Here is a 72089-nt window from a genome sequence, read left to right as displayed (position 1 = left end):
AGCAGGCTTGCTATTGATGTCTGTAGTACCGACACCTGGGAGGTGAGTGGGGGGACCAGGGCTCAAGGTCCCTTTCAGCTCTACAGTGAGTGTGAGGCCAGTCTAGAGTGGTAAGACCCTCCCCCAAAGCAAGCAAAGATATTTTATGTATTGCAGACATGCCCTGTGTCTGTAGGCATTTCCTCTGAATCACTGAAACTTTCCTTCCTGGGAAGGAAAGGGGGCTCCCGAGACCCAGGAAGCTCATGCACATGACAGATTCACAGCCCCCTCACCTCGCCAGGTTCTATTTCCAACTTTACTCTTTCTTTTCTAGTCTGTATGCTTTTTCTTTCACTTTTTCTCATTTCCCCAGTCACAGCTTCTAGCAAGATGTTGAAAAAGAGTGGTAAGAGAAGACGTTATTTGTGATTTTAGGGGAGAAAGCCAATTTTTATTACTAAAGTGGAAGGAGGTATAATTGTTTTTGATTTTAGAAGATGATAACAACTATAGTTTTTGAAAAAAAAAACCTGTTGAAACCCTGTTCTAGTTATTTAGACATGAATGGATTTTTCTTTTTCTTTCTTTTTTATTTCTTATTTTTTTTGAGATAGGGTTTCTCTGTGTAGCTTTGGAGCCTATCCTGGCACTCGCTCTGGAGACCAGGCTGGCCTTGAACTCAGAGATCTGCCTGCCTCTGCCTCCCGAGTGTCGGATTAAAGGCGTGTGTCACCAACGCCCGGCCGGATTTTTATTTTTCTTATTTTTATTTTTTTAATTTGAATTAGAAAGATTATTTTACATGTCAATCCCAGTTCCCTCTCCTTCCTCTTGAAAGACCACTGGAGGCTCAGACCCCCAGGATCTCAGCCCAGGACAGCGGCGACCCCAATCACCAGGCAGAGTCGAAGCTTGGTACAATCAGCATGAGGCTTTATTGCAGTTGTTTAATGAGCTAACCCCATGTTAGCTCGGGCCTTTCATCCACTCACCATGGCCGATGGCTGGGGAAAGACGCTGAGAAGCCACGGCATAGAGATCTTATAGAGCAGCATAAAGGGAGTGTCTAGGGGTATGCACAGGCTCAGGATTGGTGTGCCTCCAGGCTTGGAGGACTTGCCCTGTGTTGATTGGCCAACTGGTTGTTGGCAGTTGCTAAGCTCTGGGCGTCATTGCTGTGCACTTGTCCGTAAAGCACACCCAGAGCCATAAAGCATAGCACTACCAGCTAACTTCTGATTGGTTCCTTGCCACGAAGCAGGCATCTGACCTCCTAGTGACCAAGGCAAGGTCAGATAAGCATGAGTTAGGCTGCCGAAATGGGGAGCTGGTCCCTTCACTCTCCTCCCCTGCCCCCCCCCCAACTAACACCCTACCTATCCCATACCCTTTCTGCTCCCCAGGGAGGGTGAGGCCTTCCGTAGGGGGTTTTCAGAGCCAATCTGCCAACTGACCTAGTGCTATGAGAATGCCTTCTGGCAGCTGTCTTTTTTTTTTTTTTTTTCTTGAGGAGGGAGGTACCCTGCCTCTAGTTTGAAGTAGAGTTCTCTGTGCATTAGTCTGAACATTCCAGCATCACCTCAGAGTACCCGAACCCACACGCTGCAAGAACATGCATGTTGTCTAATCCAGGTCAGAACAATAGCAGGTGACGGTCCATCCCTTTCGTTCTTCCCTTTTGTAATAGGAATGTTTATCCTGTACCACTGCATGTTGAAAGTATGTACCTTTTTTGTTTAGTTTTGTTTTGCTTTCAGATTTACAGTTAAGTGATTGCTTTGAGTCTCAAGGGGAAACATTGAGCTATGGAACACTCACTGTTGGAATTGAATGTGTTTGCATCAAGAGGTGGAGATTAGCCTATGGGGATTAGGGCAGAAATGTTAGGGTTTGAATGTGAAATGCCCCATGGCCAATGAGGACATGTGTTTAAACAATGCATATCCAACCAATGATACATACTGTTTGGGGAGTTAGATACTGCAGGAAGTAGGTCACTGGGAACAGCCAGGCCTTCCCCTCATGACTGACTGTACCACCAAATTGTGAGTTAGAGTGCATACTTGGTTAAATCATTTCTTCAGGTATTTGATCATAGTGAAGAAAACAACAAATACACGATGAAAGGATACAAGGAAACTTAGAAAGACTTGACTTTATGAAGTGTAATCTCTTGATCCCAGCTAACCTATGCATTTGGTTTCAAAGTACTATCTCACCTAAAATCCTATCTCTGATATATTAAAAGACTAGAGAAAAGCCAGGAAACTTTTACATCTGATAAACACTTCCATCTAAATGTCAACATACAGAGCTGGAGAGATGGCTCAGCTGTTAAGAGCACTGACAGCTCTTCCAAAGGACCTGGGTTCAATTTCCAGTTCCCTCTCCCTCCCCTACCAACCCCCCTCCCAACTAAAACCCTACCTATCCCATACCCTTTCTGTGCCCCAGGGAGAGTGAAGCCTTCCGTAGGGGGTCATGAGAGTCTGTCATAGCCTTTGGGATAGGGCCTAGGCCCACCAACCTTGTGTCTAGGCTCAGGGAGTATTCCTCCATGAGGGACGGGATTCCAAAGTCCATCCTATGCTAGGGATAAGTACTGATCCACTACGAGGGGCCCATAGATTTCTGAGGTCTCCTCACTGACACCCACATTCAGGGGGTCTGGATCAGTCCCATGCTGGTTTCCCAGCTATCAGTCTGGGGACCAAGAGCTCTTCCTTGTTCAGGTCAGCTGTTTCTGTAGGTTTCACCAACCTGGTCTGGACCCCTTTGCTCATCAGTCCTCCTTCTCTACAATTGGATTCCAGTTCAGTTCAAGGTTTAGCTGTGGGTGTCTGCTTCTACAGATTTTGATTTTTTTTTATCAAGTAAATTTTCTGTATTTGCTGAGGTGACCATACTGTATTGTTCCTTATCTGTTAATATAGTGAATTGCATTGATTGATTTTCTCATGTTTAACATGTTATTTCTGAAACAAACCCAGTTGGCTCATGACATTTTGTTTTAGTTTTACAAATTGCCAGATTTAATTCTTCCTATAGCCATCAATTGTTCATTGGGTGGAGGTCACATACGCTTGCTGGCACTGTTAGTTCTGTTGAAATGGAGTGTGATGCGGGGTGTGAGGCAGAATAGTGCCTTCTCTACAGGTGAGGTTGGAGCCACAGGACAGTGGGCAATCTGTTCCATTGTCATAGTATTGAGCGACACTAAAGCCAAGCTCCCTGATTTTTAGGACATTTTTTTTTGTAAGTGTGGGAAGTTTACACTGAATATATAATGTCAGGAGGATTTTCCTTCTTTGCCAGTTGATGCTGTCAGTTGATATTGCTGCTTTTGTGGACACTTTATAAATGGACGTCAATTACTCTGCCTTCCTTGAGAGCTGACAAACCCAGTAGCCCAGATATTTTATGTGAAATCTACAATCTAACACCAAGGTCTTCCTTCCCAACAGAATTTAAGTAATGAAAACAAAACAGGGGCAGGGGATGAAAATGTGCAGAGCCCAGTCCTTAGGAGAAGTTGGTTTTGAGTGACGATCCAAGGGTTATGCTTATGGTACCACTGAGGGTTGTTCCATGCTGTGAAACTGCAAAGTGGCCTTTATGACTCTCATTTGATTTCCCACAGTAGAATTTCTCTCAGGTTCTGGTAAATGATAAAGTTCTAGCTGCAGCCTCCAGGACAAATGTGTCAGGAGCAGCTATCAATATTCAGAACAAACTCTTATCTCAGTGTGGCACGCTTGCCTAGAGTCCTGGCACCCAGGGGAGGTGAGGCAGGATTGCTGTGACCTTGAGGCCAGTATGGGCCACACAGTGAGACTCTGTTCCAAATTGTTCCTGATCTCTTTATTCACATTAAAATGTGTACAGCCTTCTTTTTAGATACCATTTTCCTTTCCCCAGGACCTTCAGCTTCTAGTACTCTGGTGTCTGTATGGAAAGTGGTAACAACTCCAACCAAGGTAAGTTCTGTAGGCATCTTGTGGTCAGAGATTTGTGGTGACAGTTCCTGTGTGTGTAATCTCTGCCAACTACCCCAGCCTGAGCCCTCGGAAGTAGTTGTGAACACAGCTCAGCATTTGCTGCACTTCAGGGGCTTGGCTCAGGTTTCTGAAGCATGAATAGTTATTGGCTCTTTATTTTGACTTTAAAATTATCATTTATTTAATCTTCTCAATAATATTTTTGAGATTATAATATCATTGCGTGACTTCTGCCTTTCATTTCCTTCTCTAAATCTTCCCCACCTTACTTTTTACAAATTTGTGGCCTCTTTTCCTTTTATTGTTGTTACATATATATTTGTGTATGTATAGTAATTTATCTTTTAAAATGGAGATTTTTATTTAATTTTCATACACATGTACAACAAGTTTGGATCCATATCACCCCCTGTTCTCTCATCTCCAATGCCTCGCTTAGCCCTTCCCTCCCTTTGCCTTCTCAAGTTCATGTTCTCTCTCTTCCTCTCTTTTAACATTTAACACCTCCTGAATCCGTGTGGTGCTGCCTGTATGTGCATGGGTATAGGATCATCTCCTAGAGCATGGGCCACTCTGAGGACTAAATCCCTGAAGAAAAGTCCTTCAGATTAGGGGTGGGGCTTTGTGAGCCCCTTTTCATCCATGGCAAATGAATATTTAAACAACAGAATGTTTGACCAACACTATCTGTGTGTCATAACAGTAGCTACAGTTCAGTCATTCCTGGATTTTAGATGTGTGAGAACCATCAACTCTTATTAGTAGGGGCCTAAAGAACAGAGGGCTAAATGCTACTAACTTAGCCTCACAAGGAAGCCTTCTAAGGCCAGTGCATCTCCAAACATGGCTTGTGTTCTACTGATTAATAGCACTGGCATGCCCCCAGATGCAGAAGTACAGATCCAGACCCACTGAGCTGCCTGGTTACTGGTGCCTTAACCAGGAGTCCTAGTAAGACAGGGCATTAGCTCTCAGCTCTGGCAAAAAAAAAAAAAGAGACATATTCATTTTGACTGTTTCCTAGGCTACAGTAGGACACTCTTTCTTGATGCTGAGAAGTAGCAGAAAGCCCCAGTTCTCAGTTGGTCATGCTATCACTAGGGGAACAGTTACAGCATATTGTGTTGTCACTATTCTTATAGGGGAAGGATACATGTGTTGTAGTTTGCTTTTCTGTTGCTTCGATAAAATGGACTGAAACCAACTTTTGAAGGAAAGAGTTTATTTGACTTACAGGGTACTGTCCATCATTGAGGAAAGCCAAGACAAGCATTTAAGGCAGGAACCCAGAGGCAGTAACTGAAGGAAAGATCAATGCTGCTTACTGGCTTTCTTTCTTAGCTTACTCAGCTATCTTTCTGTTATAGCTCAGGCCCAGAGTGGGCTGGGTTCTCCCACATCGATTAGCAATCAAGAAGATTCCTCACAGACACTCCAAGGGTGAATCAGATGGAGGCAGTCCTTCAATAGAGGTTCCCTACTCCCAGGTGTGTCAAGCTGATGACTGAAGCTAAAAAAAGGTATTCAGTAAATGATATGAGTTACTCATTACTTTATGACAAAACAGGCTCCGTGGTAGATGATTTTGCTCAACTGTTGGCTGATTAGAAGAATGCATAAGATAGGTGAAGTACTCACTCAGTTGTGAGCCCTGTGGCATACTACCTTTCTAGTATACCATGCAAGATATGCTCACTGGTACAGTAGTGGGGTGGCTTCTGAGGGAGTAACTAACCACTTTCTCCCTGGATGTGAGGCCTAGTGCATAGGAGGGAATACACAACTAATACTGTAAGTGTGGCTGAGGCATGTGTGCGTGCGTGCGTGCGTGCGTGCGTGCGTGCGTGCGTGTGTGTGTGTGTGTGTGTGTGTGTGTGTGTGTGTGTGTGTGTGATATGGCTGTTTTGTTGGTAAACTGACATAATGTGCCTGTAAAATTACCTTCTAAATCTTTCTGTTATGCTCATAAGTTAGCGCTGTGTCAGCTTTGGCTAGAGAAGCTCCCTTCTGCAGTGGGCAGTACTGACTGCAGAGAGTGTAACTGGTCAAAATGGTGAACTTAGTGAACATTGACTGTTCAGTCCCAAATGGGGCCTCTCTACCATCCCCTCCAAAGCTCAGGTAACATCATGGAGGAGACAGTGTAAAGAATGGAAAAGCCAGAGCAAAGGGTAGGGTTGTGGACCTCTGTCTCCAAGGCCTGGCATGCCCATGGCATTCTTGGCTCATGGTACTCCATTCCTGATGCATGGAGAGGATGGCAAGGCCCCACTTTTCCCTGAGACCTTATTGGGAGTTAATGGCTACTATGTGGAGAGGTTTACGAGTCTCCATCCTTCCCTGAGTATCCATTTTTAAGCAGTCAGTGGTTGCTGGGAAAGGGAAGATATTTTATCTAGGGTAACTACTGGTAAGTTGCCTCTACTCCTGTAAACAGCCCTGGATTAGGGGTATAATTTACTAATGGAAGCAGCCCTAGTTAAGTTCATTGGGTTAAAAAGAAAGACATAGAAGTAGTTGGGAAGAGAAAGGGATCATCAGGAATAGGAGGGAACAAGAGAGAACCATGGTGGGCAATATGTCAAAACATGTACATGTATGAAAAGTTTGATGTGAGAGCTATTATCATATATAATTGCTATATGCTATTAAAAATTTAGAAATATATATATATATATATATATATATATATATATATATGAGACAGGATCTTACTTTGTAGGGCAGGTTGGCCTTGAACTCACAATCCTTGCCTCAGCTTCCATTTTGTTGATATTATGTATGTCTGGCACTCACCTCCCATAAATCTCTTTTGACTTACCATATTTTCTTTTTTAAAAAAATAATTCATTTTTATTTTATGTGCTTTTTTTCCTGCATGCATGTTTGTGTGAGAGCATCGGATCCCCTAGAACTGGAGTTACAGACAGTTAGGAGTTGCCATGTGGGTGCTGGGAATTGAACCAGGGTCCTCTGGAAGAGCAGTCAGTGCTTTCAACTGCTGAGCCATCTCTCCCTCCCCAACTTATGATATTTTTTAATGAGCATCTAATGACTGATGACTAAGTTCCCATCCAAACCAGTGAAATCAGCATTGGTGAGATCTGGGCCTGGACCAAGATGTTCATTAACTATTCTTTAAGATGATTTAATATTCCATCAGGGATGAGAACACTAATGGGGACTTTTATTTTGTTGTCCACTCTAGCACTAGTTCTGGAGCTTTCCTTTTTTATAGAGGAAAAAGAAAAGAAAATCTCATTCAGTGAAGCTCATACACCACAAGTCATATGTCTCAATAAGCAAAACCATATTTATTCATGATGAATATGAAGATATGAATATGAACAGTGAACATACTCAGGGGCCAACATCCGGGCAAAGACCTAGAACATTTCCTTGTGGTCTCCTTGAACACCCTCCTAATAACTACCCTCACTCACATTCTCTCCTGTCATAACTGCTCCAACCTCTAAAACACTGTTGATCTGTTTTCTAGGACATTGTGTTCTAAAATGTGTTATCATCTTGTTCCACTGACACCCAAGTCATCACATATTTTCTGTTTATATGCATCCTGTTGGCCCTATCACAGACCTGAATCAAAATCTTGAGGGATGGAAATAGGAATTTAAATCAAAATTTACATTTCTTCTTTTGCATTAAAAACCCCGAGCAATTGTTAAAACAATTATTGCTAACACTGAGATCATTCCAGGTGCCAAGACACAGTTCTAAATGTTTTTGATGTATCCAATTCAGTTCTTACAACACCCTGGGAAAAATTAGACATAATTTGCATTTATCCGATATTGACGTTGAGTCAGTGAGGCTAAGCTACTCTCCCAGGTCACACCCTGGTGAGACTTAGGCTAGGGCTCTGGCAGCAGCAGCATGCCTTACTAGGGTTTTACTCTGTTTTTAGTAGTAAAAATGGGTGAAACACACAAATTCTCCATTTCCCTCCAGAATCAATCTTGAAGTAGGAAACGTTGCAAATTTCTGTGAAAGACACCCATTTATTTTCCCCTCCTTTGATGTTCATTTATTTATGTTTTTAATATATTGTTTAAGATTTCCACAAGACCGAAAAGCCAGTTGAGAATATAAATTATTATCACAATGTTAATGACTTAATGTATTTCTTGTCTAGATGGAACAGATGAATTCAGAACAAAACGGTGAAGTGTGAATGGAGGTGGACAGACACCAGTGGGTTGGTCATTTCTGCTGAAAACGGGGTGTGGTGTGGGGCTTGGGACTGTATGAGGATTCACAGACCTTATAAGTGTGAGTGCCTACATTCAAGCATATCTCTCTCTCTCTCTCTCTCTCTCTCTCTCTCTCTCTCTCTCTCTTGGTTTTTCAAGACAGGATTTCTTTGTGTAGTTTTGGAGCCTATCCTGGCACTTGCTCTGGAGACCAGGCTGGCCTTGAACTCACAGAGATCCGCCTGCCTCTGCCTCCCGAGTGCTGGAATTAAAGGCATGTGCCACCAATGCCCGGCTCAAGCATCTCTTAATCTGATTAGTGGGGATTTCTGGGTTGAAAGCTGCTTTTTAAAAATTTTAAATTTAATTTTCTTTTAGAACAAGAGTTGGTGGCAAAGTGCACCAACCCTAATTGTGGAGCTAGGAAAAGTTTTTATAGTTTAGAATGTAAAACTTCAGAACAAATAAACAAAACCCTTCCAGCTTTTCTGTTAGAACACGTACGAATGAAGAACATTTGGGTTTTGGTGTGTCCTGTGGTGTGTATGTTCACATGCATGTGTGCATATGTGTACCTGTGTGTATGCCCATATTTGCACATAGGGAGTCGTCTTTATTGCTCTCCACCGTATTCTTTGAGACAGGGTCTGTCCCTGCCCCTGAAGCTTGGTAGCAAAGTGGGGGCCGGTGATTTCCCAGGATCACCCTGTCTCTCTCCCCCAGTACTGGCTATGCCCGTTTTTTTGAACAGGCTCTGGGGATTCAAACTCCATTCCTCTTGCTTGCAGTGCAGGTGCTCTTCCTCAGTCAGCCATTGCCCCAGCCCAGGGTCATCACTTTCTGACTAGCAAAGCCTGAAATGTCTATTGTCTAGTCCTTTACTGACTCTTTGTCTAGAAGATAATTGCAAGGCTGCACAGCTTCCTTTACAATTAGACTGTGAGGTTGGCACCCGCCCATTCAGCACATGCGTATTTCCAAGGGCCTACTTATTTGCTCCTGAAGAGATCCTGTAAGCGTCTGATAACTTTTCATAACTATTCATAGGAAATGCAGCATAGACTTTATTGCTATATCTCAGGAAAGCCCGGGGCTTGTTGGAAGGAATGAACTTTCTAAATTACTGATGCTATCCGTTATCTAACTTAATCCTCCCAACTTCCCTGTGAGGTATTGTTACCTTCCTTCTGCAGACACAGAGTCTTTCCACGGAGAGCTTGCCTTGGGTTCCCTGACACGTGATCCAGGAATAAGGGAGCCAAACAGGTGTAGGCAGAAACAGAGGCAATCTCCACATTGAATAATGAGCCAAGAGAGCATTATTACCAGAATGTTGGATTAATCTGTAAGTAGGAAACCTTTTTTTTTTTTTTTTTTGGAATGTGCAAGCAAATTAAAAACCATCCTTTATGCACAGCAGGATGTCAGGAGCACATGCTCACACTGCTGCTCACTGATCATGTTCAATTTGTTCTACAGGCCATGGCCACAGGCCAGCACTGTATGTAGATGGAATGTGAAAGCGCCCAAATGCCTGAATTCTCCACAGCTCCAATGTGCGATTTAAGGAAGCTTCTTTCCATTCCCCAGCCCCTTCCACCTACTTACTGATGCTGGAAATGCATTGAACAAGGCACAAAGGCTTTCATTCACTAATTGAAGATCTGCTTCCCTGCAGTAAGTTCCCAAGCTTTCTTACTGTGCTGTGTGTTTTAATTGTGACACTTGCAACATCTTACAGACAGGGGCTGAGTTGTATTTCTGTGTCCCCACATTGGTACAGTGACAGACTTAAAAAAAAACAAACACTCACTAGGCATTTGTTAAGTGAATGAAAATGTACTTTTTTATTAGTTGCTGTTGTGTAACAGTTTCCTAGGTTCCACCCTGCAGGGAAGCTCCCAAATCAGGAAGGTAAGTAACTCAAAATAGCTTCAGGAAGTCCCTAAAATTGACCAGATTAGGCCCTTCCCTACCAGAGTAAGCAATGAAGTAAGCTGTGAGTCCCTCTCAGACAAAGCAAAACTGAGCTGCACAGGAGCCTCTGAGACCAGCTAGGCTGCAAAGGAGTCTCTGAGACCAGACCAGCTTTCTGGAAGAGGCAGGAACCAGCCAAGCTGTCTGGAAGAGGTTTAGACCAACTGGGGCACCGGGAAGAGCACTCTTCAATCTGTGGAGCTGCCTTCAGGCTGTACAGTGTGCTCCAGGTTCCCAGCTCTGTGAGCTGTCCTGTCAAAATGTCTTTGAGTCATTTCTGGTCCTGTAAGTAACCTTCACCTATATTTTTACAAGTAACCCTAATAAAACTCATTGATTCACCAAGTGGGACATTGGTGGTGTCTGTACTTTGGTCTGTTGTGGGTTCTCCATCTGGAGTGAGTAGACGTGTGTTGTGGCTCTTCAGTAAATGCTTTGTCACACAACAGTGACGAATGACCAATGTCAGAAAATTCTCTGAAGGGAGGGCCTGTCTGGTGCTGAATTGGTGAGAGGGGAGTTCCAGTAGGGGAGGAGATCCAGAGTGATCAGAGAAAAAGCCAACCCTATCCCCTTCACAGTCTTCCTTGTGGTCAGTCTCCGATTTGATTAGCTGTAAACAGGGCTCTTGAATTACATGGGAACAATACTGTCACAATAACTCTTTTTTTTTTCTTTTAAAGATTTTATTTATTTATTATGTATACAGTCTTGTGCCTGCATACCAGCAGAGGGCACCAGATCTCATTCAAGGTGGTTGTGAGCCACCGTGTGGTTGCTGGAAATTGAACTCAGGACCTCTGGAAGAACAGCCAGTGCTCTTAACCGCTGAGCCATCTTTCCAGCCCCACAATAACTCTTAAACAAAATGAGTGCAGGTGGCTTTCAGTGTCCAGAGTGCAGAGGATGCTGTGTAGATCTGTGGTATAACCACTACAGGATGTGTGCCACCTCTAGTGGACAGTGGGTGTTACCAGCTTTTAAGGGGTGTGTGTGTGTGTGTGTGTGTGTGTGTGTGTGTGTGTGTGTGTGTGTGTAGGTTCCTTTCTTCCCATGGCTTGACTTTAGGATGGGAAGTTAGTGACTTCTACTCTACTAACTTATATAAAGTGCTTAGGGAGCCTTGGGGATCAATGCTACACCACCTGCAGTAGCGCTGAAGAGTCTAAAACAGGGCAGAAGTGCTGGGTAGAATCATTGAGGAATTAGTGCCCCTATGGAACAATCCTGAATCAGTGACTAATGGACTCTCAAGACAAATGACCTAGCCCCAGGACTGTCTGGTAGGGCTATCGGGAGATAAGTGTTTTCTGCTGTGTCCCACAGATTCCCACAGGATTAAGGTTTAGTGACAGCCCACTTCACTCACCTGGTAGCTGGCTTGATATTGCACCCTTTTTCTTAGGCAGGAGCTACTTCCTTTCCCCTTACTCCTTTGCTGGTCACCTACTGGAGACAGTGCTTTAGTCACAGGGTGGAATGATGCGTTATGATAAAAGTAGCTCTTACCCTGTAAGAGACTGGAACATTTGCTGGGCCATACACCGTTAATAGCAGTATTGAGGTCACTTAAAACTTAAATTGCTATCCTATTGTGTACTCAACCCATCTGTGTAACTGGCTGTGGATTTCCCAGATAATCAACTTTGCAACCTAAACTAATGCATAGCTGTAATCTTAAGTTATGTCCTCTCCCATGCCTCTGCCCTAGAGTTATGTGTATGTGTGTTCTGATAATCATTTGCTGGAAGTAGCAAAAATAGAGGCTGAAAGCAATCTTATAAAATGAATATCGACAGGAAATGTTGGACACAACATGTGGCTATTGCTTGATAAATGATGCTGTTTGTGGTACCATTTGTTATCCAAGTTAGAATCTGTGACTTAATTCCTTGTAAAACTCTATTAAAGATGTCTGTAAAGTGTCCCTTATCCCTTCCTCTTGTGATGCCTTCTATGCTATTCAGTAAATGCAGAGCAAATCCCTTTGTTAGGGACAGACACACGCAGAGTCACATGACAGACACAGACACAAGAACAGATGCACAAGGCAGTCTACAGGCAGGCACTGATTCAGATTCATGCAACAGACAAGAGGACAGAAGACAGAGGGACATGAAATAGACTGGTCTCACTTTTGGTTAAATGATTCCAAGCAGATGTGACTTAATTTCTTTCCTTAATGTGACACCAACTCATTATTAGTGACTCTGAGTTTATTATTAGTGCTTTCAAACTGACCACATACTAGGATCTGTAGTGAGACTGCTGACAAGAAAACCCAATAGGAAACCTAAGCAAAGGTAGCGGGTTTCACATTTGGAATTTTGCGGTGATCATTTAACATTAGCTGTGTGTGTGAGCATGCCTGTGTGTATGGGCACACACATGTGGCAGCCAGCTGTGGGGAGAAAGGAAGAGAGTGTATGGGTTTCTCTTGACACTTGAGTCTGGCTCACCTTGGACTATTAATTCTTTGGTGTTTAGGGCTGGGAGTCATTCATGTCTACAAGTAATTGCATCACTCAGGAGAATGTCCCTGGCTTTAGATAGAGTCCTTTCTGACCAGCCCATTCATCAGTCTAGATACTGCTGATGTCGATGGCACTGCCTGCAAGTGCCTTCTCAGGGAAGCCCAGAGGAGAGTATTCATTTAGCTTGCATGTCAGCCGGGTGCCAGCCCCTTTGCCTTTGCCCTTGTGCATTTCCCTTTCTTTACCGGGCATTGTTTCTTCAGTAGAAACAGCATGTGGTGGAGCAGAGGTTTAGGCGAGGCTGCTCTTCTCAGTGCCATATGTCTCCGTGAGGTACACAGCATAAGCTGCAAGCCTGTAGTGACAGACGTAATCAGACAGCAGTGTTGGAGCATTATGAACGTGTCAGGATGATGAATTTACTATAACAATGTCACCACTGGCAGCACACGCAACGCGCTGTATCTCAATCAGTCATTTCTCATGGTTGTGCATTGTGTAGAGTCGAGCTTTTTTATTTTTTTTCCCTTTAGGTCTGAGGGATGCTTATAATGATGGCAGTTAGAGAAGCAGGAGTGTGGGATAATTTTAGCTGGGTTTATTTGAGTTAACTCTTGGCAGGAGGTAAGGGGCTATAGCATATGTGCATAAGATGAGCTTGATAGAGAAAGAGAAGCATGTGAGCAGTGGGGGTGCTGGGAGGGGGGAAGGGGTGGAGGAATTAGGAGAACATTTAGGCCTTGGAGTCTTTCTTAGGCTATTTGGGAAACTTATGCAGTGGTAAGAATGGTCTGCACTTCCTTCTCAGGTTTGTCTTGCTTAAGAGTGGAATCTGTTTGTAACCCCTCATGGGCTAAGAGCTTGGAAAATGATCTTTACTATCTCAAGTCTGTCTATTGTTTTCAGCTATGCCATGTACCCCGACTTAGCCTGTGTCTGTTGGTCACTGCCTGGAAGTGAGATACATCTCACTGACAATGTTACTTACTTCCCTCCGTGGGACACACAGAGTCTGATGTGGACAAAACACTCTTCTCTGCTGTCCCCTCATCATGTAGATGAGTGTGCTGGACTGTCCTGGCTCAAAGTGGGAGCCAATTAAAGGAAATTAGGATGTCTGAAGACTTACTATCTGTGAAATAAATATTACCTCGTCGAGAGTTTACAAGGAAAACACATGTAAATGGAATCCTTCATAATGAAGTAGTCATAAGCAGGCTGAGTAATAGTTGTTAAACATAACAGACCCCAGTTTCTAGAATCTATAAATCCTGCCCATAAGTAGAAAAACAAGCACTCATAGATGTAGTTACACTAAGGGGTTGTGCTGTAGAGTAAACTCCGTATGACCCATGAGCTGGTGTGCTGCTACTGAGCCACTACTGAGCCTATTGCCTAAGGATACTGGCATGTAGCAATAGTCTTGACACACACAGGAGGGCTCTGAACCTACTCACAGTACCCTGAAAGAGATACAGGAGATTGTACACCAGAGGAGAAGTGAAGTGTGGCGGAAGCAGATATGGAGTAATGGAATTTTGCATTTTAGTGAAGATGAATTTGTTAGTCTTTATTAAGACTTACCTTTTGTATTTTAATTAAGAAATGTTTTCTTACACTTAGATCATAATGATATGATGTGCATTTTCCTGCAAAATACATAGTTTTCATATTTAAGTTGGTTATGTGAATTGTAGATTTTAAATACAGCATGAACGAACAACTTAATTGTATATTCTATATTATACATAAATTATAAATTTCCATTTGGAGCTCATTGTTTTAATGTTAGTTAATAGTATTTTATTTGTTTATATAGGTAAGTATACATTATATATGTGTACATAATCATATTGTATCATACATGCAGCATCTATTCTAGTCCATTTGTCTGCCTCAGCCCTATTGCTAAATAGCAGATAATATTGTTAAATAGCAGTAAGATGATACATGGAAGGAGGACAATCTTCCTCCTTCTTTATCATTCCCAAAATTGTTTTGGCAGTCTTTGACCAGTGTGCTCATTAGTTTTTGTTAAATTTACACAAATTAGGGACATCTGGGAAAAGAGAACATCAATCAAGGGATTGCTTTTACCAGACTGGCCTGTTTGCATGTCGTAGGGCACTGTCTTGATTTATGATTGGTTGCCAGGGGGTCATCCTACTGTGAGTGGTACCACCCTTGGATAGGTAGCCCTTGGGTGTACAACGAAGCCGGCTGAATACTCACGGGGAAGCAAGCCAGTAAGTAGTGCTCCTCAGGGTCTCTGCTTTAGTTCCTGCCTCCGGGTTCTGCTTTGAGCTCCTGCTCTGGCTGTTTTACAGGACTGACCCACAAGCTGAAATAAAACCTCTCTTCCCTTAAGTTGCTTTTGGTCATTGTGTTTAGCACGGCAATAGAAAACAAACGAGGAGAGCTAGGACTGCATTTTCCCATGTTTGAACATAATTGAGAATGTATTATTCACATAATTTTATAATCTGCTATTTTTGCTTAACTTGATAACAACATATGTTTTTCAGTGCTAGGGGCCCAACCCTGGGTACCACAAATGCTAGGTGACTTAGCACTGAGCCACACCTCCACACAACATAAGACTTTCCAAACATCATTAAAGCCCTTGACATTTAAGACAGTTCATAGTATTTCCTTGTGTCCCATTTCATATTTAAAAAAACTATATCCATATTGCATGATATTTACTTTCCCCCAGGTTTTCTTGTTATAATCAACAGTAGCATAATTCTGTTTTTAGGATTATTACACTAGAATATATTATCAGAAATGGAAGGCAATTGATTGTGTTTGCAATAGGACTTCACATACCCTTCAGCATTTTTGAGAGTGTACATAAACTTAATGAGGTCTTCATTAGCAATGGCTACTCCCACTTTTAAAATGAAAGACAAGCTCATTAAATTTAATAATTTTGCCTTTATCTGGCTCTGTAAAGTGAAAAGTTCTTAAAGACACTGAGCAGTGTTTTTGGTATCTTGAGAAGGAGAGGGCTCACAGAGGCGGGCCGGGAGCCATTTGAAGAAGGGAGAAGAGGAGGGCAAAGCTCTTCTGATCTGGTGTCAGGACCGAGTATATTTCTATCAGTTTCACTCACTATGCCCTTGTTTTTCCCCATCTCCCCTGATTCCTCCTGCAGGTTTTAGGACACGGTGGCTTTTTGACAGATTATTTAAATTCCAGTAATGTGAGACCACGCTCACATTGTTTGTAATGACTATCATCAATGGCAAATTAGTTTAGCCTGTCTCAGTTTATTTATTTTTTTGACAACTTCATGTTTATATCACATCGCAGAGGTCGACAAGGGAAACATGTGTAAAAGGGGATTTGTTCTATTATCACTCAGTCACAGTAATAGGAAGCATGGTCAGGAATGGGTTCAGGAGCCTGTCCTCACTGCAAAAGGAAGCTGAGCAATCCCCACCCTCAAACAAAACTAATTACAGTATTTTTCTTTAGAAGTTTTGCTTTACTGTTTTTATTTCTCACATACTTGTTCCTTCTTTTTATTGGTTGCTGTTTATTATATTTGTATAAAAAGGAAAATGAAGAAGATAAGTCATTGCAAACCGTTCACAATCGTTTGGCGTTTAGATTTTACTGTCTGCAGTTTCTAGAAAGGACGAACAGCCGAGGACAGACTATGGGTAATGTTTCTAGCAGTTGGGACTTAAGTTCTTTTATCCTGAATGTGTGTCTGGGTGGTGCCTCACAATGCCCGCTATAGCTGCAGTTCCGTTTTCTGTGGACGCACTGTGTTAAGTCCCACCATATCTTCTGTTCCTGTCACTTTTGCTCAGGCCGTCGGTATTCACGTTATTTCCAGCCGCATCTAGACTCCTTTTCCTCCTCATTCTCTTCTTTGTCTTCATTTGTGTTATTTGTCTTTATGAGTTTGGCTCATTTGGCTTAGCAAGACAATCTGAAGTTCTATGCCCTGCAAATGACACAATCGAATCCTTCCTCGTGACTGGATGAAACTGCATTTTGTATAGACACCATACTCCCCCCACTCACTCATTAGTTGATAGGCTTATAGACTGGTTCCATATCTAGAATGAAGTTCCATGTTGTAAATAATGCTTCAACAAACTTGGATATGCAATTGTACCTGTGGCATTTGACTTAGACTTTTAAGAGTATATTCTAAACTAGCATAGCAGGATCATGTGGTAACTCTGGACTTGAGTTTTTGAGGAACTCTAGACTGATTTTTATTGTGGTTATTATTATTTATTTTACTGCTTTTCATCCCGCCCACAGATTATAAGAATTTCCATAGGCTGCATCCTCACAAGCATTTACTGTTCATTGTTTGATGGTAGGCATTCAGATTAGAGTATGATGGAATCTCAAGGTAGTTTTGATATGAATTTCTATGAAGGCTAAGGACACTGAACATTTTCACACCTTTTTTCAATACTTGAACTCATTTGCTGCTTTATTGACTGGATAATGTTATTTTAGTATTTAATATTTTGTATTCTTTATAGATTCTAGACACTCCCTATAAGATGTACACATCCTTTCCTTTTCTGTGCAAAGGCTTTTAATTTCATGCCACCCAGTTTGTCACTTCTTGGAATTGTTTCTGGTGCTATTGGAGTTCTGTTCAGAATATTCTATGCCTATGTCATAAATGTGTTGCCTCGAAAGGCTTCTTCCTTTCCTCTGGCGGCAGCCATCGGGTGAGCCAAGATGGGTGCGTACAAATACATCCAGGAGCTATAGAGGAAGAAATGGTCCGACGTGATGCGCTTTCTGCTGAGGGTCCGTTGCTGGCAATACTGCTAGCTCTCTGCGCTGCACAGGGCTCCGAGCCCCACCCGGCCTGACAGAGCACAAAGGCTGGGTGGGGTACAAGGCCAAGCAAGATTATGTCATATACAGGATTCATGTCTGCCGTGGTGGCCGCAATTTATGGCAAGCCTGTCCATCATGGTGTTAACTAAATAAAGTTTGCCAGAAGCCTTCAGTCTGTTGATGAGAAGAGAGCTGGATGTCATTGTGGGGCTTTGAGAGTTCTGAATTCTTACTGGGTTGGTGAAGATTCCACATATAAGTTTTTTTTGAGGTTATCCTCATTGATCCATTCCATAAAGCTATCAGAAGGAGCCCTGACACCCTGGATCACCAAACCAGTTCACAAGCACAGAGAGATGCGTGGGCTGACATCTGCTGGCTGCAAGAGCCGTGGCCTTGGAAAGGGCCCTAAGTTCCACCACATTATTGGTTTGCCGTGCAGTCTGGAGAAGGTTCGATAGTCTGCAGCTCCACTGTTACCACCAATATACATGATGTTTGTAAAATTCATACCGAATAAACAACTTAGGACCGTCAAAAAAAATGTGTTGCCACAGATATACACTGAACTGAACTCTGGAACTTAGTTGCAAAGAGGGAGGAATGAAGAGCTAAGGGGGGGTGGTACCAGGCTGGTGAAACCCACAGAAACAGCTGGCCTGTACAAGGGGGAGCACATCCACCCCAGATGCTGTCTGGGAGGCCAGTACAGGACTGATCCAGACCCCTGAACATGGATGTCAATGAGGAGGCCTCCGCTGCACTCTAGGGGGCCCCTGGTGGTGGATTAGTATTTTTCCCTGGTGTAAGAAGGGACCTTGAGAGCCCATCCCACGTGAAGGATGCACTCTTGCCCTGGACACATGGGAAAGGGCCTAGGCCCAGTTCAGGACGATATGGTGGACTTTGTGGAGCTCCTGTGGAGGGTCCTACCCTTCCTGGGGAGTGGAAGGTGGATGGGGTGGGGGTAGGTCAAGGTAGGGTTGGAGGGGTGTGGATGAGGGGAGGGAGAGGGAGAAGGGATTGACATGTGAAACAAGCTTGTTTCTAATTTGAACTAATAAAAAAATGTGTTGCCTCTGGTTTCTTCTAGCAATTCTAGGGACTCAGGGACTATTTTTGGAAGAGACTGTCTTCTTCAGTGTATGTTTTCCATCTTTGTCAGAAATGGGGGGCTATAGCTCACAGGTTATTTCTGCATCTTTTCTACTTCATTGGTCTATATAGACATATATAGATGTAATTAGACATACATAGACAATTTTGTGCAGGCCCACGTTTTTGTCACTCTGGCTCTGTAGTGTAATTTGAAATCAGGCACTATGGTTCCTATAGCATTGCTCTCTCTCTGCTCAGATACTTGGACTGTTTGGGGGACTTTTGTGATTACATTTGTATTTTTATTCTATTTTGGTGAAGAATAGAATTTGGGTGAGGATCACATTGAATCTTTGCATGATTTTGGTAATAGGCCTTTTTTTTTACATTACTAATTCTAGGATTCATGAGCATGGGAATTCTTTCCATCTTCTGGTATCTTTTTTAGATTTTTTTCTTCGGCATTGTGTAGTTTTTACAGCAGAGGTCTTTGTTCTCTTTGTTTAAGTTTATTTTTGAGTATTTTAGTTTCTTGAGGCTTTTGTAAATGGGATTATTTTACTGAAATTGTTTTCAGCATGTTATTAATTTCTAAAAAACTTACTTGCTATTGTATGTCGATCTTTTAAATTTAATTTAATGTTCATTAGCATTTTGCCTGCATTTATGTCTGTGTGAGGATGTCAGACTACCTGGAGTTACAGACAGGTGTGAGCTGCCATGTGGGAATGCTGGGAATTGAACCCAGGTCTTTTGGAAGAGCTGTCAATGCTCTTAACAGCTGAGCCATCTCTCCAGCCCCTTTATATTGACATTTAGATGGAAGTGTTTATCAGATGTAAAAGTTTTCTGGCCTTTCTCTAGTCTTTTAATATACCAGAGATTGAATTTTAGATGAGATAGATGAAATTTAGATGAGATGCTTTGAAACCAAATGCATAGGTTAGCTGGGATCAAGAGATTACACTTCATAAAGTCAAGTCTTTCTAAGGTTCCTTGTATCCTTTCATCATGTATTTGTTGTTTTCTTCACTATGATCAAATACCTGAAGAAATGATTTAACCAAGTATGCACTCTAACTCACAATTTGGTGGTACAGTCAGTCATGGAGGGGAAGGCCTGGCTGTTCCCAGTGACCTACTTCCTGCAGTATCTACCTCCCCAAACAGTATGTATCATCGGTTGGATATGCATTGTTTAAACACATGTCCTCATTGGCCATGGGGCATTTCACATTCAAACCCTAACATTTCTGCCCTGATCCCCATAGGCTAATCTCCACCTCTTGATGCAAACACATTCAATTCCAACAGTGAGTGTTCCATAGCTCAATGTTTCCCCTTGAGACTCAAAGCAATCACTTAACTGTAAATCTGAAAGCAAAGCAAAACTAAACAAAAAAGGTACATACTTTCAACATGCAGTGGTACAGGATAAACATTCCTATTACAAAAGGGAAGAATGAGGAGGGATGGACCGTCACCTGCTATTGTTCTGACCTGGATCAGACAACATGCATGCTCTTGCAGCGTGTGCTGCATATAGTGGGTTCGGGTACCCTGAGGTGATGCTGGAATGCTCAGACTAATGCACAGAGAACTCCACTGCAAACAAGAGGCAGGGTACCTTCCCCCTCAAGAAAAAAAAAAAAAAGACAGCTGCCAGAAGGTATTCTCATAGCACTAGGTCAGTTGGCAGATTGGCTCATGTTTAAATGCATGGGCACGGGGAAGAACAGACACCCCGGACTCTGCTGGAGAGCATCCTACTAACTGCCCCAGAACCTTCTATCATGATGCCAGACTCAGTGCCGAAGCCAGTACAAGTACCAGAGATGGTTGGGTCCTGCAGACAGGAGAGCAGCCCCGGAAGCCTGGAGCAGCAACTTCCTGAACTGGAGCCCACCACAACCCTGCTTCCATATCCAGTAAAAGAAAGCAAAGGCTGAGACTGCTGGTATTTCAGCTAGAAGTAAACCAGGGGTTGCCTCTCTCCCAGTGCCACCTGGCAATGCTTATGTTTCGTCCTTGGCCAGCTCAGCTTTGTCCCACCTTTTCAGCCAGTGAGGAGACCTGGCCTGGCTCACAGATGTCCCATGCGCTGACCTGTGGATGTAGGTACTGGAGGATTGCAGGATCTGGAGGACCATTCCTTGATCTTAGCTCTTCCAGGTGACAACCGTACAACCCCTGTTGCTACCCTGCCACGGATGTAGTGTTGGGATACACCCAGCCTTTCTCACAGCCCTCGGTTGACCGCTCCCCTAGTGCGTATTACTCTCTGGCCAGCCCTTCTCACTTTGGGGTTGAAGAGGCTCAAAGAAGCCAGTCGTAGGACATGAACCCTGAGACCCGGCTGCAGAACCACAGAAGCAGAACTAGCTTTGGTACTGCTCCTTTACCCTTCTCAGACTACAGTCTCAGCCTCCAGAACTAAGAGAACCCACTGGATATCGGAGGCTTGTTGAGGTCAAGGAACGAGAAGGATCTTTAAGGCATGAGGGTGTTTCTTGCAGGCCAGCAAGTCCAGAATCAGCCACATCAGTTTCTTGAGCTGCCCCTACGAGCTGGAGTTAAAGTCTTATCTTCATAGCCCCTGGAGTCTGTGCCAGTAAGGACCCAAACTCAGGTCCTAGGCACCGCTACAAGACCTCTACAAGGCCAGAGGGAGCCACTATCTACTAGCTCTTTATGTCTGTACTAGGAGCCGGTGGAGAAGGCTCTTGAGGTGGTGAAGTGCCTAGACAAGTACTTCCTGCCCCCTTACCACGACCTGGAGGTATTTGCTGCTCATGCTGGCCCTGGAGACTGTGAAGTCAGAGGACTTGGAGCTGCAGATGCGACTGCTGAACTAGTCACTGGTCAAGTCTCTCTGCATGTGCTTGTGGAGTGATGGCTGCCCTTGGAGAACCAGTCGCTACTCATCCTCTGGGCATTCAGTGACCAGATAGTGGTCAGACCTTAACACTTGCTCTTTCTATACTTTGGATATATTAGATCCACACAGTCATCAAATTCCCCTTCCCATCTCCTAGCATCAATAAAGTCTCAAAATGGGTAGAAACAAAACAAAATAAACAAAATAAAAACAAAAAAGGAAGAACTTGAGACTAACAAAGAATGGCCAGACCAAAACAAGATCAAAACTCACACAGCAAACCCCAAGCTGTAGCTCCGTGCCTGGCATCTGGAACTCCCGATGGTATCAACTGTGGGCTGGGATAAGCCTGCTCCTTCAACTCTCTGACCTGCAGTGCTTGAAGCCTCTCTCATGGGTCAGCCCAATTTACTATCTTCAGCTTCCCTTGGCAAATGTGCCATATCTTTGAAATAGCTAATACTCGGGGATCTCCATTACAACCTAGACATTGTCTTCATAGCTTTATGCTACTCTGGAAATCAATTCGGGGAACCTGTTGGAGCTTCAGAAGCTTTCTTGAGCCTTGGTGCAAGCCTCTAAGACCCTGTTACTCCTGCATTTTTCATGCCCACAAAACTAGTACCACACGGATGATGCCAAGTTCTACTGTTATCTTGAGATGCAGTCCAGCCCCCCTGGGACGAGAGATACAGTAGCCTCTGTGTGTGTTCAGCTGAACCTTTGAGCATACTGTAGGAGGGCACCATGGAGGCTCCCTGTTTAAGTGATCACTTTTCAAATGAATTTGCCTTGTTCCAACTTGGACCTCTCCATGGGCCCAGTCTTGCCCTCACAGTATCTTCTTTATTGTCCTACTGTGAAGTCTGAGTGTTTTCCTTAATGATGCTAATCATGCCAACAGTTATAGCCACTTCATTTGCCAATTCTCAGTGTTAACTGGCTGAAACCTCCCGTTCTCTCCCAACTTTTTTTTTGTAATCATTCTTATCTTGCTTTCTGTAAGTCTGAATGGAAGTAATAATTACCATAGAACCTATATATTATTCCATATTGAAATTTCCCCCACCAAACAACTTAGTGGATTTAGCTTAGCTCACATTTTCAGGACATGGGCAAACACAACCACATTCTTTGTCAGTCTATTTCTTTTTTTTTTCAGATTTTTTATTTGAATTAGAAATAAGATTGTTTTACATGGCATTCCCAGTTCCCTTCTCCCTCCCGCCTCCCCTACCACCACCCCCTAACTAAAACTCTACCTATCACATATCCTTTCTGCTCCACAGGGAGGGTGAGGCCTTCCATAGGGTGTAATCAGAGTCTATCATATCCCTTGGGATAGGGCCTAGGCCCACCCTCATGTGTCTTGGCTCAGGGAGTATTCCTCTATGTGGAATGGGCTTCCAAAGTCCACACCTATGCTAGGGATAAGTACTGAACTACTACAGGAGGTCCCGTAGATTTCTGAGGTTTCCTCTCTGAAACCCATGTTCCTGGGGTCTGGATCAGTCCCATGCTGGTATCCTAGCTATCAGTCTGGGGATCAAGAGCTCCCCGATGTTCAGGTCAGCTGTTTCTGTGGGTTTCACCAGCCTGGTCTGGACCCCTTTGCTCTTCACTTGTCCTTCTCTGCAACTGGATTCCAGTTCAGTTCAGTGATTAGTTGTGGGTGTCTGCTTCTACTTCCGCCAGCTGCTAGATGAGGGCTACGGGGTGGCATATAAGTCAGTCATCAATCTCATTATCAGGGGAGGGCATTTAAGGTAGCCTCTCCTCTGTTGCTTAGATTGTTAGCGGGTGTTATCTTTGTAGATCTCCAGACATTTCCCTAGTGCCTGATTTCTCTTTAAACCTAAAATGTCTCCTCTATTATGGTATCTCCATTTTTGTTATCATCTATTCTTCCCCTGATTCAACCTTTCTGCTCCCTCATGTCCTCTGCATCCCTCCTCTTCTTCCCTTCTCATTCTCCTAGCTCCCCCCCCTCTTCCTGTGCTCCCAATTTGCTCAGGGGATCTTGACCCTTTCCCTTTCTCCAGGGGGCCATGTGTGTCTCTCTTAGGGTCCTCCTTGTTTACTAGCTTCTCTTTTGCCAGTCTATTTCACAAAGGGCCTCTAGCCCTGTTCCAAGAGGCCTTAGCCTGCTCTGAAACCTCACAATCACAGCCTCTACTGTAAACATTTGTGTTAGCATTTTGGTCTTTTAATATCATTTTACAACTCCCTCTCTAGGCCACAGCTCCAAATGCCTCAACATTCTTCGTGCAAACCAGTTCTGTCACCAGATTTCTGTCTTACTTACTTCTGTTGTCACTGTGACCAAATACCTGATGGAAACATGTAAAGAAGGAAAGATTTTATCAGGCTTTCAAATCAGGGACCCAGTCCATTGGGGTAACAAAGTCACAGTGGCAGGTGGCTCTATGGTGGCAGGAGTATATGGCATCATATTGACTGTCAGGAAGCAGAGATCAAATGGGTGGAACTGGACTGTAAACCTTCGTTCCTGTTTTCCATCAACTAACTTACTTCTGTCTCGTCTCCACGTCTCAAAACAGTGTTCCTGCCTAGGACTAAGTGTTCACATAGATGAGCCTATGCGGGTATCTCCCATTAAAACTGTAGAACACCCCACTTGGAAATCAGATCTGGTCTGGGCTTGAATGAGATTGATTTTTAGCTGTATCCACGTTTGAACCAAATGTTAAAGATGAAAGAGTGTCTCCATGAACGTCAGGGGAATTGACTCGGAATCAGGTTTCTTCTTCTTCATCTTCAGAAAATTTTATTCCAGAGCTTACTTTCTGTTCCATTATTCTGAAGATAGCATTTTCATGAAGCTCTTTTACTTAGTAGGCAGAGCTCACTGTGGATTTTATCACCATGTCATCTTCTTCTTATCATCGTCTGTATCAAATATTATATCCCCTATCAATTACGTTATACTTCCAAGTATTGTCATACAGTATACCACTAAATCATGGAGATGATTTATTCTTCCTGCCTTACCAAACCTAGAAAATTTAGGGTGTGATTTTTGGATACAAAGGGATTGCAAAATGTATGTGTGATGGTTCACATTTGCATATTCAGCACTGGGAAGGTTGAGGTAGGAAGAGTGTCACAAATCCAAGGCCAGTCTAGGCAAAGGAGTGAGATTCTAAGAAAAAAAAGTAGAAATTTAAGCACTGACTAGATGTTTAATAAATAATTATTTAGAAATAGTTATATATGTATAAGCCTTATTCTTTAGAGAAATGCTGAAATATATGTAGGTGAAATTACATGTCTTTATTACCTTCAAAACAATAAAGAGAGGGCAGTATAGGGCTGCAAATATAGAAACACTGGCCACAAGTTGTCAGTTGTTGGAGCCAGTATGTGGAAGTATGTGGGAGTTTAAGATATTCCTAGCTGGGCAGTGGTGATGCACACCTTTAATCCCAGTACTGGGAAGCAGAGGCAGGTGGATCTCTGAGTTCAAGGCCACCCTCATCTTTAGAGTGAGTTCTAGGACAGCCAGGGCTACACAGAGAACCCATGTCTTGAAAAACAAACAAAGACATTCCTGTCTATGTTTTGATTGTTTAAAATAACATTTCATAATAAGTTGTTTAAAAATCATAGAAAGCATTAATTTTCCTTTCATAAACCAGTTGTACTAAACTGGAAATGGTTGTAAAAATGACAGAGGTATAAAATGAAATTTTAGAAGCAGACTCCCGGTCTTCCCCTTCTACCCTCCGGGAGAGAGATGAGTACCAGAGGCTCTTCCAGCTCACCTTTCCCTCTTCGAGTGCCCTGATCTGTGGCTGCCAGACCCTTCCTGTCACTGAATCCCCCAGAGGGACCTGGAGTCAGAACAAAGCATCCAGCATTGGCTGCCATTCCTGTCTTGCCCATTCCACCCTCCAGGAGAGAGGAGAAGAGAGAGCCTTGAACCTATACCCACCAGGAGAGGGAGAGACACTACCTGTACCCACTGTAGAAAGATATGGGAAGACAACAGTATAAGAACACATCCAACAACAGAAAGACTTATATGACACCACCAGAGACTAGGGATTCTATACCAGCAAGACCTGAACATCCCAACACACATGAAGCATAAGAGCGTGACCTTAAAAACAACTTTATGAAAATGATAGAGGCCCTCAAAGAGGAAATGAGAAAATCCCTTAAAGAAATGGAAGATAAAACAAACAAAAATTGGAAGAAATAGAGGAAAAGACAAACCAAAAAATGCAAGAAATAAACAAATCCCCTAAAGAAAGCAAGAAAAGCCAAGAAAAAAAAACATTCAAACAGAATAGAAAACAATTCAAACAGTTCAAGACCTGAAAACTGAAATAGAGACAATAAGGAAAACACAAACTGAGGGAATGATGGAAATAAAACATCTAGGTAAATGATCAAGAACTAAAGATGCAAGGATAACTAACAGAATACAAGAGATGGAAGAGAGAATCTCAGGTGCTGAAGATAAACTAGAGGAAATAGATTAATCAACCAAGGAAAATCTTATGTCCAACATATCCTTAACACAAAATATCCAGGAAATACAGGACACTGTGAAAAGACCAAACCTAAGAATAATAGGTATAGAAGAAGGCAAAGAAGCCCAGCTCAAAGGTGAAGAAAACATATTCAACAAAATCATAGTAAAAAACTTTCCCAACCTGAAGAAAGACATGCCTATGAAAGTACAAGAAGCTTATCGAACATCAAATAGACTAGACAAAAAAATGTCATTTCACCACATAGTAATAAAAACACCTAACATACAGAATAAACAAAGACTATTAAGAGCAGTGAAGGGAAAAGACCAAGTAACATATGAAGGCAGACCTATCAGAATTACACATGGCTTCTCAATGGAAACTCTGAAAACCAGAAGGTCCTGGATAGATGTTCTACAAACATTAAAAGACCACAGATGCCAGACCAGACTACCATACCCAGCAAAACTCTCAATGACTACAGATGGAGAAAACAAGATATTCCATGACAAAACCAGATTTAAACAGTACATATCCACAAACCCAGCCCTGCAGAAAGTACTGGAAGAAAACTCCAACCCAAGGAAGTTAACTACACTCACAAAAACATAGGCAATAGATAGTTCCACTTTACCAAAAGCCAGAAAAAGGGAAAAAATTCACACACAAAACAAATCCACTAAAAACAAATCCAAAACAAACAAGAATCAACAATCAATGGTCATTAATAAACCTCAATATCAATGATCTCACCTTTAGAAAGACACAGGCTAACAGAATGAATACACAGACATAATGCATCTTTCTGCTGCATACAAGAAACACACCTCAACTTCAAAGACAGATGTTACCTCAGAGTTAAGGGTTGGGAAAAGAGTTTCCAATCAAATGGCCCTAAGAAGCAAGCTGGTGTAGCTGTCCTAATATCTAACAAATTAGACTTCAAACTAAAAGTAATCAAAAGAGATGAAGAAGGTCATTTCATATTCATCACAGGAAAAATCCATCAAGATGAAGTCTCAATTCTGAACATCTGTGCCCCAAATACAAAGGCACCCACATTCATAAAAGAAACATTACTAAAACTCAAATTATACATTAAACCCCATACACTTATAGTGGGAGATTTCAATGCCCTATTCTCACCACTGGACAGGACTACCAGACAGAAACTTAACAAAGAAACAAAAGAACTAACAGAAGTTATGACTCAATTGGGTTTAACAGACATCCATAGAACATTCCATCCAAACACAAAAGAATATACCTTCTTCTCAGCACCACATAGAACCTTCTCTAAAATCAACCACATACTTGGCAATAAAGCAAACCTCAACAGTTACAAAAAATAGGAATAACCTCCTGTATCTTATCGGATCACCATGGCTTAAAATTAGAATTCAGCAACAACACAAATTGCAGAAACCTTACAAAATCATGGAAATTGAACAATGTTCAACTGCATCACTCCTAGGTAAAGGAAGAAATAAATCAAAGACTTCCTATAATTCAATGATGAAGGTACAACATACTCAAACCTATGGGACACTCTGAAAGCAGTGCTAAGAGGAAAGTTCATAGCACTAAGTGCCCACATGAAGAAACTGGAGAATAGCCTCCCTAGAGAATTAACAGTACACGTGAAAGCTCCAGAACAAAAAGAAGTACACTCACCCAAGAGGAGGAGACACCAGGAAATAATCAAATTGAGGGCTGAAATCAATAAACTAGAAACAAAGAAAACAACACAAAGAATCAATGAAGCAAAGAGTTGGTTCTTTGAGAAAATCAACAAGATAAACAAACCTTTATCCAACCTAACCAAAAGGCAGAGAGAGAACATGCAAATTAACAAAATCAGAAATGAAAAGGGGGACATAACAACAGACACTGAGGAAATCCGGAGAATCATCAGGTCATACTTTGAAAAACTGTACTCCACAAAATTTAAAAGAAATAGACAGTTTTCTGGATAGCTATCACCAAAATCAAATCAAGAACAGATAAGCAATTGAAATTGACCTATAACCACTAATGAAATAGAAGCAGACATCAAAAATCTCCCAATCAAAAAAAGCCCAGTGCAGAATTCTACCAGAAATTCAAAGAAGAATTAATACCAACACTTCTCAAATTGTTCCACACAATAGAAGCAGAGTATCATTGCCAAACTCTTTTTACTAGGCTATAATTACCTTGGTACCAAAACCACACAAAGACACAACTAAGAAAGTGAACTATAGACCAATATCCCTCATGAACATTGATGCTAAAATACTGGCAAATCGAATCCAGGAACACATCAGAAAAATCATCCTCCATAATCAATCAAGAAGGCTTTCATCCCAGAGATACAGGGATGGTTCAACATATGAAAATCCACCAATGTAATCCACCACATAAACAAACTGAAAAAGAAAAACCATATGGTCACCTCACTAGATGCTGAAAAAGCCTTTGACAAAATTCAACACCCCTTCATTATAAAGGTCTTGGAGAGATCAGGGTTAACAGGAACATACCTAAACATAATAAAAGCAATACACAGCAAACCAACAGCCAACATCAAACTAAATGGAGAGAAACTCAATGTGATTCCTCTAAAATCAGGAACAAGACAAGGCTATCCACTCTCTCCATATCTCTTCAATATTGTACTTGAAGTCCTTGCTAGAGGAGTAAGACAGCAAAAGGAGATCAAGGGGATACAAATTGGAAAGGAAGAAGTCAAACTTTCACTATTTGCAGATGATATGATCATTTACATAAGTGACCCAAAGAACTCTACCAGGGAACTCCTACAGCTGATAACACCTTCAGCAAAGTGTCAGGATACAAGATTAACTAAAAGAAAAATCAGTAGCCTTACTATATATAGAAAATAAAGGGGCTGAGAAAGAAATCAGAGAAACCTCATCCCTTACAATAGCCACAAACAACATAAAATATCTTGGGGTAACGCTAACCAAAGAGGTGAAAGACTTCTATAACAAGAACTTTGAGCTGTTAAAGAAGGAAATTAAAGAAGATATCAGAAAATGGAAAGATCTCCCATGTTCTTGGATAGGTAGGATCAACAGAGTAAATATGGTAATCTTGCCAAAAGCAATCTATAGATTCAATGCAATCTCCATCAAATTCCAGAACAATTCTTCACAGACCTTGAAAGGACAATACCCAACTTTATATGGAAAAACAAAAAACCCAAGATAGCCAAAACAACCTTGGAAGGAAGTTCTGGAGGTATCACCATCCCTGACTTCAAACTCTACTATAGAGCTATAGTCCTGAAAACAGCTTGGTATTGGCACAAAAACAGATAGGTGGACCAATGGAATTGAGGGCCCTGATGTTAACCCACACACATATGAACACCTGATTTTTGACAAAGAAGCCAAAAATCACACAATGGAAAAAAGAAAGCATCTTCAACAAATGGTGCTGGCAAAACTGGATGTGGACACATAGAAGATTGCAGGTAGATCCATATCTATCATCATGCACAAAATTTAAGTCCAAATGGATCAAAGATCTCAACATAAATCCAGCCACACTAAACCTCTTAGAAGAGAAAGTGGGAGGTACCCTTGAACAAATTGGCACAGGAGATCACTTCATGAACATAATGCCTGTAGCACAGACACTGAGATCCACAATTAATAAATGGGACCTCTTGAAACTGAGAAGCTTCTGTAAGGCAAAAGATACAGTCAATAAGACAAAACGGCAGCCCACGGAATTGGAAAAAAATCTTCACCAACCCCACATCTGACAGAGGGCTGATTTCCAAAATATACAAGAACTCAAGAAGCTAGTCACCAAGACATGAAATAATTCAATAAATAGTGGGGTACAGAACTAAACAGAGAATTCTCAACAGAGGAATCTAAAATGGCTGAAAGACACTTAAGAAATTGCTCAACCTCCTTAGCCATCAGGGAAATGCAACTCAAAACAACTCTGAGATACCATCTTACACCCTTAAGAATGGCTAAAATAAAAAAAACACCAATGACAGTTTATACTGGAGTGGATGTGGAGAATGGGGAACGCTCCTCCATTGCTGGTGGGAGTGTGAACCTGTATAGCCACTTTGGAAATCAGTATGGAGGTTTCTGAGGAAAATTGGAATCAGTCTACCACAAGATCCAGCAATTCCACTCTTAGGCATATACCCAAAGGATGCACATTCATATAACAAGGACATCTGTTCAACTACGTTCGTAGCAGCATTATTTGTTATAGCCAGAACCTGGAAGCAACCTAGATGCCCCTCAACCAAAGAATGGATAAAGAAAATGTGGTACATTTACAAAATGGAGTATACTTAGTGGGGAAAAGAAAACAATGAAATCTTGAAATTTGCAGGCAAATGGATGGAACTAGAAGAAACCATCCTAAGTGAGGTAACCCAGTCACAGAAAAACAAACATGGCATGTACTCACTTATATACAGATATTAGACATAGAGCAAAGGATTACCGGACTACAATCTATGCCTCCAGAGAAGCTAGGAGACAAGGAGGACTGTAAGAAAGACACGGTGGAGGGGAAAGGAACAAGAGCTCTGAACAAATTGGGAGCATGGGGAAAGGGGAAAGGGGTTAGGAGAAAGATGAGGGGAGAAGAGAAGCGGGGAGAAGAACATGAGGGATCAGGAAGATTGAGCCGGGAGATGAATAGAGGAGAGCAAGAAAAGAGACATCAATAGAGGGAGCCACTATAGGTTTAAAGAGAAATCTGGCACTAGGGAATTATACAGAGATTCACAAGGACGGCCCCAACTAGGACCATAAGCAATAGTGGAGAGGCTACCTTACATGCCCTTCCCCTATAATGAGATTGATGACTACCTTAAATGCTATCCTAGTAGTTGATTGAAGCAGAAGCAGAGACCCACAGCTAAGCACAGAGCTGAACTCCTGGATAGCAGTTGTAGAGAGGGAGGATCGATGAGCAAAGGGGTCAAGACCATGCTAGGAACACACAGAAACACCTGACCTGAGCAAGTGGGAACTCATGGACCTCAGTCTGACAGCTGGGGAAGCAACAGAGGACCAAAACAGGCTCCCTTGAACGTGTCAGCTAGAAGGACTTGGCAGTCTATGGGGCCTTTGGCAGTGGAACAAGGATGTATCCCTAGTGCATGAACGGACTTCAGGAGCCTATTCCCCATGGAGGGATGTTCTATTAGCCTAGATACATGGGGGAGGGTCTAGGCCCTGTCCCAAATGACTTGATAGATTTTTGATGATTCCTTACGGAAGGCCTCACCCTCCCTGGGGCGTGGATGGGGGATGGGATGGTGGAGGTTGGTGGGGGGCATGGGAGAAGGGGAGGAAGAGGGGACCTGGATTGATATATAAGATTGTTTCTAATTTAAAATTTATATAAAATATGCAGACTCCATTAAAAGAAATCTAGTGCCCACTGTAGGTCTGCTGTCAGCATTGTTCATATAGTAAAAACATGATTTTTTGTTCTGTGTGACTGAAAAGTTAGTACGTTTTCATTATTTTCTTTTTGTGGTATTTGTGTTCTGTGTTCTGCAAGTGTTTTAAGTATTCTATGACATGTGTACATGCATGTGGATTCACACACTGCTTCTGATTACACTGGTTGCTGATTACACTGGCACTTCATATGTGAGCTATTTCCATTTTGTAGTTTATGCCTGCACACTGTATTGAATTTTTCTTTAGTGTCCACGAGACAATAACTCATTGGCATTAGGTGACATTCTTCCAGAATTATTCAACCTTCCACAAGGAAATGAGGGAGGTTATAGGATTACACCAAATCCTGTATCCCTTTTCTTCTTTGCCTGTATACGCTCATTATACTTGAGAGACAGATGAATGATGCAGTGGGTACCTTAGTCTTTAAAGCTTCATTACAATTTAGAAGCATTAAAAAAAAAAAAAGAAAATGGGAAAAATCTTATCAAAGGCTGGAAGCGATCATCATATTGAATAGCTGAATTTTCCACTTAATGACAATGAAGAATAAAGATAGGCACTGTAAAGATATGAATTCATTAACAGTATCACTCAGAATCCTCAATTATAAGGAATTGAACAGGGCTTTTAAAGGACTCTGTCAGAATACAGAATTGACAGTTGGGCATATCCCTGGAGAAGATGAAATTGGTCCAAGGCCTTCCAATTCTATTTAAAATACTTAGACCAGGCCCACAACCTAGTCCTCACTCCAGATTTCAAGGCTTCCCTTGTTGCTGTGCTACTGTCTTGTTTTCTGGCCTTCAAAATATGGATGGTCCAAAGATAAGGCCAGAGAGCACAGAGCTACTTCAGGAAATTCAGACACTGCCATTTCTCCTTGTATATAACCCCTCCTCCCCCAAACATCCTCTTTTAAGATACAGGGTTTTCAACATTTCAAGGTGCGCCCCCCACCCTGGGGTTTCTGAGAGTGTGTCTGTTGTGTACAGCAGTCCAGTCCCCTTTAGACCAGTGCTTGAAGGACAGTTATGGGTCATTTCCACAGATGCTTGCTGGAAAATTAGGGTACAATCATTTCTCCTCTAACGGAGACCACAGGATAGACACCTGTTCTTTTTGATAGGTTTATGATGTTAGACCCAAAACTGCACAGCTAGCACAGAGTAGACACATGGACAGATATGTTAGACCCAAAACTGCCACAGGTAGCACAGCTAGCACATGAACAGAGAATTGAAGAGAAATGATCCATCACTGCTTTTTGAGATTTAAGCTAATAAATTTTCTAATTTGCTAAATAAGGCAGGCTGTTTCTTGTAGAAAAATTTGTCCTTCCTGACATAGAAATAGGTCTCCTTTAAGCCTAAGTGGCTCCTAATTGTGCAGACTCTACACAGAGTCTGGTTTAGGTCCCATGGAGAGTGACAGCCACAGACGGTGACAAGAAAGGCCTCCCTGTGGAAGAGGAGTGTAGTTTTAGTTCCATAAGGAGTAAAGAGGAAGCACATTTGTGTGAACATAAGTAATGATTTGACAGGTATTTGGAAATGGAATAGGTTATCTTGTCTGGAGCAGGCACTCTCTCACGGAAAACTTCAGCAGGAGTGGAAATGTCTAGTGAGACAGTGCACACTCTCCGAGGAAAGGACTGAGGTGATCAGACAGCAAGAAGGCAGCGACGCTCAGAGTTGTCGTCTTTCTCTCTCTGACTTTGTGTATGGAGTAATTTTTGCAACAAATATGTTTCTATAGATTCATGATGGAGTCCCTCAGCGAGCTTGGGTTGAACAGAAGTGTTGCAGTATGTAAGGGGACTTCTGTATCTGTGGCAATTGAAAGAACAGAGATGTGGGAACAATGAATGCCCAGGCACAAGCTTGAGTGGAGGATTTTTTTTTCTCAGAAGTAGGGAAATAGGAGGAAGGGGGAAAAGGAGGAGTGAGAGACGGAGAGAGGGAGGGAGAGAGAGAAGGAGGGAGGGAGACAGATTAGTTTGTCCTCAAGTAGAGGAAGAAATATGCCTTCTGCATATTCTGGAGGTCTAGGGTTGACTAATTTTCCACTAGCCATCAGGATGGCATTTAAACAGTGTTTGAAATTTAGTCTTTGAGAATTTCATATGTGAATACAACCCCCCACTCCCCTTTAACTCCTCCAGAGGCCCTCCTGCCCCTGCATTTGCCTCCAACTTCATCACACACACACACACACACACACACACACACACACACACACACACACACACACACTATAATCTAGTTAGTCTAATTAGAGCTGTCCATATGCACATAAACGTAGGGTCACTCACTGGAGCACAGGCAATTACCAAGGGCCACAGCTCTGAAGAAATTCTGGCGCTCCCTTTCCCGGCAGCCTTCAAACACCTGTAGCTCTTCAAGGAGGTTAGCATTTTGAAAAGCCTCGTATCATGTTTTGAGAAGGTTTTTGTTTGCTTTCTCTCCCGCTACAGGATACATATGGTTCAGTGGCTGGTTGGTCTTTGGGTCATCATGACACTCTTCTGACTCAGGTGGTTTTTCCGCTCTGATGAGAGTAGGGCCGGCAGCAGAGACAAGGAAGGACACATTCCACACTTTGTTGACAAGGGAAGTTGACACTGTTACTTTTACAGAATATGAATTAAGGGTCTGGATGTATCTTGTCCCAGTGAGAGTCCCTGTCCTGCTGTAGAAGGAGAGACATTTTATTCTGTGGAGCTCCAAGTGAATGCGCCATGGATCCCCACCAGGTCCATGAAATGTTATTGATAATCCCTCTGGGAGACAGTGTCTCCGTATTGAGTCAGTTTTGTGTGGCCTTGAACTGAGGCAGTTGACATAGTGTCTTATGGAAAGAATACAAGGACACAAAGTCCTACAGTGACATCAACATTTGTACCAAAAGGCTGTGAAGGAAAATCAATGTTTTGCTTTGGCAGTGAAAATCCAAACCCCACCAGATGATTAGGAATGAGCATTTTATTTTCAAACACTGGAAACAGGACCGACCCCCGACACCCCCCCCCCCTTTGGACCAGTCAGTTGTCTGCCATGTTTCTGCTGTTGAGGGTCTGACAGTGACTCTGCTGCTTAGAACCAAAAGGAACCTTTTCACTCAGGTCTCATCTTCCAATGTGTCAGTGAATCATGTCCCTATCATTTGATATAAGTTAACCTGCACACATTTGACGCTTCATCTCCCTTTCCCTGGATTATATTTTCCCCGAACCAAGTGCTCCTCAGAGGCACAAGTGTATTGGGAAGGGTCTCTAGAGGAAATGACCAATTTGTGTGTGTGTGTGTGTGTGTGTGTGTGTGTGTGTGTGTGTGTCTGTGTGTGTGTGTGTTTGAATCACAGATGGTTTATTGACTGGCTGGATATCCCAACACTGGCTCTCTTAATGCTGAAAAGGAGAAGAGCCCAGCAGCTGATAGCCCTGGAGGTGAAGGCCTCAGCTCTCCTGGGTTGTTGACAGGTCCCATCCTAACATGCTGGAATATTAATAAAGCACTTTTGCTGATTGCATACAAGACTGGTGGTCTTTTATGGGGACTTCTCATGGACCCTAACACATATCAGATATTTATATTATTCATAACAATATCAAAATTACACCTATGAAGTAGCAACAAAATAATTTTATGGTTGGGGCCACCACAACAAGAGGACCTTGTATTAAAGGGTCACAGTGTTAGAAAGGTTGAAACCACTGGGTCAGCAGTATTATTATTATTAGTTGCTTTGGCTATGTGGTGTCTTTTGTTTTTCCATATAAACCTTTTGGTATCTAAAATGTTTATGTGGAGGGTGAAGTTGCAGTTTTGATTGGGATTGCTACAATTCTGTAGATTGTTTTTGGTAGACTGACCGTTTTTTTTTTTTTTTAACCAATATTTATTTTGCCCATCCAGGAGCATGGGAGACCTTTTCATCTTCATCTCCTATATTCCTTTCTTTAGTGCTTTAAAGTTTTATTTTAAAGGTCTTTCACTTCATTGGTTAAGTTTATTCTAAGGTATTTCGCTTCTGAGACTATGTGAATGGGATCTCCCCCTCCCCTGTCATTCTCCGTGTGTCACTGGCATCTAGGAAGGCCAATCATTTTCATGTTTTGTTGTATCCTGCCACTTTGCTAAAAGTGTTTATCAGCTCTAGGAGTGTTCTGGTGTAGTCATTAGAGTATTTGATGCATAGAATCTTATATGCAAATAAGGATACTTAATTTCTTTTCCATTTTATTTTTTTGTCTTCTTGTTGAATTGCTCTGGCCAAGTCTTCAAACTTTATAGTCAGGAATATCCCAGGTCTTCCAAACAATACAGAGTATAGCCATTCCTCTTGGCTGCCTGGAGGATAAGGCCCCATTGCTGGAGACACCACACATGTTGGTTGCAGATGTGCTGGAGCTGACCAGGAGCTTCCTCCCTTCACAGGTCTGTAAGGTGCTCTGCTCTCCACAGTCTTACCCTGATGTGAACCCTGCAAACTATAATGCCAACCTGCTAAGCCAGAGGTGCCCACTGGTGCAGTAGTGGTAAATCCGCTCTGGGGGCAACAGCTGCTCTCTGATTGTCTTTGAGACCTACTCCACAAGAGCCTGGTACTGTGAACTTGGTAAAAATCCCATGACTGAGGTTTTAGGCTCTAGGAGGGAACTTAGTATCATTCTTTAGCGGAATTGACACAGCACCAGAACCAAACCACAGTCTAAACATGTACTTTGTGCCCAAAGACAAGTGCTATTCTCATCCTTAATCAAGAAGCTTCTTGCAGCGAACATTGGTGAATGCAGACTGAGTGCTGTACAAGATGCTTAGCCCTCAACAGAATGTTGATACCACCCTTTCTAAGACTTGGGGAACATTGCAGAAGAGGGAGGAGAAGGAATGCAGGAGTTAGAAAACAAAAGGACTGCAAAATTAAACCTTCAGGGCATGGCACAGCCACTGTGAACATGTCATGGCAGTCCTGGGTGCCTGCAGTGGGCCTGCAAAGATTGGACTGGCAAAACACAGCTAATCATAGGTTGGGAAGGGGCTCAGGGGTCCTAGCCCTCCATACTGAACTATTGGCAACTGGTGGTTTATGGGAGAGGGAGAGTTATTGCCAAATGGGGGGCCCACTACATCTCCGATGTAGTGTAAAGGCCCAAGTGTAACAGTGAGTTTTTGCTGCTATGATGAGTGAGCAGACACGGTCTAGGGCATGATGTACTTGTATGTTTCCAATCACTGATTGTTTAGATGGAAGCTCTAGCTGGAGTCTAGATCTGCCTCTAAGAAATCCATAGCAATTCAATTTGGTTACATAATTTTGGAAAATAAAATGACAGATAGTGCTCATATTCTCACTTTATAATCATATCTTTGAGAATGAATGTGGTTTCTGGTCTCTGTCTGTCTGTCTATCTATCTATCTATCTATCTATCTATCTATCTATCTATCTATCTATCCACTTGTCGTCTATCTTTAATAACGGATGAACCTAACTTTACCTGCTCATGTCACACATTCTCCCTTTGCTCATTATTTCTTTTATGTTTATTGTAAAATTTGCTTATTTATTCCTTTGGTTTCTAAGCTCATTGGCAGAAGATCAAAATTAATTCAGTTGAACATTTAAGTCCACTATAATACTCTTGGAAAAAATGAACAGAAAAGCTTACATTTTTATTTGAAAAGATAACTGAAAATGACCATTTAGAATTTTCTTTAGACACATAATTAGAATATAGGCTGAGCTTCTAGATAAACACAGAGCTGATGACATGCAGTCTTGGGTAGACTGTCCCTGTCCTGTCTGCCTTCTCACTTCGTTTGTTTACTTATGTGAAAGATTATTGTGTGAAAGCCATGCTATTTTCATGTCAGTTCAGACTTCTGGGAATGCACAGGAGTTTGCTGTGCTTGCTAAACAGGTCACTGTTTTTTTTTTTCCTTTCACTCTAAGGAGTGATTCACCCATCACATGCTCAATATTGGAAAAGCATGGGGCATTACTGTATTTCCAAACATTCTGGTTTCTATATATTAGCATCACAGCCTACTTATCTATTAGACTATACACATTTTTAGCTGTCTCGGGGTAGGAGAACATGTTATTTACTACATTTCACACTGCTTTGGATTATTTTCTAGATTATTATTGGAATATGTCCTTTGTGTTATCCTGTCTGTTAGAATTCTGTTAGAATATCATTTGCCAGCAGCAAATATTCCATCAGATGAAATATTTGGTCTGTATCCATGCTTCTATCTTTGTGTATTTTCTTGCAAATATGCTTTCAGGGGCACGCATATTCACTGGTGTATAATTTCAGCAACATAAAGACTATTGATATTATCATTTTATTATATCTTAATGGCTTTAACGACCTTTGTTGTCTGGTGCTAATAAGAAACTTATTTTTCAGTAGGATAATACTCTAAATGGTATTTCAAGGAAGAATAACTTCCTTGGACTTATAACAGAAGAATAATCTCATTTTCTCCAGTGGGACTCAACCTGTGGGTAGCAACCCCTTTGACAAACCTATGTCTCCAAAAATATTTACATTCTGATTCATAACAATAGCAACATTACAGTTATGAAGTAGCAATGAAAATCATTTTATGGTTGGGGGGTCACCACAACATGAGGACATGTATTAAAGGGTCACAGCATTAGGAAGGTCCACCACTACTGGTCAGTCAGGAAGGCTATGTATTGAAATGAATGCAGAGTCTGTTTGTCACTTTGCTATGTGAGTGTGCATTCTTCCATGACATGTTTTACCTAACTTTCCATTTTTACATGGAGTCTGAATTCTGTTAACCCATTTGTCTTAGAGTTTCTATTGCTTCGAAGAGATACCATGACCATGGCAACTCTTACAAAGAAAAAACATTCAATTGGGGTGGCTTATATTTTCAGAAGTTTAGACCATTAACATCATGGCGTCACATGGTGGCATGCAGCCAAACATGGTACTACAGAAACAGCTGAGAATCCTATATCTTGACCTGCAGGCAACAAGAAGTGGTCTGAGTCACTGGGCATGGCTTGAGCATATATGACATCTCAAAGCCCTCCTTCACAGTGACACACTTCCTCCAACAAGGCCATACCTCCTAATAGTGCCACTCCCTATGAACTTATGGGACCAATTACATCCAAATGCCCACACCATGTATTACCTAGTATTTCCAGAAACTGTGACTGAGCTTGGGTTCTTGGAGCTCCCCTGGGTGGGATTCTGTCTGCTTGGTCAGTCCTGCATTCTTGAAGGTTACACCTGGATTTTCTTGCTTTACTCTCAGATGAGTGAAATATACAAAAGATAGAACTTCCCAGATGTCTTGATTATCTGGAAAATTACTGATTTAGACCATACCACATAGAGTAATTCTCAAACCCTAAGGGATAAACAACTATCTTAATTTAGAAATTTTGGCTAATTTTTCATGTGACAGCTGGAAATGCCAGACAACCATCCTCCAACTGAATTACAGAGAATGTTTTGTTTTGAATTAGATTTTGACTTATGTTTGAAGGTATCTGACTGTAGCACCTGATGTTGTTCTCTTCCAGGTGCATCTGCTGGGATTTGGCTGTAGGTCTGCCCCCCTCCCCATGTTTTCAGCTCATAACAATCAAAGGAGTGATGCCTTAAGAAAAAGGAATTACCTGTATTTATGCATACTCATGTGCCTATGAGTGAATGCCATGTATGTGCAGGTGTTTTCAGAGGCCAGAGGAGGGTGTTGGATCCTTTGGACCTGGAGTTTCAGGTGTTTGTGAGCTCTTTGGTGTGGGTGCTGGGAACTAAATGCGGGTCTTGTGGAAGAGCTGGAAATACTTTTAACTGCTGAGCCCTCTCTTCAGACCACAGGAGTGATGCCCTAACTTGTAGATTCTATAGGTTTAGTCCTTCTAATTTCTAAATTAACCCTTAATCAGTTCTGGACAAGCTGATTATAATGGATAACCTTGGTTGTCAATTTGACTGAATCTGGAATCAGCTAAGAGATAAATTGCTAGACACATCTGTGAGGGATTGTCTAGGTGCAGGCTAGCTAGTCTCTGGGCATGCCTTGAGGGATTGTCTAGGTGAAGGTTAGCCTCTGGGCATGCCTGTGAAGGATTGTCTAGATGAAGGCCAGCTTCTGGGTGTGTCAGTGAGGGATTGTCTTGAGTGTGTTAATCAAGGTGAGAAGACCTGTGCACTGTGGGTGGAACCATTCCCTGGGTATTGCTTCTGGACTGTCAAGGATGGAGAGAATGAAGTCAATACAGGTAATCATTTCTGTCTTCTGACTATAGATGGACGACCAGCTGCTTCAAGCTGCTGTTACCTTGACTTCTTTGCCATGATGGGTTATACTTTGAGTTGAAATGAGCCCATCCACCCTGAAGTTGCTTTTGTCAGGGCATTTTATCATAGTAGAAAGTAACTAAGACAATGCGTTTTCCAGGGGTGGACTTTGACTCCCCAGAAGGTGGGCACAATTTTGCTAGTGCTGGGGGTGGGTTTTGACTCTCAAGGAATTGGGCACAGGATTTCTGGTTCTGGAGGTGGACTTCAACTGTCAAGGTGGGCACAGGATTGTTGGTACAGTTGTAGTTCTGTGTCTGTTGTGCTTGGAACAATATTTGAGTGCAGGCTAAGTTGTGCTGTAGGAGTATGTGTTTTTTAGTATGCAGAGTGCCCTGTCAAGATGATAGTTTCCATATGTGCTGATTGCTCCCAACACTGGAACACTGTCTTCTTTTGACCACCATTTATAAATGCTCACATTGATGGGGATGTCTTCTGTACATTTGTTTCTCTTATTGGTTGATGAATAAAACACTGTGGCCAATAGGGCAGCAAGATAGGTGGGAGATGTGGAGGATTCTGGCAAGTGTAGGCAGAGAGGAGTCATCATGTGAGCCCAGCAAGAGAGGATGCGAGTCAGGCATTCTCCGGTAAGATAAGACCATGTAGAAATACATATATTAGTAGTTATGGGTTAGTAATTGAGACAGAGCAAGCCAAATAAGAAGCCCTAGTCATCAGCCAACAGTTTATAACAAATGTAGTGTTTGTGTGTTCATTTGGGGCCGATGCAGCTGTGGGACCAGGCTGGTGGGAAGAACCATACATTACACACACTTGCTTTTCCAGGCAGCCTCCAGATACCCATGTTTCTTGGGTACTACCATAAGATAGAAGGAATCTAGTTGTTCAGGAATCAGAGAGAGCATGTGAGGGGACTTCTTCTAGTTTGGCCTAACACTCTATTCTCTGAATCCTTCTTCTGTGTAACCAGCACCCCAACTGGAGAGGGTTTACATTCTATATTCATTAGTAGATCTTTGTCCATTGCTCAAAAATGAGCAATGGATAACATGGGCTTTCCTGTTTATGACGTTGGGAGTGATTGGTTTTAGAGGAAAGATGTTTAGCATTGTTCCATGGGATCTATAAAACCACAAGATAAACTGATGCAGTGTTTCAATATCAAGCTATTGTTTCAGAAATTTCTACTGTTTAGATGAGGACTAGTGGGGGTGCCTGGTGACTTCCAGAGACGGGATATTTCTGGAACTTCTTTACTCACACTTTTGATGTTTCAACTTCAGGAGATATGAAAGTTGGTAGGTTGATCAGGCACTTTTCCCTTTCCACATGGCATTTCTACCTGGGTCCCAGAACCATTTTACAGGGTGGCTCCGAAGACCAAGAGAAGGCCTTCAGGCGAAGGCCTGTTGTGACAGTGCTTGTGAGGCTCCTGCTGGTGCCATATTTGTTTATGTTTCTTGCCCCAAAGAAATTACAGGGCCCGGCCTGGAGTCAATGTGGAGAGAGTTGAAGGCTGCACATGTGGCTCATTGTAGGCCACGGATGAAAGTAATCTGACAAAGGTGTGCTGACTTTAAAGGTGAGATCACTCTTGGGATCATTTTGTCTGGTGGTAGGCCAGGGCTAACTTGTTCTGGTCAAGACATTTCCTTATCCTGTTGTTCAGAACTGGCTTAATCCCCAGCTATTAGGTTCCTTTTTGGGTCTTTGGAGTTGCTGATAGCTGAATGTAGAGATAGTCAGCAATGCTCCAATGCCTGCACCAGGTGTAGGAAAGTAAATCTCAAACCAAATTCTGCTACTCATATAAACTATCATTCCTACATTCAGGCACAAAACAATCACATAACTTCTCTGTACATTCAGAGCACTAGCTGTCCCTAAAAAGGAAGGTTCCAGTGCTCAACAGAGCACCGTACCTGGTCCTGGCAAGCCTGCTAAGTAGCTGGGAAGATTTTACCCAGCTTCCACTTTTCACTGCTACTCATTTCCCCCATTAGCGCCTTGTTTTCTCAATTAAGAACACTCCAATTTCACCAATAAAAACCCATTAATAATTCAATGTTTAAGAAATCTTTGTCATTGAAAGAAAGAAACAGTGGGTGAGGACCATTTAGTCTTGTCTTGTGTCTCATCCCTCTGCTATGAGCTTCTCATGAGAATAGCATCTTGTTCAGAAATCATGACTGGAATTGACATACACTGTCTGTACTGAAGAATATTGAAATGGAAGGATGCAGACCACACAGTACAAAGTCACAGTTACATAGGACAAATGAGTTCCTAGGATCTCTTGTACAGCAGGTCAACAACAGTCAATAAAAATATGTTGCATACTGAAAATTGCTGAGAGTAGATCTAGTTCTCTTGTCACAAAAATATACAAGGTATTGAATATGTTAATTAGTTGGACTCAACAGTTTCAATGTATACATACTTAAAAATATTACACTGCATCCTTTAACCTATGGAATTTTCAGTTAAAACTTAGTAAAGATGGAGGAGAAAGTCCAAACACCAGCCTGGATTTAAGAGTTCATTGGTGAAAAAGTTGGAAGAGCAACCATCATAGTATGGGAAATTAGAAGCCTAAGGATTATATATTGTGGCTTTGTTGCTTCTAGAAATAACCCAGAACATTGGGAAACACCCTAGTTCACAGGTAATCATTTAAAAATGCCCTGTATGTTTATGTACTTACAAAAGCTTGCATATATATATCATATGAAACATAATACATAGATATTGTATTATTTTTAATTATTTAGTTTCAAACATACACAGAAGTGGAGGTTTGACTCACCACCCAAGTTCAGTGACAACTAGGTCATGACCAACTCCACCTCTCCTCCCCACGTCCCTTCCTGTTCTTTATTCTGTATACATTGTTTTAAAGTAAATCCTAGTGAGTTAGCCTTCCACCATTGTGACAACTACCTGACAGAAACTGCAAACACAGTTGTGACTTCACAGCTCAGGGGCTCAGTAATGAGCTGTGGAGACCTCCATGTCCCCGAGAACCCATGAGTCCACCCCAGACTGATTTGACTGAGAAGACACAGGCACACCTGTGCAACGATGCACACTTTACCTGCCGGTTGCATCCTGTTGACCCAGAAATGGTTTACAGCTCACAGTGTGACAGCACCCTTGCAAGGTTTACAGAGAGGAGACAGACCTCCTCCCCTGCCTCTTCGAGTCCTGAATGTGGGAGTTTCCCAAATACAGTGGCCACAGAGTTTCCCTGCCATTTCAGCCCCAAGCTGAGAGCAGCTTTGAAGACCCTGGCCACATTCTCTACAGGTCCCCGAGTCATCATGGCTGCAGTCGTGGGCCTTCTTCCTATGGTGGTGAACCTGAACCTGGTGCTGTCTCTGTGCTTTTCATAGTCCTGATCATCTTTCCCGTGTTTTTGCAAGCACCCCAACCCACATGATCCCCAAACCTCCAGTTGATTTGCTTTACTGACTGAGCTGGGCATGGCTCTCAGGTCTGCAACAATAGCGGCCACTGTAGTCTTAGAAGGAAACACTTCCATCAGTATTTTTCCCTGGTGTAAGAAGGGACTTTGAGAGCCCATCCCACATGAAGGGATGCTCTCTCGCCCTGGACACATGAGGGAGGGCCTAGGCCCAGCCCAGGATGATGTGGCAGACTTTGGGAGTCTCAGTCGAGGGCCTTACCATCCCTGGGGAGTGGAGGGGGGGAATGGGGTGGGGACCAGGTGGGGGTTAGGGGAGGGAGAGGGAGAGGGAGAGGGAGAGGGAGAGGGAGAGGGAGAGGGAGAGGGAGAGGGAGAAGGGATTGACATGTGAAGCAAGCTTGTTCCTAATTTGAACTAATTACAAAAAAAGAACAATTTCAGGTAAGAATTACATTCAATGTCCAGTCCATTTGTATTTGGCAAATTCAGAGGAAATACTCTATTTTCTATCCTATCTTGGTGAGTCCAAAGTTTCATGCTTAAAACACTTTATATCATAACTTGTATTTCCAACTGAAAAATATCTTTTTAGACCTTAAGACGTTTCTTAGATAAACAACTTAAGCTTTTATGTCTCTCAACCTTATAAACTTTACATCTTTTTTTGTAAGTTTCTGTTCTGAATTTGATAACAAAGAAAATGGCATAACTAACTAGTTTTCAACTCCAATTAAGGACCCAAGAAGGATACCTGGGTGTCCTGCTTGTCCAATTTGAACAGCATACTGTCAGCAGTTGAGGCAAAGGCAGTTTCTTGTCCAATGGCTAGCTTTGCTACATTTAAAGCAAACTCCACATGGAGGTTCTTTGATGCCCATCATCTTCTGTGAAGTAGATTGGTTCAGTGTATCTCACTGTTATTAAAAGCCTTATGTTACTAAAACATCTTCAATGTCTTATTCTGTAGATCTCTCAAGTGTTAGAAGACCATCTATGTATTTAAAATATATTTCTGATCGACCTTGAAAACATACCTAACATGACTACAAGTTGGATATAGATGTCTTTCCTCATTTATTTGCATCAGTATAGAAAGTGGGAGCTCTAGAAATTGGTGTTTCCTTTATTATATGGGGGAGAATCCAATTAGTTCTTTTTATAAACTGAGGTATCTTGCTTTGGAGATATTTGTTGTGAATCTCTCCCAAAAATTATTTCAAGCTACTTGCCATGTTTGTTTTCTACCCACAATGAAGCAATTTCTGCATTAGTAAAAGCTACCACAATTTCTGATGGATCTATTCCTGCTAATTGATGAAGTCTTAATTTTCCTTTCAGAATCAATTCAGAAACCTTTTTTTTACATAGGTCTTTAATTTTTTACTCTGTGTAGTAAAAATATTTATTCTAAAATATTATCTTCTCTCTACATAAGAATTTTTGTAAGAAAATGAGTACAAGGTAGAATGACTAGTGAAGGGGCCAGCTCCCCATTTCGGCAGCCATAACAGCCAAACACGTGCTTGCCATAACCTTGCCTTGGTCACTTAGAGGTCAGATGCCTGCCTCGTGGCAAGGAACCAATCAGAAGTTAGCTGGTGGCGCTATGCTTTATGGCTCTGGGTGTGCTTTACGGACAAGCGCACAGCAATGACGCACAAAGTATAGCAACCACCCTGGGAGGGCCTATGGGCCATAACAACCAGTTGACCAATCAACACAGGGCAAACCCTCCAAGCCTGGAGGCACACCAATCTTGAACCTGTGCATACCCCTAGACACTCCCCTTATGCTGCCCTATAAGATCTGTATGCAGTGGCTTCGAACTGTCTTTGCTAGCCATCCAACATGGCGGGTGGATCAAAGACCCGAGCTAACATGGGGTTAGCTCGTTAAACTACAATAAAGCCTCATGCAATTTGCATCAAGCTTTCACCTCCATTCTGTGATTGGGGTGACTGAGGTCCTGGGCTAAGATCCTGGAAGTCTGAGCTTTCCGGGGGTCTTACACTAGGATACAATCAAGCTCTGGATCCATGTGCATCTCATAATTTCCTTTCTACCAGAGCCAATTTTCTCTCAGCCTCAGCTGATAATTTTCTTGGACTCTTTAAGTCCTTATCACTTTGTAGGGTTTGAAATAAATTATTTAACTCTTGAGTAGTTAATACAATTGTGGGCCTTAGCCAGTTAATATCTCTCAGCAATTTTTGAAAATCATTAAGAGTTTGTAATTGATCTTTCCTGATTTGTACTTTTTGTGGCTAAATTTTCTGTAAACCTATCTTATATCTTAAATAAAAAGAATCTCTTGTGTTCTTCTCAGGAATAATTTGTAATCTCCAGCAAAGCAAAATTCTATTTCATCAAACATTTTTTTCTAAGGTATCTGAGTCTGAATCAGCCAGAAAGATGGCATCCATATAATGATAAGTTATAGATTGAGGAAACTGTTTATGAATTATTTCTAATGGCTGCTGTACAAAATATTGACACAAAGTGGAACTGTTTAACATTCCTTGTGGCAAAATACCCCACTGGTATCTTCTAACAGGTTGAGAATTATTATAAGTGGGCACTGTGAAAGCAAATTTTTCTCTATCCTGTTATTGTAAAGGTATGGTAAAACACACACACACACACACACACACACACACACACACACACACACACACACACACAGTCTTTAAAATCAATCATTATGATAGACCATCCCTTTGGTAATAAAAAAGGAAAGGGAATTCCAGGTTGTAGAGAGCCCATTGGCTGGATCACCTTATTACTAGTTCTCAGATCTGTTACAATTCTTCATTTTCCAGATTTCTTTTAAATGGCAAATATAGTAGAATACCAAGGACTGGTAGATTCTTCAATATGTTAAGCATTTAGTTGCTACTGTACCAAATGTTCCAGTGTCTGTAATTTTTCTGATGTCAAAGACCATTGTTCTACCCGCATAAGCTTGTTTGTCAGTTAACCATTTTAAAGGTAGGGCCATTGGTAGCTTTGAAAGACCAACAGCTGTTGTGCACTGCTTATGTACAACCTGAACAGTATTATTTTTGATAATACCTTTTCATGCTTCTCTCAGAAGCATTCTTTATTTTATGGTTTGTTTCTGAGATTGAAGAATGTCAATCTGTGTTTTCCATTAATGGGACATTGTACTCCATGTTGTAAAAGCATGTAGTTTACTTGTGCTGTACCCTGCTGGTGGCCACAGGGCTCTGTCTGGTCTTCTGCTGTTACAAAAATCGAGACAGCAAATGTCCTTATGTTTACACCATTTAAAAGTTCTCTACTGTGCCTTTGAGAACATTCCTAGAAGGGGGATTATTGGGACACTGGGGAAGGTACAAAACTCATTCTAGATCTAACCCAAGACCCCCTCCTTGGTGTAGTTTCCATCTATAGTAGCCCCATGTTGTGGTGCCAATCTGTAGAAGCCAATGTTTGTTTGTGCCCCATACTGAGGGGCCATCACGGGAACCCATCTTTGTCAGACTTCTGTCAGATCCAGATGACTTGTCCAGTTTGTACCTGAGAGGGGGAGTGTGGATTAAGGTAAAGATACTAAGGAAAAGATAGAGACACAGAATAGAGTCAGGAGGGCAATCCAGTAAATACTGAATGTGCTAAGTTTATTCTTCAACATTCTGAAATACCACAACAAAAAAGGGGAACATGTCAAAAGACTTCTTTATCATGATACAAGGAAGAAACAGACTTTCTTCCTTAATTCTTCAAACATTTAGTAATCACGACCTAGACTAAATCTCTCATTATCTGGCTTTAAGGGTTAAGAGTAACCACACCTTAAACCAAGTCTCTAGTTATTTAGATTAGACATCCACACCTAATACCAAATATCCTACAGTAGCTGCGCCTAAGACCTTTAGGTCTTATGACTTTAACCTTGGAAGAGTAAGAACAGTTTTGAACTCTCTGACTTTAAGCCAAGATAAAGCAAAGTCATTTTTATGAACCCCAACACCTTGGGACTATGCTAACTTGAGTTTCCTACTGTAAGGCACAATGGGCCTGTTTTCCCTAAGCCTTAGCATAGAACATACTGGTATATATTTGTAATTTTGTCTGTGTTTTTATAAGATGCTTGCTTTTCTTTTCATGTGAATAGTGTCATCTGTCCATTTATCTACTGTACATTCATAGTCTTTGAGAGTTCTCTATTTATTAGGGATGGGAACATGTTATACATGGCTTAGTTGGTAAATCTTCTACCATAATCCCTGTTTATTATTTGATTTTGTTAATGTTATTCTTATGTAAATATTCTAATTTTATGTGATCAAATCGATCTCTTTTCCTTTATTACTTCTGGATTTTAAGTCACAGAAAGGGAGTGACTGATTTCTCCCTAATATTTTTGCAGTTTGTTTATTTAACATTCAGACCCATTTGGAATTAACTCTAGTGTGCAGTGTAAGTAGTGGCTTTAGAGTGATCTCTTTGTATAACTAACCAACTGTCCATTAGCCCATTTTTCCTCCTCTGACTTGAGATACACAGACTTTATGGCATCTTAAACTGCCATGCTCAGTCTGACATGTTTGGGGGCTTCATTTTTCTATCTCTTGGTCTGTCTGTTAGCCAGCCAGCTCAGGTTGAAAGCTTTATAACACAGTTTAATATCCAGAGAGGACAGTCTCCCTTCCTTACTGTTTTAGTGTTTCCATGGTTACTCTTATTTGTTCTTTCAAATAAAATATATAATTAACTTGTCTGGCTTTGAGAAAAATGATATATATATTTTATTGAAATTATGCAAAATTCATGAAATCTCTTAGGAAGAACTGACAATTTTCTGATTATTTTCTCATTCAAAACACTCTGTGCTGCTATACACATCCAAGACCATTTCTTTGCTTGACTGTTTCACTGTGTTTAGGCATTCTGAGTATCGTTGTAAAGAGTAATGCTGCCTCCTCATCCTATAGGTATGACTACATATTTTAAGATGCATATTTTTATTTTCATAACCATTGTTAGTTAAACCTATTTCTCCTTCCTGAAAGTTGGGGAGCAAGTGAGCCGTGCATACAGCTTGGTAATATGTGAACATTAGACTCAACCTCTGACCTGGATCTGGCTTTTCACATTTATCATCTGTGTGCATGACCACGAGGGAATTCGCACTTTAAAAAACAAAACAAAACAAATCAAAAACAAGAATCCTCCCCCCAAAACACAACACCCAAACCCTATACTTTTACCTTCAGTGAAATAAGCATTGGGTTGGACAACATAGGGGAGGGAGCTAGCACACAGCCCGGCATTTGCCAGAATGTAGTCTGAGTGACTGCTGACCCTCGTCTTAGGCACTGACTTTTCCCACTTGCTATTCTGATGGTGTGTATTTTCTGGTGTGGATTTAAAATCACTCCCCAGGCCTTAAAATGTGTTTGCGACATGAACATTTTCTATACTACATATGCTTTGTTTTCAAAAGCAGATCTATCCATCTTCTACCTGCATTAATCTCGCCGGTACCTGGCAACACCGTACTCTATTGAGCTTTCTCCTTTATTTCCCATGAGTTGGCATTTTTTTTTAGACTTCATATTTTGTCTCACTTTTACAAAATGCTGTAATGACCTACATGCCCTGGCAGAAGCTTTGCTCATCCGAACAGTGATGGATCGTCTTTTTCTGGAAGCCATCAATCAACTGAAGCTAACAAGAATATGGAGTGGGGCAGGAGTGGGAGGGGGTGTGAAGGTCACTTTACTTGGTCCAGTGACTACTTGCTATGAGCCCTTTTGATTGATGTAGTAGAAATTTCTGCTGATTGCATCACTATTTCAGGACAAGGTTGACTTCCTTTTGCCCAGCCAGTTTCTGGTTTCAGTTGAGAATCAGTGTTCTCAACATTTAAGATTTCATACCGACATCAGCATGAAGTGAACACCCACTGTCTAGGATGCACCACTACACAACAGGACTGAAATTAAGTGCTGGTTGTGCTCTAGGGATAGGGGCCCAGCTGACTTCTCAGTGTAGAGATTCAGAGAAGGTGGGCTTGGTAATGCTCAGCTGCAATGCCAGCATGAGGTTTACCACAGGGAAATTGAGGTAGGGACAGCAGGACATGAAGTTTGGTGTTATTGGCAGCAGAGCAAAAAGAGGCAAAAAACTTACAGGTGAAGGCCCTCACAGGCAGTGGAAAAGGAGCAATGGTAGTGCTGAATTTAAACCAGTGTCAGAAGTAGGATATGCTAAGAGAAGGCACAGTATGGGACCACCATTCCATATGGCAGAGCAGGACATCTAGTAAGTAGGGTCTTAAAGGGACCCTGTCTTTGACCGGGGTGGGGAGCTGCATAGCTGGAACTGAGGGCAGGGACTCAAAGCAATAACAGCACTTCAAGTTAGCTAGGAAGTGTCACATCACAGAGTGCTCTGTCCTCTGCTCCCACAAACCACCCATGTATGAGAGCTGCACTTTACCCACAACAATGGCATCCCATCAGCCCTTTGTGTCATGTTTCATGAAGTGTTTATAGACTTAGGGCTTGACATAACCTGTAAGAGTTTGAGGTGTAAGAGGAAAACTGTACTTTCTACTAATATGTGTGCATCTTTCTGTGAGACACACATGTTCGTTTATTCAGCTGAAGTTCTTGTACTTCCACCGGGTAACTGGCATCATTTTGAGGCTATAGATTATAGGTGCATAGATGTTCTCCCCTCCCCTCCTCTGCCCTGCTTCCCCTCCCTTTCCTTTCCCAGACAGGGTCTCATAGCTGAGACTGGCCTTGAATTCAAACTCACAAGTAGCAGGGGAAGGATTTAATTGCTGATCCTCTTGCCTCTGGAGCAATGGGATTGCTGTATTCACCACCAAGCCTCAAAAATCAGATGTACAAATATTTTTGTATAAAAGACATGGTGAGTCCTCATGCGGTGGTCAGGCTGGTGGCACCCTTGCTTGTTCAGAATACAAGTTGGCAAAAGACAAAGATGCCTGATGTTGTCCTGCTCAGAACTTTGTTCTGTAGGGAAGAAGGAACTAGCCTCAGGCAGTTGCTCAGAAACTGTGTATAACACAGCAGACAGAGCAGAGGGATCTGTGCAGAAATGAGAAATGACAGCTAGCAGTGGTGGGCTGGCTGGGGCTGACGTGGGGGTGGGGACTGATGGGGGGCTATTGTGGGGAATGACGGGGGAAGGTTGACAGTGGAAGGAGGGACAGAACTTTGGAATTCTCCTTTCAGTCTCTCCTAGTTTGGTGGTCTAATGACATTTAGTTTAAAAGTACACAGGGCAGCTGTAAGCTTTGAGAGCTGAACTATATTGAATAGCAAAGCACTGGTGTCCAAATACTGCCGGTGCCTCCACACACACAATTCTTTATAGTATATAAGCTCCTGATGGCAGCCTCCCCCAGGATCCCTGGACCATGACAGCTTGCTACTTCCCTGTCTTTTGAGTTTCTGACTCAGGACAGGGTTCCATCCTTCATTTCTTAGGCATTCTTAGCTGCTGGTGCAGGTCTTCTTGGAAATCATTACGTTGCTAGGTGTGTGTGTGTGTGTGTGTGTGTGTGTGTGTGTGTGTGTGTGTGACCTAAAGCAATGCATTACTGTTGTCTGTAGTTTCCATAGGGTTTTAGGGGAGTTGATTTATGTAGCCAATTTCACAGAGCAGGCAGGTTTCAAACTCAAAATTAGGCCTTCTGAGAGCCAGTCACCTGCTGTTGCAATTACATACTGCTATGTTAGTTGTTTTTTCCCCTTAAGAATTAAGAGAGGAAGCTGGAGTGATGGCACACTGGGTAAAGTGCTTGCTGTTGAAGCCTGATGGCCAGAGTTCAGATCTCCAGGACCAATATAGAGGGACGTGGTAGCACAGGCATCTGTAATCCTAGTATACACTATGAGAGATGGAAACAGGAGAATCATAGGAAGCTCAAGGGCCAGCCAGGCTGGAGTACATGGCAGTGAATGGTCAGAGGGCCAGCTAGCCTGGAGTACATACACACACGCACGCACGCACGCACGCACGCACGCACATACAAACATCAACACATATATGCACATGTAAGTCATCTTCCCTCTACACATACATACATGAGAATGAAGACACACACACACATGCACACACACAAATATCAACACATATATGCACATCTAAGTAATCTCCCCTCTACACATACATACATGAGAATTAAGAGAGGTCTTAATGTAGTTTCTGGCTGGAATTTAAAACATGGGTTTTCTGGTTCTTTAGTAAATTGGTGTATGTAGCACATACTCTTTCTCTTCAAGAATGGATGGGGTTTTGGGTTATATTCAATTCCTATAGCATTTAGAACATTTAAATTAACTCTAAGCGATTGGGGTGACTGGGTAGAAAAGGAACACACACAAAAAAGTCAGGGTCTCAAGCAACTGAGCAGGTGCGAATTGTTTGGGAACTACCTAGGAAGCAGAGGAACAGCGTGAGACTGCCATAGGGAGTCTGTGTTTCCCACAGTCAGCCTAGAAAGGGAGCCTTCACTCTGATTCCATGTTACCCTGTGGACTCTTTAAGGGCCTCTTCCGGGCAGGCAAGCGTGCAGCATGTATGCGTGAAGTGGCTGAAAAGCCAGTTCTGTCCGTGTTTGTGCGCCTCTGTCCTAACTGGTAAGTGTCTTCCTAGGAGTATCTTCATTCCAGATCCTCTCTGAGCCAACGAGAGAATCATGAGGAAGCCTCCTTCCAAATGTTTTCTGCAGACACTTTAACGCAAACCAGGACCTCCCCCATCGTTTCCTTCTAAGACTACAGTGGCCGCTATTGGTGCAGACCTGAGAGCCATGCCCAGCTCAGTCAGTAAAGCAAATCAACTGGAGGTTTGGGGATCATGTGGGTTGGGGTGCTTGCAAAAACACGGGAAAGATGATCAGGACTATGAAAAGCACAGAGACAGCACCAGGTTCAGGTTCACTACCATAGGAAGAAGGCCCACGACTGCAGCCATGATGACTCGGGGACCTGTAGAGAATGTGGCCAGGGTCTTTAAAGCTGCTCTCAGCTTGGGGCTGAAATGGCAGGGAAACTCTGTGGTCACTGTATTTGGGAAACTCCCACATTCAGGACTCGAAGAGGCAGGGGAGGAGGTCTGTCTCCTCTCTGTAAACCTTGCAAGGGTGCTGTCACACTGTGAGCTGTAAACCATTTCTGGGTCAACAGGATGCAACCGGCAGGTAAAGTGTGCATCGTTGCACAGGTGTGCCTGTGTCTTCTCAGTCAAATCAGCCTGGGGTGGACTCATGGGTTCTCGGGGACATGGAGGTCTCCACAGCTCATTACTGAGCCCCTGAGCTGTGAAGTCACAACTGTGTTTGCAGTTTCTGTCTTTGATTTTGCTTGACAGATATTAATGACTTATTGATTGTGTCTTTATTTATATTAAAGCCTTAGTTCACAAGCACCTTGCTAACACAGAAACTTCTAGTAATTAGATTCTCTTCCTGCTTTAAGCCTTATTTGGAAAGAATTTTACCACTAGAAAAATTGACTTAATGAAGTTTTGAATTTTAGTTCCACAAATTAAAACATACCCAAATTCATATGTGTACAGTGTGTAAAAATGGGAAAAGGATACCGCTGTGTGATTTTGTTTCCTTGGGGAGATGTGGACACACAAATACTTGCTTCAGATAAGGCACCAGTGACAGGCCAAAGGATTCTACCCAACTGTAGTGAACTGCTGAGTTTAGCAGGGTCTCTTAGCAGTGTTGGTGTCTTGATTGGTGTGTTCTGTTACTGTGAAGAGACACCATGACCACAGCAACTCTTACAAAGGAAAGCATTTTACTGGTGCTGGCTTACAGTCCAGAGGTTCAGACCATTGCCATCATGGTGGGAAGCATGGCAGCACTCAGGCAGACTCGTGCTGGAGAAGTCCCTTGAGAGTTCTCCATCTGGATCTTCAGGCAGCTGGAAGAGAGAGTGAGACTGGCTCTGGCTGGGGCTTCTGAAACCCCATAGCCCACCTCCAGTGACACACTTCCTACCACAAGGCAGCCTGTCCTAATTCTTTCAAATGGAGCCATTCCCTATGGGTTTATGGGGTCATTGTCATTCAAACCATCACAGCTAGTGACACAAAAAGCTTCAGCTCAGGGGGTAACTCTTGAAAGCTACAACTCTGGAGCTCTCTCCAAGTCCTGCAAAGCTGGCTAGTCTATAGGAAGCTCTCTCTGTCTCTGTCTCTGTCTCTGTCTCTGTCTCTGTCTCTCTCTCTGTTGTGTGTGTGTCTCCCATCTCCCTCCTTCTAGCTTATATAACCATGGGGAGGAGCATTGCGAATACACCTACATTTCACAAGCCTCACCAGCCCTGTGAGTTTTATTTACTTCCTCAATCTTAGCAACCTCCTTCTTCCCCCACAAGAGGGAATATTTCAATTCAGGGGTCAGATAGACTTGTATATATTCATATGAGTAAGTATATTTTTGCTTAATATGCTCTTTATTGTTTTTAGTTGGTCGCATTTTTTAAAAAAAACATTTTGGGTTTGACTGACTATACTGTTATAAAAACAGTCATCCCATGATGCCCATGGGAGAAATTGCTTCGTGGATCTCTTAAGTATCAAAACCCATTGATGTTCCAATCTCTAATATAAAGGTGTGCTTTTGGCTGAGCATATAGCTTACATTATCTTTCTCTATATTTTACTCATTGTTATGTTACCTCTAATACCTAGTGAACTGTCTGTGTTAGAATAGTAAGGGGAAAGAGGTCTGCATACTCAGTATAGATGCAATTTTTGTGGAAGCAGTTATTTTCCACCTGCAGTTGTTGGAGTCTGTGAACTAGCAGATAGCGAGAGCTGGTGGCTGTGCTTTAGATTGGAATTCTATAGTATGCAATGTCCTTGAGTAAATTCCTAGAAGTGGATGTTAGTGCCTAAAATGTACCTTTAGAGGATTTAAAAAGCACATTCCGATTGATTTCTGTGAGGATTAGGATATTTTTAATATCCTGACAGCAATGAATGGTCTTTGTTTTCAGAACTCTTATCAACATTGACTCTGATCCTACTTAAGAAACTTGCTACCTTCAGCAAATGGTGTTGATAAAATTGGGTGGCAGAAGAATAGATTCATATCTGTCTCCCAGCACAAAATTCAACTCCAGATGGATCAAGAACCTTCACATAAGGTCAGATATTCTGAACCTGATAGAAGAAAAGGTGGGGAGTAGGTTTGAACTCATGACACAGGAAAAGACTTTCAGGATAGAACCCTGATAGGCAGGCACTACATCCAACAATGAATAAACAGGACCTTTGGAACTGGAAGACTCCCATATGGCAAAGGACACCATCATTTGGTCAAAGCCATAGGCTACAGAATGGGAAAAGATCTTTACCAATTATACATCTGATAGAGGTCTAATATCGAAAATATATAAAGAACTAAAAAAGCTGGACATTAAGAAAACAAATGAAGAAAATAAACCACTGTCATAAGCAACTAGTGGTTTTTTTTTAAAAAAAGAAAACAAATGAGCCAACTGAAGAATGGGGTTCAGATCCAAACATAGTTCTAAAAGATGAAACACAAATGTCTTAGAAGTACTAAAAGAATGTTCAACATCTTTAGTCATCAGGGAAAAGAAAATCAAAACTATTTTGAATTTCATCTTATACCAGCTAGAGTGGCCAAGATCAATAAAACAAATAGTGGCTCATGCTGTCGAGGATGTAAGGTAAGGGGAACACTCATCTGTTGTTGGTGGGAGTGCACCCTTTTACAGCCACTATGGAAATCAGTGTGGCATTTCCTCAGGAGACTGGGAAGAGATCTACCTCAAGATCCAACAAGATCCAGCTATACCATTTTTGGGCATATACCCAAAGGATGCTTCATCCTACTGCAGAGAGACTTACTCAACCACGTTCATTGATGCTGTATTCATAATAGCTGAAATTGGAAACAACCTAGATGTCCATCAGCATATGAATGGATAAAGAAAATGTGATGCAGTTACACAATGGAATATTTTTCAGCCATTAAAAAATGAGATCATGAAATTTTCAGGTAAATGGATGGAGCTAGAAAAACAAAACAAAACAAAACAAAACATCCTGAGTGAGGTAATCCAGACCCAGGAAGGCAAATTTGGCATGCATTTGCTTATATGTGGATGTTACTTGTTAAGTATTTCATAAGCAAGCTACAGTCCATAAAACCACAGAGGTTAGGTATAGAGTAAGGGACCAGGAGAGTGGTATGGATTATCCTAGGTCTTCAGCAAAAGGGCCTTATTGTCCATTTGTGGAGAGCAACGAATGCTTTGGTAAGAGCCTGGGTTTTCCCATGGGACTCCTTTGGTGAACAACTTGATTAAATGTAACCCATTACTAGTACTGGAAGCTTCATTTGTTGATGAGAGATGTCCAGTTGGGGGCCTGTCTCCATTACTTGGAAATTTTATTTAGATCAACTTTATATATGTGTATATTTTAGGAAGTTTCTACTATATTAGGTTTCCACAGGACACATCAAATGACCCTCCCTGTATTCTCTCCATCACCCCTTTTCTCTCCCCCTCCCAACTTGGCCCTCCCATTCCTGTCCATCCATGACTATCTATTCTGTTTCTCCTTCCTAGGATATTCTGTTTCTCCTCTCCTAGACCATGGCCTAGGAGAAAACCAAATATTACTTTTCTGCTAAAGGAGCATAGCAGTAACATGACTCCTAACACCATTCTGTTTTACTCATAGATCAGTAACTTGCTCAGCCATCATCAGAGAAGCTTTTTCCTGCAGTAGATGGGAACAAATACAGAGATCCACAGCCAGACAATGGACAGAGAGTGAGACACCTTGGAACACTCAGTCCTAAATGGGCTGTCTCCATCAGATCCCTCCCCTCAGAGCTCAGGGAACTTTGAAGATTGTAAGAGCCAGAGGGGATGGATAATACTAGTAAAACAGGTCTTCCAGACACAATAGAAATGATACACATATGAACTCAAGAGACCATGGCAGCATGCATGGTGCCTACACACGTATGTGCCAGATAGGGTCCTAGAACCGAGAGAGGTGGACACATGCCCCCATCTGAGAAGCTACCTCCAAATGATAATCTCATGCAAACAATTAGCTTTCTCCAAGGGAGTGTCACTGGGGTTACAAACTGTTAACTGTTCTTAAGGTAGGCCACGTGCTCAGTAGCAGACGGCCAACAGAAAACAAACTCAACTGATGGGGGATATTTGATTGATTTTTTTTTTTTTTTTTTTTTTTTGGTTTTTTGAGACAGGGTTGTTTCTCTGTGTAGCTTTGGAGCCTATCCTGGCACTTGCTCTGGAGACCAGGCTGGCCTCGAACTCACAGAGATCCTCCCACCTCTGTCTCCCGAGTGCTGGGATTAAAGGCATGCACCACCACTGCTTGGTTTTTTTGTTTTAAATGATAAATAGGTATTTATTAGGGAAGCACTTAAACAGATAAGAGTAAATAAGTGCTTCGGTCTTCCTGCTCCAGAAGATGCAGTCTCTGCCCTTCCAGTGCTCTCCACAACCCAAGAAAGCGCCAGCCAGCCCCTCCTCTACCTTATAAGGAGTTACATCTGCACCTGAAACCACACCCAAAGTGTGTGGCCACCACTACAAGTTCACTGGCAACACAAGATGCCACTACACTCAACAGCATCTTTGGAGGTTCCATGTCTCATAATGTCATGTCAGGGCTTTTTGTTTTTGATTTTTAGTTTACAGGTCCTTTGCAGGTTAAGTTTTGTGTTTCTGTGCTTGTGTGTACAAACCTGTGAGTTCTGCGTCCATATATATTTATTGTGCATTTTGTTGGCATTTTTCTTCTGTTTGGTTTATTCTAGTTCAACTTGTTTGTTTTCGTTTTATAGTTATCCCTTATGGCCATTTGTTTTCTAAGGACAGGCAGGAAGGGAGTGGACCTCGATGTGAGGAGAGGTAGGAGGAACTAGGAGGAGTTGAAGAAGGGGAAGCTGTAACTAGGATATGTCACCTAAAAATGTATTTAAAATAAAGAGTAAAAAATTAGACGAGATCACATTGGTCTGTTTAAAAACAAATAGGATTTAAAACACAAAGGCCTTCTTGGCAGTGCTCAGAAACCTGTGAAAAGAGAGCTGGGAAGGAGGCTTGTCTGTAAGAGGCCACTTTGCAATTGACACGCAGGCTCTCCACTCAATCTTCTTGAATGATTTTAGCAAGAACAATTTTATACTCTTCATTCTTTCCATGAGTGGGTTATTTGAGCAGGCGGACATTCCTAGTTTTTAATATTTGTGATCTTGTATATGAAAGTCAAAATGAGAGTAGAATATTGAGAATTTCCTTTCCATTTTTTTTTTTTTTTCTGAACAGGGCATATAGAATCTGAAATGGATACAGCAAGCTTCTGTCTGTGCTTGCTACGCAGGAGTGACAAAGTGCTGCAGGCAAGTTCTTCCTCTCACAGTCCAAGGTGTTACTGTCTGTCCCTTCTCATGTCTTCACAGTCCTACTTTCCCCTGTGTCTTTGTCCCAATTTCCTTTAAGTTTTTTTTTTTTTTTTCTTTTGGAGCCATCCTGGGAAGCCAGAAGACCAAATGGGTCTCATATAGCAACACTAGGGATGCTTCGTAGAGTCTGTGTCTTTAAATACTATTTAGACCCCATCCAGAGTCTTTTTTTGCTGAGCCCATTTTCTTCCAGCACATCATGTAAACGTGTCAGTCTGAGGTCTTTTGTTGCTTTTGTTTGGTTGCTGTTGTTCTTTGTTTTGTTCATGTACACTTTGACAGTGTTTGTAGGACAGGAAAAAATTAGTAATGTAGGTTTGTTTTATTTCAGTGTTCTGAGGCATTATATGGTTCTTCCTTTGCTTTATTTCAATTCATTTAGGTTTGATTTAAGTCCATTGTCAAAACAAAATTAACAGTGCTTATTCGAGGATACAGTGTAAGTGGAAGTCACTTAAGGGTTTTCACTAGATAGCTATATGAAAATTCTGACCAGAAATTCAATAAAGAAAAAAAGAAAAATGCATATTGATGTACCAGAAATTCTTTAACTATATTATTTAATGCATTTATAGTTTCACATGATTGCATTTTATTTTGTTGTCTGTTTTTCCTTTAAAAATTTGAAAAATTGCAGGGCAGTGGTGGTGTGTGCCTTTAATCCCAGCACTCTGGAGGCAGAGGCAGGCAGATCTTTGGGAGTCTGAGGCCAGCCTGGTTTACAGAGTGAGTTCCAAGACAGCCAGGGCTATGCAGAGAAACTCTGCCTCAAAAAACAAAACAAAACAAAAACAAGAAAATTGAAGTATGTAGCTTTGAACTGTGTCATTTTTTTTTTTTTACTGGAAGTCAATTTTATAGTAAAAAACCATTAATGAAAGCCAATTTTAGTTGCAACAAACTTGTTCAATGATATTTAAAAATCTATATAATATATTAAGCACATTTGATTAAAGAAGATAATTTTAAATCCAATATTTGGTAAGTTAAAAACAGTATCAAAATTATATTTTTACCCCAAATATGAAAAGTCAATGTATATGCTGATTTTTTTGTTGCTTAATGAATTCTTACCTGTGAAAATATACAAAAATCAATTTTTCCACATTAACACCATCAAGAAAAGGTTCAGTGGGTAAAGGTACTTTATACTAAGCCAGACAACTTGAGTTTAACTCTTATGTGCCCCCAAACACAGGTGTCTTTTTTCTGTCTGGGGGCCTGACTGCACACTGACCACATTTTATAAGGCAGTTTCTGTTTGTTGCCCCTGTGTTTTATAGTGGCTGCTAAACAGCGCAAATCCTGGCCATTTTGTGTCTGCTTCTGTCTTCAGAGCCAGGCCAGAAAAGGTAATCCTAAGGGGCCTGGAGTCAATGTGATGTGAATTTGGATCCCAATTTTGCCACTTAATTTTGGGCCACTGATCCTGTCACCCAAACATTCTAAACTTCAGTTTCTTCACCTTTAGAATAGAAATAGTAATGACAAAAACAATGAGCTCAATATGTTGTGGGCTTAAATGTAAACTTAGTAGGTTGGAGCAGGGCCAGGCCACTGTAGGGGAGAGGTGAGGGAGTGGGGTGGGAGGAGGTGAGGAGGGGGGCAGGAGGAGGTGTGGGAGGGAGAACTGTGGCTAGAATGTGAAATGAAATTAAAAAATAAAAAAAAAAGGCAAAAAAATGTGAACACAGATTCAATGAATTATAGAAGTGGTTTTGGGCAGTATTGTCGCTTGTCTCAGGACACTGCAGAAAAGATAATAATACAGACAGTGGATGCAAAAGGTTGAATCTTTAAAAACAAGGGCAGGGAATGGTTTGGAGAAGCCACAGCCTTAAAAGCCAGCTCTGCAATACCAGGAGGCAATCTTCAGTATAAAACCAACATGCTTTATCTTGACAGCTTATCGCATCAGAAGGTAACAGGGATGGGACAGTTTTATTACTTGGCATATTTCTGGCCATTTGTAAAGAAAATACTCAACAGCTGCTGTTCCAGGAGGCAGATGGGTGGCATTTACAAATCATGTTTTTCTGGTGGAGAAACTGAGGCATTAAGTGGTTATTTGTTTTCCCTGATCTTCTGAAACCATAAAGCATCAACTTTGAGATTACAGTTCACACTTACCTTCTGTCTCCAGTCGTGTGTCACAGATCAGAATTGCCAAGGGGTGAGCCTGTGAATGGGAGAGGCTTTCTGGAAGGGAGGCCAGCTGAAGAGCCATGCTTTTGTGTCTACTGCAGATGGCCAACTGGGGGTGCTTCCCAGTGTTTCCTCTCTGCCGCCACCCACCCTCAATTGACAGCTTTGAGCATCATCTTGTCTAATTAAACCACAAACAGAGAATGCCAGCTATCTGCTTGCATGACACCTCTGAATATTAAGTAGCTTTTATAATTAATTATTTTTGAAAGGCTTGATCCTTCATAATTAAATAAATCTTTGAGAATTAGCAGTAGATTACCATGGTGAATGGACTGAAAAACATCACGTTCATCAACTCGTGGCTGTGAGCGAACACCTTTGCAGCCAATAGAGCCTCTGTTGACCTCTCTTCAGTGATCTTCGGGCTCCAATATTAACACCACAATGTGTTCCTTCTTTTTTTCTCGGTTGTTCCTGTGTACCCAAGTGGAACCAATTGTTTTTGTACAGGATAGGATGTAAAAATGCATATTTGTTTAAATAACTTACTACCCAAACGAGGCCGTCTGTGTAGTACACAAGAATATGTCCACAGCAGCTGTCTGGCAATGCTGACTGTGATGCTGGCAAGACGTGAAAGCCAAAGCCATGCAGAGAGAAACTACAATCAGACAGCTATGTTCTTGGGAGGGCTTGGGGGAAGTGTACAGTGCCACATCCTCTAACTTTAGGGAATTGTCCTGAATGCCCATAGGAACCTGCACTTTCTGTTTTGCGGGGGTCCTGAGGCTGGGGAAACAGGCTACAGCTGCCTCCGTGTGTCTGTGGACCCACAGATCCAAAGCAGGTGGTTTGGCACGACGTGCAGAAGAGGCAGTTGAATATTAGCCTATTCGGGTCCAGGTTTGTTGCTGTTTAAGCTGAATGGTCCAGGTTTAACTACATAAAACAGTCTGAGGGGAGGGACTATGTATATGTTTTGTGGGAACAAAGGGAAATGGGGGTGTCGTACTTACACTTATAGTTAGGAATATTTTCTGTCCTGCCCTTTCCTTGTCGCTATCCTAATCTTTCCCTGTGTTTATGTTCTTTGAGTTGGGATTCTCATTTGGTTGGTGTTAGTTTTGTTTTCCTTAAACTTCAGCTTTAAGAGTAATGGAGTCATATTATAGAAACTCTTAACTAAGCATTATGGAATTTTAGATCTGGGCAGTACCTTGGCAATTCTGGAACAACCATGGGGAGTCTTGAATCTTAAAGGCTTGGGCAAGATTCCATGGCTTCTCTCAAGGCCTCAACTTTTTAAGGAGTGCTGACTGGCTTGGTAACTCAGGGGTGAGGCTAACAGCTGTAGTGATAACTATCACCATTGATAATTGTTCCCTACAGAATGACACACACTGTACATTGCTTTTTGATGTAGTGGTTGTGAATATTAGTAGATAGCATGTGTGTGTGTGTGGTTCAAAAGTTAAAAACATTATGGAAGAGATTTTTCCCTCTTTCCCATCACAGTCACCATCCCCCAAAGTTGCAATCACTGTCACTCATGTTTGTAGATCCTCCCAGAGGCTTCCTTCATACATACAAATACCAGTGTCCCTCCCATATCTTCCCCATTTCACAGCACAGTAACATGGCATCACACAGTGTTCTGCATTTTGTACATCATCTTTACTTCATCCCCATAGCGACCGGATGTGGAATAGCTGTTTTTTCCTCATTTTACAATTAGGATGCAGGTCTAGCCTAGTAACTTGCTCAGGGCTATGTGGATACGTCCATGGTGGAGCTGGGATCATGGTGACTGTCTAACCCCAATCAGCTAAGGCCTTCATCACAGGCTTACTGCTTGGCTCCAGCTGGCAGCAGCTCCTCTGGCTTCCCGCTGATTTGTACACGTTCTCTGGAGGCTGAATGTCATACCGACTCCCATCCACAGACTCCAGGAGAAATGAGGCGAGACATAACCAGCTCCTCATCAGCTGACATTTCTTTCTTCTGGTAGAAATCACTTTAAAATTTGTGGCCAAACACAGATAACCTAGAATTTACCATGTTATCCAGTTTTTACAAGTTATTTTTTTACTTTATTTTATGTGAATGGGTGTGTTACCTGCATACGTGTCTGGTGCCCGTGAAGGCCAGGAGAGGGCATTGAATCCCCTGGAACTAGAGTTACAGATGCTTGTGAGCCACCATGGGGGTGCTGGGAATGGAACCCAGGCCCTCTGCAAGAGTAGAATGTGCTCTTAACTGCTGAGCCGTCTCTCCGGCTCTGTGTCACCCATTTTAAGTGTAAAGTTTAGTGTCACATTTCTATCCCGGAAAAAAACAAACCCCAAACCCCAGAAGAGTCTTCATCTCAGACTGTGGATTTCTTTTTAGATTAATTTATTTTTCACTCTTTGACAGTCTCAGACATGGATATGTTTAACTTCAGTCCTTCTCATCCCTCTTACCTTCCTTCGTCCTCCTGCTGAACCCTTTTCTCTTCCCCAAATGTTTCCTCCTACTTCACATCTCCTCTGTGTTCCACTGAATCTAACTAGGCTTGCCTGCATGAGCATGGCTTCAAGGCTATTTCTTAGATCATGGGCAACTTTGGTGACTAGGTGACTATGCCACTGAAGAAAGTGACACCCCTTCCTGGCCACCATTGGTATCTGCTTTATTTCAAGCGATCCTGACAGGGATGTAAGTTAACAAGAGTGAGAGAGAGAGAGAGAGCGAGAGAGAGAGAGAGAGAGAGAGAGAGAGAGAGAGAGAGACAGAGACAGAGACACACAGAGAGAGACAGAGACAGAGAGACACAGAGAGACAGAGAGAGACAGAGACACACAGAGACAGACAGAGACAGGCAGAGAGAGAGACAGAGAGAGAGGGAGAGAGAGAAAGAGAGAGACAGAGAGACAGAGAGACACAGAGAGAGACAGAGAGAGAGACAGAGAGAGACAGAGACACAGAGAGAGACAGAGAGAGACAGAGACAGAGAGACACAGAGAGAGACAGAGAGAGAGACAGAGACACACAGAGACAGAGACAGACAGAGAGAGAGAGACAGAGAGAGAGGGAGAGAGAGAGAGAGACAGAGAGACAGAGAGACACAGAGAGACAGAGAGAGAGACAGAGAGAGAGACAGAGAGAGACAGAGAGAGACAGAGAGAGAGAGAAAGAGAGACAGAGAGAGAGACAGAGAGAGAGAGAGAGAGAGAGAGATGCTGAAGCAAGATGCAAAGAGCATCCTTCTCCTGTGGTTTCAGATGACGAGCCTCTGGAAATAGCACCACCTCCAGAGAGCCCAGATGTCCAACAGCCTCCCTGTCACTGTGCTGTGTCACCTTGACAGGCACAGTTCTGAGACACTTACATGGTGTCCCCCCCAATCTCTGCTGTTCATGTCTTTGACTGGCAGAAGGCTTGGAAATGCCTCTGACCTTCCTGCCCAGCAGCCACGAGCTCTCAGTGGAGATCTGGAGATCTCTGCCATCGACCTTCAATTTAGTGACAGCCAGGAGGATCTTACCGGTCCTTCCCTTAAGTAGCCTGGGCTCAAAGCTCTTCTTTACATCTCTTCCTGAGAAGGGACATCATGTCATGTTATTCTCATTGTAATTCTGGGTACATCCGGTCTGTTGCTGATGTACTGCAGACATGCCTCTTTCTTCCTGCCCCTACAGCACATTCTTAGTGACTGTGTCATAAGCCAATTTATATATTTTGCAATGAGAATAATACCACAGTTGAAAATCTACATATTCCTTTCAACTGGTTTACAATAAATCATAAGTTTGGTAAATTAATACCATCAAAACAAAGACACCCTCTACTACTTTCACAAGTGTTTCTTACAGTCCAAAGTCCTTCATAGTTCCTTCCACTAGTCCAGGTGGTATAAAGTGAACATGAATGTACCACAAGTACTGTTTATTCAAAAGACTCCAAATGTACATAGAAAATGTTGATCGAGATCTTGGCTTTAGCTCAGGTGTATAACACTTGCTTAGCATGTCCTGGATTTGATGCCCAGCACACAAAGCCACATAGCCACACACATACAAGACATAAAACAAGACTATAAAATCCCACTTGTATAGGGTAGTAAATCTGGCTCACACGTAGACTTATAAAAAGGATCCATTGGCCCGCCATGATGGCACACACCTTTAATCCCAGCACTCGGGAGGCAGAGGCAGGCAGATCTCTGTGAGCTCGAGGCCAGGCTGGTCTACATCGAGTTCTAGGACAGTCAGAGTTATACAGAGAAACCTTGTCTCAACCATCCCTCCCCCAAAGATTCACTTTTCTTTATTTTATGTGTATGACTAGTTTGCTCACATGTACATTTGTGTGTCATGTATGTGCTTGGTACCTGTGGCACCAGAAGAAGGTGTGTCATATCCCCTGGAACTGGAGTTACAGATGGTTTGTGAGCCACCAGGTGAGTGCTGGAAACCGAACCCAGGTCTTTACAAGAGCCATAAATGCTCTTAGTCACTGAGCCATCTCTTTACTCCACATATAGACTTGTAAGACTGAAGACAGTTGAGAAATATGTATATTGCCCCATTTGACACATCAGGATCTCAAGTCTACAATGTTGTTTAAGGTCTCTGTGTTTTCATTGATTCAAACAAACTTATTGGCACTTTCTCCCTTTCCTAACATGTACAAGCAGGACATAGTGTGCTATGCGTATCAGAACTCTGTCTTTAGGACAGATAGTCATGACCTTGAATCCAGGACTGCTGGCTGCACATAACACCCAATGAAACCCCTCTTCAGATGCTTACCCTTGGCTGCCAACTCTCACTAAACTTGTTGGCTCTTTCTCCAAGGCCCTCTTCCCATCCTGAGATCAGTTTACACTGAAGCACCAACGGTCTTTACAATCAGCTGATGTCTGCTGTCACTCTGCTGTGGTCCAGATTCCCCCTAACCACCAATGTTTCCTACCTTCCCTCCAGTTGTCGATACAGATTCTTCCTAACCAATGTCTTGTGTACAAATTCCATCCCAGTCTGTTCTCCAGGAGCTGAACTGGGCACAGACACAACCTCAGGGGATCGGTTTTAGGGCTTTCAAAAAAGATTATACCAGGAATTCTGAACTGATGTGCTATTTTTCATATTCTTTATTTTCTTAGTGTAAATAGGTATTCAGAGTGGTTCTGCTAGCCCAAGTTTGAATACACCCACAAATATGCATGTGTTATTTACAAGGCATATTGTGTGCAACCATGCGCATTTACATATGTTTTGTGGATGAACAGATTAAGATACACAGGACTAGGATAATATAGGTTACACGAGAAATCGATAACCCATGAGTCCCAACTCCATGGATCAATGCCCAGCGGCCCTCTATGACCTGACAGAAGCCAAGAAAGAGCAAGCCTGTCCTGGACCCCAGACCAAATCCCACATGCTCGAGTATGTGCCACAGGCACCTCTGGTAGATCTCTCACTACAATGTTTCTGGTGGTTTTGCAGCATCTCAGTAAGGACTTTAATTGGGATAATTTGAAAAGGTCATCATATCAATTAGCTTTTTTTTTGCTTTCTTTCCTCATCCAATGAATTCAGTTGTTATTAAGGAGGAAGAGGATTTCCTGAGTTTTGTGTTTGGTAAGGAGAGGCAATTGGTAGGGATAAGGTGATGGAATGCATTTATGATTCTTTAGAAATTAAATTTAAGGACTGCAAATAAAATGAAATCTAGGGAACAGCAAACATCCATGCATCTCTTACTTGGATGTATTGTTTGTTAATAAGTAATCATTTTTTAATTTTTTCAAAATGCAAAACAAGGTACTTTAGACTTGGTTCTTAAGCTTTTTTTCCTGAAGCCATCACAGAACCCTTCCCACTCAGTGCCTGTCTGAGCCTCTGGGAAGCTCACCAGCGATCTGTAACACTAGAAGCACTAACGGGGGGTGTTTGTGTGTGGACCGACACTAAGTGCGGGCATTACTATGTAGTCTCATTCTAGCAAAGTGCCAAACTAAGTGCAGAGAGTAAAACACTTGCTCATGTATTTGGACATTCACAATAACAGAGTCAGGAAAGAACATGCTGGATTGCAGACAGCGAAACTTCCGAGAACAAATCCTTCAGGGAAAGTATGGTAACATCTTAAAAGTCTTCAGCATTTATGGAGAGTCCTTGTCTCATGAACAGGGAGTTGGGGTTCATGATGACTTCACAAAGAGCTTCATTCTTACAGCTCAGGTTTCCTGCTCCAGTGAAATGATTGCTGAGCCACAGTAGCCAGAAAGCTAGGAGTAGTTCTAAGTTTTCCTTATTGGACACAGCTGCTGTGGAATAACCCATCTGTACACCGTGAATATGTACACTCTCATTGGTTAATAAAAAGCTGACAGGCTAGTAGCTAGGCAGGAAGTTAGGTGGGAAAGCCAAATGGAGAATGATGGGAAGAGGGAGGGCAGAGTAGGAGAGTCACACAGAAGATATGGAGAGAGTAGGGTGGGCATACAGTACTGAGAAAAGGCACCAGACCACATGGAAAAGCTTACATAAGAAACATGGATTAATTTAAGTATAAGAACTAGTTACAAGCCTGAGCTATTGACTGAGCATTTACAAGCAATATAAGCCTCTATGTGATAATTTGAAAGCAGCTGCTGGGACAGAAAAACTCCACCTATGTACACCCATTTGATAGAGTCCCTTCAACAATTGTTCAGACCCGTCTCTTCCTCATAATCACTTCTGTCCTTATTGGAGCATCATCATGTTTTGGGCTTGACAACTGCAGAAGCCTCATAGCTGTTCTTGACACCTTTAACTCTGCCCTGCTCATCCCATACCAGTCATCCTTACTATGACCAAGAAATTTCAAAATATGCAAATCTAGTTGCAGCTACGACTCACCCGTAGAGTGCTTGCGTGGCATGTGCAAGGCTCTGGGCTCAGTCCCTGGTACTAAAATATAATAACAGCAATAAATAAACAAATGCAAATTGGCCTAGTGTTCCATTAAAAACTGTCCTTGGTGGCTCCTCACTCAAAAAATAAACCTACACCTTTTACACTTTGGCCTCTGCTTGGCCTTGAACTTCATATAATCCCCTTTCCAGGTTTGTACTGTATAGTCGAGCAATGCCCTTGACCCAGATGCCAGCCATGCTGCCTTTGTTGATGCTTCATCATCATCTCCTTCCTTGTTCCCTCTTTCAGTTGGGGAAACTCTGCTCACACTTCAAGACTCTACTGGTGACTTCTTTTGGGAAATCTTCCACCAGCTCTTCCGGCTGGACTGTTTTCTGTCTGTCCCATCGAGTCCACTGTTAATTCCCAGTTCTACTGGACCCTGCATTTCGGCATCACTAGCACCTCAACCACTTATAATGTTCCCAGCTGCCAAGTTGAGGCAGCTAGAAAAGACATGGATCCCTAGTCAATCCCCTGCTGGAGTGGGGGTGGGGGTGGGGTGATGAGACCAGAGCTAAGCAGTGACATGGGCTGGGCTGGCCCCAGCAAGGGGTAGTAAGTAGGCTTTTCCTCTCCTGTAGTGGTCTCCTCTCTTTTGGAGGTGGAGGACTGGGTGCCATGCATGCTTGAGAGCACTTGTTGAGTACCCGGGAGCTGAGTCTTTACAGTTCCACAGGGCTGACTCCTGAGGTCAGGAGGACTGGTGTGTTCTTCATGTCCCTGGGCAAGTGATAGGGAAAGATGGAGCCTGTGGATGGGACAAGGCACTGCTTCGTGTTGCAGGGATGCACAAGAGTAGTAGCGAGTCCTTCATGGAGGAGACTGCAAGCGAAACAGTGTCCCATTGCTTAACACATGACCCCCTTTCCTTTTTCACTCACCTTCTTATCTGTCTGCCTTTTGCCTTTAGTTTTTGCAAAGAGATTTCATTTTATGTCCCAAATAACCTTATAATAGTTGTTCTGTAGAAGAAAAAAGTAGAAAGCATCTGTAGATGTGCAAAAATAAACTTGGGCTCAAAAGAGGGATTGAAGTTACAGAGACAGCAGAAGTGGCTCATGCGTTAAGTTTGGCATCACCAACTTTAAAATCAACTGTAAACCAAGCATTGCATTATACAGGGCATATTGCCTGGTGCATGAATCTGCTATGTAAGTGATGCTCAAATAAAGTGCAAGTTCAAGATAATGAGTTGTAAACCCCAATGGGAAAACATTTAGGGTTAGGCATGACACAAGGCTAATCCTTGTCAATCATGCATAAGACGTTGAGTTTATTCTGTCATTTGTGAATCAGAATTCGCATAAAATATTTAGAGCTTCTTGTGACTAATTTGAGAACAGTAAGGTGAATACAGAACTGCAGGGCATTTATAGCATAGGTCGACCAACCTGGGCTAGCACAAGCTCACATGAGTGTTTTCTATGGTTTTGAATACTGTTTTTGCATTTTATGTGCTTAGTAAATGTCAGACACCAGAATATCACTCCAGACTCTCTATTTGCTGATTTTCACAGGATAATTTTGGACCTGAGGTGGAATAATCTTAGGTGCTTGTTTTAATACAGATTCCTGGACTCTGCTTCTTGTTTCCGAGATGGGAATGCCAGAGAGTGGGCCCTTGGGCTCTGCAGTGCACATTTTCTGAGATACACCCACTCTGACACTTCTGAGCAGGCATTATGACAGTACTGGCTAGAATCATAATATTGTGTACTGAAGGGATGAAGCATCCTTTCAACTCTAACTGTGATGGTGAATGGAAGGTGTGGTTTGCTGTGAGAAGTTGTCAATGGTATCATTCATGCCTCGAAGATGGTGAGCTTCAAGGAGTTTGATGGTGGGTGAGGGCTCCTTGGTCTGTGGAAACAGCTTACTTGGGAAGGAAATGAGGGAGTGGCTGAAGCAGCAGAGGGTCTTGTCACAAAGGAATTGTCTTCCTGACTCTCATATGGGAGGGCTTTTAGAGTGTAAGATTGATCTTGAACAAGGCTACACAGGGAACTTGGCTGTTTTATAGACAGTGGACTATGCCTGAACTCCAGCCAGACTCATGTGCTGTTCTGTAGGGCTCCTGGGCTTTCCACTAGCCAGCCCTTCTGCCAGTGAGGCAGAGCAGGCCTGCAGTAAAATGGTGGTGCCAAATGCATACGCAGCTGACCCCCTGAATCTCAGTGCACCAACTGAAAAATCACACCCCCATCTCTCTTCATGCCTTCCCACCCACATAGTGGCATTCTAAGACATGTCTAAGCATATTCCCCTCCTCTGATTGATTCCCTCTTCCCACAACCAAGAAGGGAGCAGGACATCTAGTATGTTATTACGACCCCCAGCAAGTAACTGCTGATAAAGCATAGTGCTGACACTGTAACCTCTACTTTATTTAATAGAGGCTTAACTGTCCATGATATACCTACAGGACATCTTGGGAAAACATGATGGGTTCATCCCAAGAACTTCTCATGTTGCTCTGGCACTGGGGATATGTGAGCATCATTCCAAGAGCTGTTGGTCTCCATCGAACTGTTCATGGTCCTCGTGAGCAGACCCAGGGGCATGTGGCTCATTTGTTCCCACTTCTAGATTTTCCTGTCTGGCTACAAGGTCCAGGGGACTCTGCCGCCCTGACCTCACAGATAGCCCAGCAGCTCCGCCCTGCATCTGACTGGCACTTCCTGCAGACCTCAGGGCCGAGTGCTTTTATATATCTCTACCGGCTCTGGCAGGACTGTTCCTGGGTGGATAAAAGCTGAGGGTACTGTCTGGTAATTCCTGAATATTTTACCAAGTCTCTCTGATAACTCTGAGCTGTGCATCATGTCTGTCTAGAGTTGTCAGACCTAATAGTATCACCCCTGCCCCCAGCCTTATCTGACCTCTCTGGGGTATACCTTTTAGAAGACTGATAGCTTCATGCAGACTTGCTCATGAGCCTTCACCTCAGTTTCTGGAAGTACCTTGTCAGAGCCCCATTTGGTACCGAGTCCCCTTGCCTCTCCAGGGTCTGCATCTACCAGAGTCTAGAACTTATTCAAGCGTAGCCCTGTGTAGGAAGGCAATATACTGATTTGCTCACTCCTGTGTTTGTTATGTAATAGGAGTTCAGCAAATCCTGGCTAAACAAGGAATGAAGCTATATATAAAAGTTTTATATATATATATATTTGAACTTAGGGGGAAAATGATTAGAATGAAAACATAAAATCTGTGTCTATTCTTTTTTTTTTTTAGTTTACAGTAATTCCTGTAATTGTCAAGAAATATTGCCTATTATTATGGTTTACATATGAAATGTCCCACAAAGACCATGTCCTAAGGGGGTCACCAGCCTTTGGTACTATGGGGAGGTTTGCAGCATTTGGGAAGTGGAAACTAATAAAAGGAATTGAGACTACAGAGGAAGTTCCTTCGTAAGAGACACTGGAATCCTTCTCCCTTGTCTCTGATTCCTGGCCACCATGAAATGAGCAGTCATCCCCTGCTGCACACTTAGCCACAGTGTTGTGCCTCACTGAAGACCCAAAGCAATAAAACCACATGACTGTTCATGGAAACCTTTGAAACCATGAACTGAAACAAATCATCCTCTTTTAAGTTTTTTTTTTTTTTTTTTTTTTTTTTTTAATCTTGGGTATTTTAAAAGAGCAGAATGTACATCAATATGGGAAAAGTCCAGTGAACTTTTGACGTGGTCTCTGTATGTCCATGTGGAGGAAATATGGGTGGAAAATGAGCGGCCACATCGGAAGCGCTAACACCTGTACACAGCTGTGAGCACGGAAGGGTTGTCTTATATGAGTGAAGGGGTTTCTTACCCGAGTGAAGGGGTTTCTTACCCGAGTGAAGGGGTTTCTTACCTGAGTGAAGGGGTTTCTTACTTGAGTGAAGGGGTTTCTTACTTGGGTGAAGGGGTTTCTTCCCTGAGTCTCAGCAATCTTATGATGCAGATGTAAGGTCGCTAGCCATCTTACATAGAAGAGATGAATGTGCTCTGTTGCTAATTGTCACATAAGAAGCAGATACTATGATAATACTCAGGTCTTTTGACCACAATACATGTTTCTTTTCACAATCCATACTCTTTTCCACACCCCTTCCTGGAGCAGTGGCTGCCACAGCCCTTCTGAAGTTAAGAACTCCGTCAACCAATTTTCTTGCTTTGAATTGCCTGAAAACAAGAGTTAGTACAACATATTTACTTTCCATGTAGTTTTTTCTTGTTCTGATATTTGTTCAAGATTATTTTTCTAACATATTACTGTTTATTTGGTCAAACTCCTGAATGCATATTGAAGTTTTAGTTACCTAGAGCTTATTGAAATGAACAGTTATCTTTTTTTTATTCTTTTATTAGTTCAAATTAGGAACAAGCTTGCTTCACAATGAATAATTACCTTTAATGTGAATATAGGTCAAAGCTAAAATCTGGAGAGATCTGAGGCATGTTCAAATTTGGTTTCATGCCCTCCCCATTCTTCCCAATTTTGATGCTTTATACCGGGTGGTTGAGTTTAAACTTCGATGTCATTTTGTGTACATGGAAAGTAGAGGGATCTGCTGAACATGTTACTTTATGTTTTTTTTTTTGTTTTTGTTTTTTGTTTTTTGTTTTTTGAGACAGGGTTTCTCTGTGTAGCTTTGGAGCCTATCCTGGCACTCGCTCTGGAGACCAGGCTGGCCTCAAACTCACAGAGATCCACCTGCCTCTGCCTCCCTAGTGCTGGGATTAAAGGTGTGTGCCACCAACGCCCGGCTGTTACTTCATGTTTTAAGGGTCTCTGTATTCTGAGTTTTGTTTCATTTCTGCTGGAAGAAGTGACTTGAAAGTCGATTTCCTCAATAGCAAATTCTCCATAATATTTACAACCTCAATTTCACAAAGCTCTGAAAATCCTTATTTTTTTTTCCACAAGCATGGTGTAGATTTGTTTAGTGGGAATACCAGTACTAAACTGGAATGAGGCGATTTATGGTTTTGTCTCATTTCATCTGGCTATTTACTCTTTGCTACAGAAGTACTTAATACAGGTGCTACCCAAATCTCATTTAGATGATTACCTAATATGTGGTCATGAACTTCAGAATTCTGAAATGCATTCCGCTCAAGGGATTCAGTAGGGGATTGTGGGCCAGTGCTCAAGAAGCAAAGGGAGAAGCTGTGTGAAGAGTGTAGCACCCTGGAGAAGCAATTTGGTTGACCGCCTCATTTTCCACTCACACTGGAACCTTCCATGATGGAAGGAAACACACACTGCTGACTGTAGAGACACTCGCTAAGCACACACTGTTGAGTGCAGACACACTCACATGCCTTTCTCTGGC

The 72089-nt window shown here is 42.3% G+C and overlaps 1 pseudogene; it reads left to right on the top strand.

Moving 5' to 3' along the window:
- The first annotated feature begins 17361 nt into the window (after window positions 1–17361).
- LOC100757960 lies at window positions 17362–52529 on the top strand (annotated as a pseudogene).
- Window positions 52530–72089: the final 19560 nt, after the last annotated feature.

The sequence above is a fragment of the Cricetulus griseus genome, assembly GCF_003668045.3.
Source record: "Cricetulus griseus strain 17A/GY chromosome 1 unlocalized genomic scaffold, alternate assembly CriGri-PICRH-1.0 chr1_1, whole genome shotgun sequence".
In the NCBI taxonomy this organism is placed as follows: Eukaryota; Metazoa; Chordata; class Mammalia; order Rodentia; family Cricetidae; genus Cricetulus; species Cricetulus griseus.
The sequence above is the reverse complement of the archived record's forward strand: the minus strand, read 5'-3'. Positions and strand labels throughout refer to the sequence as shown.